Source organism: Ammospiza nelsoni, chromosome 8 (genome assembly GCF_027579445.1).
Source record: "Ammospiza nelsoni isolate bAmmNel1 chromosome 8, bAmmNel1.pri, whole genome shotgun sequence".
NCBI classification, from domain to species: Eukaryota; Metazoa; Chordata; class Aves; order Passeriformes; family Passerellidae; genus Ammospiza; species Ammospiza nelsoni.
The window spans coordinates 18824813-18895041 of NC_080640.1; the positions used below are offsets into that span (position 1 = coordinate 18824813).

Below are 70229 nucleotides of genomic sequence, written 5' to 3' on the forward strand. Positions count from 1 at the left end.
GTTACTATTTAATGGTGGTGTAAATAGGAAAGTGAAGCACTTTGAAGTTTAATTTATTGCACAGTTACTGTGATGTATACATAACAGTTTTTCCTCTACCACTTATTGTATATATTCTATAGGCTAAGCAAGCAGCAGGAAGATTTGGTTGATGCATCTCTGTTCCCTTGCTGAGGCTAGGGGAGGGAGGTAAGAAGCTGCCAGCTGCAGGGCTTGAGGAACCTCACTGCACCATCACAGCAATCTTCCCCTGTGCTGCAATAAGATCATCTACTTTGCTGTTTGAAGTGTCCTTTAGCCAGACAAGAAGCCAGCAGAGCTGTTACTGGCCATTAGACCCATCTTGTAGCCAATATTTGTAAACCAATAGACAATGCAATAAATCATTAGCCAAGTGCTTGCAAAATGCTGTTGTGTCTAAGTGGCTGGGTGTTCTTTTGTCCCATTTTGCATGTAGAAATTTAATTGTCCTAGAGATTAAAACACACTGCTTACCCATCTGAGCCCAGGAAGACCTAACCAGTTCCAGCCAGCACAACCTCAGCCCCTACCACAAGGGGAAAGGAAGTGCTCTCTCCTGAGCTTGCTTGAGGATGCATCCAACTGCAATGCAACTGCCAGGAAGAAATGGAGTGGGAGGGGGGTAGGCAGGGCCCAGTTGCCCACTACACAGCTGATATATACAAGACACTCAGCAGCCTGTATTTGTCTCTCCATTATCAATTATTCCCTTGATTCTAGGACTACCTCACAGGGAGCAGGAATTTGGACCTAGGATCTCATCAGAGCAAGAGCATTCCTGTGAAGCAAGAATCTGGCCTTTCTAAGATTGCAAGAAACCTTGGCCCATTCTCAGGGAAAACTGAAACACTTCCCTTCACACACAAACCACCACTGTTTGCACAGAAGTTCTAACTAGCACAGTGACCCTGCCCAAGGTCTCTTGCATCCCCAGCAGCAGTTGCCCTATGTCCCTGGGGTTGGCCAGGAAAGGAAGGAGGAAGCAAGAGCCTCTCGACCACCAGGGAAAGCTCCAGCATAGGCCTCCCTTTTCCTTCTGGCTCCCCCCGTTCCACAGTCAGCTGTAGAAGCTGTAGAAGCTGCTTCCCTCTTCCTCCCACTTGTACTCCATCTTTCCGGCTGACACGGCTGCCCGCGCAGGCCGTGGCACAGCCCCGGCTGTGGCGGCTGCTGGCGCAGGGGACATGCGGGGCACCTCAGCGACAGCCGCACCGCCACACGCTGCTTCCGCCGGGGAAACGGCGACACCGCAGCTGCAGAATGTGCTGACCTCAGCAGCGGGTCCCCCCTCCCGGCGCACGGAGCCCTCAGCGGTAAAGGCCCTGCTGCCATTGTGGGCAGGATTGGATGCTTCCATGTATTCATTTCGATTTAATGAAGGCGCATTCCTCAGAGGAGAAATATTTACATTCAGCTTCCCAGGTGGTCACCTTCGCCCAGATGACACACAAACAGGCAGCCCCCCGCTCCCTTTTCCAATCCCAGCCTCTTTAGAGGGCTCGGGAGGAGGGGAGACAGCGGAGGGGGGGCTGCTGGGCGAGCAGAATAGAGAAGGGAACAAAATGCTAATAAATCAGCCAGCCAGCCCTTTTCCCCTCCCCTCAGTGGAGTCAATGGAAAGTGTCATTTCACATGCTAATCCCCCTCCGATCTCTTTACAACACCTTTTCCGAAAAGTGTTTGGGAAAAGTCCTTGTGGCCCGTTTACAGCTCCCCGCCGCTTCAGATTCCTTCTTGTCTAAGGCCGCGGCCCCGGTGTGGGTCTCTCCCTCCAGCAGGGCTCCTTACAAAAAACATCTCAACAAAGACTTTGGAGTTCATCAGCCTCCCACTGAAATTCACAGCTGCTGAACAAACTAATCCCCTCTCTTGGCCTTTCTTCCTTTCAATGGGTTCTTGGCTTCAAAGACACTTTGGGAAAGGACTTTGTGGGGACTCACACTGCTCCCTCAATAGAAGTTAGTGCAAGCATTATCTTCAGAGCAAGTGGCTTTACAAACAAATACTGCCTAACAATCTCTGCCCCTCCAGCTCCCCCAAACACACACAAGCCTAGCCTGCAGACATGATGTTATCTGCCACAGGATTAGAGCTCTGTTCTCTATGCCCAGGGATCCTTCCCTGCTGCCCCCTTCCCCCCAAATTCTTTGTCAACCCAAAGGCCTTCTCACCCAACTGAAATGCCTTCTCTGGTGCCCGGGTGCTGTGAAGCCATGTGCCCACACTGGAAGGGGCAATGCTCACTGCCTGCAGAGTGGGATATTGCCAGCCAGCAGAGATGGTGCTATAAATGGAGAGCACTTTCCAGCAGGGTTTGAGGGGTAATATACCACACCAGGGCTGCAGAGACAGGGCCTCTGCCACAAGCCTCTCAAGCGAGTCACCTCACTTTCCCCTCTGCTTGCTTTCAAAGCAAAGAGCTTCAGTTATGGTGCTTACAGGGGTAAACATGAAGCAAAACAAGAGCAAGAGAGGGGCAGGTGGGAAGGATGCACATCAAAGGCAGGATAAACGGCCAGTCTTTCCATAAGTAGCAGTAGCTATGCCTGCTCGAGGGACCTAATGTCATATGTATCTGAGAGATATGTGGAAAGTCTGTGCTTATTTCTCAGCAGTAGAAGTGGCCTGAGTTAAAGAGAGCAAAGGGCTGGACCACAAAGAGTACTGTAACTGAATCCAAAAAGGCAGAATCTAAGAAATGCCAGGCTTATTAAGTGATCTCAGAAAGCTGGGACTGCCCTTATACACTCATTAAGCAAATGTATGCCACCTGGGCTACCTGTGTGATAACCCCATTCTGATGCTGCTCCAGTGTTACCTTTGAAAATCAGCTTTGCTTGTCCCTGCTGGGGGACAGCTGTTAGGCCAGGCTGTTTGTTAACTGCTCCAGACCAAAAGCTCTTCAAGACTCCTTCACACTGGCTATTTGCCTCTGCCAGCAGCAGAACTACAAAAGCTTGTTTTCCTTGAATGCATGTGGTGTGTCCTTAACACCCACAACTCTCAGAAACCCCTAGGCCCTTCTCAGCAACAGCCCTTCAAATTTTCACTATTCAAACAATTTTTTCAAGCCTTTGCTTCCTTTGAAGTCCTCCAACCTTGGGCCATGTAATACAGTCCTTCATATTTTAGTGTTGTGACTGGCAGGGTTGTACATACATACTAGCTAACTGAAAGAAAAAAAGAAATCAGAATTTCTTTCTTTTGTAAGAAAGAAGTTTGATTCCTCCACCTTTATCACAATACTATGTTTCAATTCAGAATTGAATTTCTTCTTACCTCCTTAAAAGATTAAATTAAATCAGCCAACAGATTCCTAAGCTATTAACTAATTATAAGAACTGACAATTCAAGGGTATAAATTTCCACACAGGTCCAATCCTTATCCTAGTTCAGGCTGCGTGGCTTCAGTGGTGTAACATTTATTTCCAATGGGAGACAATGCCATCAAGGGCTCTCTGTTTACTTACTCACATACTTCCAACTCTTGATGTCAAGTGCAAAATCTCAAACATTGCTGAGATTCCCCAAGAGAACCTGAGTCTGGGGCCTTCTTGTGTCTGATGCAGATGAACAGTCACAACTGATGCAGCTCATTTGGAGAAGATCTGACCCTGCAGCCTTAGGGACTGCATAAGACCTGAGGTCTCACCACACCAGGATGGATGCCACCCATAGCAGCTGAGCCCGAAATCTGGTTTGCCCCACACAAGTTCTCAACTGCCCCCTCTGTGGGTGGCCATGTAGACTGAGGAAGTCTCATGCAGCCAGAGTAACAAGCCTATGAAAAAAAGCATCACAAAACACAGCTTTTATTTCACTGTTCTGTAATTTCTCAGTGCATCAAACCGCAGCAATAGAAACAACACAGCAGCAACAAGGAGGCACTTTGACCTGGAAAGGAGTGAATGAGACATGTCCTCTTCCTCCCTTCTCTGATTCTCCTCCCTCCTAAGTCTCATGGTAGACTAGGTTGATTCGTGTATGTCACTGAACCGCAGGCCCACGACAGCATTATCACTCAAGCAGCAAGCAGAGCAAATATGGGCTGGCTGCATCCAAATCTTGGGAATAAGCCTTGCTCTCAGCTATGGATCAATGATTATGCTGCCTGGTTAGTAACAAGGATGTTGAGAGAGCAGACAAGGAGGGAGGAAGAGAGGGAAATAAACACACACAAAGATGTGCCCTAAAATCCCATGTACTTTTCCAGATTTCTTCCTTAGAACAGATATGCTTCATTCATCTACTTCCAGAGGAATTGCCACAGTGATGACAAGTCTCAGCACAATCCGTATCCTCAAGTCCTGACAAGTCACCTCCTGCAGCATATTCCTACCACCATAGTGCCAATGGGCCTTTGAGAACCACCTTTGCATCTATCTGTAGGTAGTATGAATGCACCATACCTGTAGCAAGGAGCTGTCTCTCCCAGCTCAAGTCTGGGCTGGTCAGGGTAGCTCAAGGGAGATCTTTATGGGACTTAAACAATCCTTTCTGCTCTTAAAGCCCCTAGGCCATCTGAAAAACCTGAAGTAGGAGGCCTTTAGATATTAGTAGGTGAAAAATCCAGCTGTGCTAAAGTAAAAGAAGTGAAAAAAGCCAGAAGCCAGAAAGGGCAGGTTTTAGCCCCAAGACAGGATTTGACTGGCTCCAGGGAGAAGCACACAGACCATAACCTGCCAACATTCCTGAATGGGAGAGTCACAGGAACTGGAAAGGGAAATTATCCCTTGATCTGAAACTGGGTGGGCTTGAGCCTGCAGATGATGGGGGAAAAAAGATATAAAGGAAGGTGGAGAGAGGGTAAACAGGAGACTTGACTTTTAAAAACAAGAGAGCTGGGTGAAGAAGAGAACCAAAGCTGGCCCAGAGTAGACTAGTAGTTAGTCCCAGCTGTAGCAGGATATGGGTGCAGAGGGGTGAAAGGGTGAGTCAAGGATGAGAATGAAGAGAAAGAAGGAGCCAGGAGAGATTCTTGCTGCAGCCCAACAGAGTGAAGACACACCAGCCTAGGTTCCCAAGGCAGCCCAGCTACCACTCAGGAAGTTTACTCTGCAGCAGGGAATAGAGCTTGAGCCTCTTCTGTGGTGGTGCTGCAGGTACCAGCCCTGTTTTTCCTGAAAAATAGAAAGCAATGCCAGCCTAGAAGGGAAAGATTTTCCCCTTTGTGCTGGGGATAGAAGGGAAGAAGAAGGACCTCTGTGCAACCTGGACAGACTGAAACTGAGATCCCTGGCTGAGAAGTGGCCTCAGACTAGTAAGAAAGAAGAGAGAAAAAACAGTCTCCAGGAGCTGCAGGCACCAGTGGGCTGTCTGGATAGTGAATGGGGCCAGGCGTGCAGGCTTAGCACAGTTCCAGGCACTGGCACAGACCTATTTCTCCAGAGTCAGAAGGAGAGTCCACAACCTGCAGCACATCAACAGGTGAGGCAGTCCACCAGCTCCTGGTGTGCACTGTTCCAGCTGCTCCACACTTTACACATTCAGCTTGCCTGCTATGGTCATGAGGACTTTCAGGATGGGCATGAAACCAGACACCTCACTGAAACTGCTGCTGCTCACAACTTGGGTATGAACCAGGAGACCCTGTGGGTAGTTCTTAGCCTCAATGCATCGGGCAATTTCATGGAGGCCCATGAGGATGTTTGGAGAGAGCTGTGGAGAGGGAGAAGAAATGAGTCAGCATGTTCTGCAATATAACACAGGTCTCTCTCCCTCCACACCCTTCATTACTGTTCTCCACTTCATTTTCACCAAACAGCACCTATACAGTCAAGCACTGGCAGGAAGAATAGCTGCTTCTCCCCTTGCTTTCCCAGACTACAACTGCCAGCTGGCATCAGCAACTGGCATCAGCAACTTCAGAGTTTTTTACGCTAGTTACACTATGTTCACACTTAACCACTCCCAATTGCCCCTTCCCATCCAGGATCTATGTGCCAGTATACTTCTCAAAGGGTAAAAGCACCTTTCAGATACTTCCTCAACTTCTCCTTAGACTATGTCTGGGCCAAAGTTAAGAAAGAAGATACAAGGCAGGCTGGATTAATGGTCATTACAAGGTTTGGCACTCCCCTTGTCTTCCCAGAGAATATGTGCCAGTTACACTGGTACAGACACCAAGACCCACAGCCCAGAGCCAAGGTGTGCTCAGGGCCCCAGCAGGACCACAAGGAAAGGTGGCATCTACTCACGGCCTGCTCGCGCAGCTTCTCGTACAAACACTCCAGCCGCTGCAGCCCGTCCTCCAGCTTCCTTCGCGTTTTCTGAAGCAAAACAGGTATTGCTCGTCTGCCAGAGCTCCAAAGGCACCTCTCCAGAGCCAAAGTGCTCTCACTCAGTCCCTCCCTTCCTCTGCCTTTCCATAACACCTTACCATTCAGCTGCATCTCAGCCTCTGACAGCCAGGGTCTGTGACACAAGCCAGCCATGCCATCACTCTGCACACATACATACATGTACATATATACACATTCTCTCCCCAATACAGAAAGATGGACTGCCCCTTTTCCCATCTCCCAGCCTAGGCATTCCTCCCTTCTGCCAGTACTTGCAGACCACAAGATAGACTGATGACTTCCTAAGTGTGAGAAACATCCACTAGTTGACCCATGGCGTGTTCAGACAGCCTCGCCCTGACTGGCCCAAGAGAGAGTTTCTTCCTGGTCTCCTAGGGAAAAAAGGGAATATCCTTCCCACTCTGGGTAACCACCAAGGAAAGTGTGTGAAGTGAGTACTGAAGCTCTGATGAGGCTGACCTCATCAAGCCCATCTTGAGTAATCCACTCACAGCTAACTTATTCCACCAACACAAATGCCTGGCTCTGGGCACTGCTGGAACAGGCCTGGAAGCCACAGGAGTTCACTGCTGTACAGAGCCAGCTATTCAACCACGACCTGAGCTAACTGCTTAAGCCCAAACCAACAGGCCTTTCTGTCCATAGAGGGAATCTTTAGATTATGCTGCAGAAATTGCTATGCTGCACTCACAGAAAGCACAGAGCAAACACACTGAAGATGCTGCTCTAATTGCCTGATTCTGGCATAGCAGTCTGGGCTGAGTGTTCATCATAATACCTATCAAGCAGAGGTATTCTGGAAGGCTTCTTAGTGGCCCCAAGCCCTGGGAAGACTTAGCAACCTAACACAATGTGCAAACACTGCTTTTCTGCTTCCAGACAGTCTGGCCTGACACATTGACCCAATGTGACAGGTGCCAATAGCCTTTCAGGAACCAGGGTGGAGAAATTACATTTACTTGGACACAAAGATTGTTTGGCTTTCTCTTCCACCTGGGATATGTCAGCCTTTCCCTCTAAGGTCTATAGATAGCTGGTAATACCAGCTCTGCAGGAACTGTCTGCAGATCAAACCAGTGAATTAGCTGGGTAAATTCTTCTACTTTCCTTAAAAGAAAGAGCCAGGAGGACAGAATCATTGCTGCAAGAAGGCAATGAGAAGCAGGGGATAAAAGAGAATGCATCTCAGTTCTCAAAGATGAACAAATCTGCAGCCTAAAGGAAGGCGGCAAATGGAAATTAACTTGGTTATAGGGACAAGACCTTTCCTTTCTTTAGCCAAACAAAAGAAGGAAGCACCAGTCAAACATCTCTAAGGGAAAAAAAGTCCAATATCAAGAGAAGGGAGGACTTACTGGATCAGTGGCAACAGCCGAGCAGCGTTGTACCAACCCTTCAAACGTAGCCTTCAAAGCCTGGTGCTCAGGGGGCAGCTCCTTCCTCTCAATGCTTTCCCTAGGTAGCTGGTGATACTGACAGAAAAAAAATGCAGCTGAATGAATGCAACAGGAACATGAAAGGCTGGAGCAGGTAGATTCCCCTCTTCAAACTAGAGAACAGAAAGAATTTCACCCCTTCACAAACCTAGAGAATATCTGGAAGCACAGAGTTAGGTTATCTTCAGACCGTGATACAGTTCCAGGCCTCTCTGGATTCCCAACTCCCAGCAGGCTGACAGCCCTCCCTGGTCTCCCTCGCTCTCTCCCACCCATACCCAGGTGTCATTTTTCCAACCTGGCAATTCCTCTAATGCTCAGCAGAGATGCCTTGTAGGGGCTAGGGAGCAGCATAAGCCCTCTGCAGCTGCCAAGTAGTAAGAACCTCAAAAGCTGAGTTGTTTTTCTACTTGACAAGATGCTGGTGGCTGGGGAATGCCCCACTTTCCCTGGTACCTGTAGGCTGCCTTCCTTGGGTGCTCCTGGGGGTGACTGGCCAGATTCTTGCAACCTGGATAGCTGAGGATGGATCCCTTGGGGTTCAGCAGGCACGCCCATTACTGGAGCTGTGATGGGGGCCAGAGGAGTAAATTTCTCAGGCAACTGTCAGCAAAGAAAGGAAAGAAAAAAAAATTAAGAAAATCAAGTCCAAGGAAGAAGGGTTGGCTGCTCCTCCACAGAAAAATTCAACATCCTTTCTAATTTGAAGAGTCTCCAGTTCTCAAGATGATGAAAGAACATATCCTTGTTCTTTCAGCCCCCTGACTCAGAGAATAGGGCCCTTCCTCTTCCATCCTAGATGAACAGTCAAAGCAGCAGCAAGAAAACCCCTCTGGAATTGCTCAATCAAACAGATCCGTTACCCCTGAGAGCACTGCTCCTCAGAAAGCCGCTTGGTCTCTGCAACGGCACGAGCCCTGAATGTAGAGATTAGCAGCAGTAAAGTGTCCAACTGAGCAAGTATTGGGGAAAATCCCACAACATGGGGGGAGATTCCTCTTGCAAACACTTCATCATGCCCCTGCTAAGCCAGAGAGTCATGACAGATTCTCTCCAACAGGGCTAGATCAAAAGGAGATGGCTTTAACAAGAGGCTAATCCTGTTGTAGTGAGCACAGCCTGAAGCAGGTTCCCAGCTATGCTGCCAGAAAAAAAGGGCGAGAAGTCTGTTCCAAGCTAAAGAAGAGGGGTGGGGGGTGGGAAGGATGCCAAAGATGCTTCTCATCACACCTGCCAGCAGGCACCAGTGATAGAAACACTGGGTACTGAGAGCATTTGTTGCAGAAGAGCTCAGCTCACAGGCCCTCCAGTGCAATCAAGGCACAGAGCTGCAGGACCAGCACAGCAGGCAGCTGACAGCTACACCTGTCCCAGCTTCTCTCAGCACAAGTGCCTTATCATTTGGTATCAGCATCTGAGGAGAATCACTGTTGTGAGGGAAAATGCTGCCCCTAGCTGTCAGGTGAGAAGAGAATGTGACCTCCTCAGCCGCTATCAAAAAAATTGTGTAGGCAAGGGCATAAGATTAAATCTGTATTTTTAACAACAAATTATTGTAGGCAGCCTGGGAAGTACTGACAGAGGATGCAACATTAGAGCTGATAACCATATTACAAAACAGCCACCCTGCAGAACAGCATGTGACTTTGGATGGCAAAGAGTCAAGATTGCTTGGTCTCCATTCCTAGCCATGAAGGCAGTGCAGATGTAGACAGAGCAACAGGGATAGAGACCTGCGGAGCTTGACAGCGAGCATTTATAGGAATGTATCTGTCACATGGAACTCCCGGGCTAAAAGACAACCAACACATATTGTAGCTAAAACTTACCTTTTTCTTTTGAAGGCCTCCTCTTCCAGTAGAGGGATCACTCCAAGATTCCTGAGCTGCTAGGACAGAGGACAAGACACAAACCTCAGACTGTGAGAAGCTGGCTGCAGCAACAATGCACAATCTAATGCACAATTTAGAACTTCCTTCAGGAGAAGGTCCTTTGGCTTCAATTCCCTTGTCATTGTACCTTTAGACTGTTTCAGCTGAGGAATTTCAAACCCAGCTCACAGGCCCATGAGATGCTCTTGCTTTCCCTTCTCTTTCTTAGTGTCCTAGTGTGTGCACAGCCTTAATGAGGTGATGTCTGATCAGACTGAACTGGCACATACCCACTCCCACACAGGAAACTTTTTTTCTAACTATCTGAAGCTTTCTGGATTCTGTATAAGCTGCAGAAGTCAGCCTCAGAGTCAGGCCTGAACCTTGGTGGGGACCTGCTAAGTGTGCACCTCACATTTCAGGAAGTTCTTGGGGTTCCCCAGAGAATATGGCACTGTGATAGTGCAGCAAGAGCCATGCTACAGGTGAGAGGGCTTGTGACCAGTACTCACAGGAATGCTCATGGTGGCAGTTCAAAGCAATACAGGCTGTTCTGATAAAGGAAGAAAGATTTAGGGGTGGGTTCCCTTCCAAAATCATGTTTAGAACCAAAGCTTAGCAAAATTTGCTGACTGCCAAATAGAAGGGAATAGACTTAACCAGTAAATGCTTTGGGAGCAGAAGGGTGTCTCAGCAGATGCTTCTGTGGTACTCTAACCTCACTCCAGGTAATTTAAAATCCAGCAGACAACATGACATCAAAAGACTTGCATCCACTCTTCATTCTGCAAAGGTCAAATTGCAACTACCTTGTCTGCTACTGTCCTGTAAAGGTACCTGCATCTTTAGACAAAACCCCAGTATTAACAACCTCAAGCCCATGAGAAGGAATAATCTGTGAGAAAACAGAGGAATTCTAAGGGGGCAATATCAGAATTGCTGGAGCTCAGAGCCACACTTAATGAGCTACTGATCCTGAACTGAGCTTTAAAAATCGCAGGGGAAAGATGCAAAGGTGCTTCATTACTTTAATTACCTTTATTATTAAAATCCTGGCAGCCTCTTTTTGCCCTCCCTTTTCCCATGATTTCAAGACTCGCTCTCTGATGAGTTTGGATCAGAAGTTTAATTAAGTTGGCACCTATTTCTAGCTTGGGGATTCTGTGCCCTAGAACTCTGCTGGCCCCCACAGAGTCTGTGGCCCAGCAGTCCTTGGCACTATTCCAACCCAGTGGCACTCTGTATCCTCACTGGAAACAGCTATTTAAATTATACCCTTTAAGCCAGGCATTTAATCATCAGACATGAGAGACAACAGACCCTGGTGCATTTTTCTGGGGTGAAATACTATCTTCCCTATGCTACTTGTGAAATAGGATTTCTCACCATCCCTGAAAGGAGTGCCCCATGGCAGCAGTCTCCAGCAATGCCTGTCCTAGAAAACACAAGACCATCAGAGGCTGGAATCAGGGATTATCCTGGCCAGAAAGGAGATGAGCCAACATGTTGCTGTCCTTCTCCCTGTCCCTGACACTCACAGGAACTTGGGATTTCTGCAAGTGGAGGTGTCTGTTCATTGTGTTAGTAATAATGTTCATGAGCTGTAGATACTATGTTCAGGAATGTCCAGAGCAAACAGTTTTGGCCAGTCAGATTGAGTGATTTTACAGTCCCTTTTCTGATTAGGAGAAATACAAATCAAAACCAGAACAATAATAGCAAGCAAGAAAGCACTCTCAAGGAAGCCAGTTTGCACTGCTGAACCAAGCATGCCATACACTGCCATTAAAACCAGGGGCAAATGCTGCCAAGGAGAAGGGAATTTCTCAGTAGTGAATTCCTGAAGGGCATCTTCAGCCTAAAGAAGTGCTTGAAATCCTTGCTGTGGAATCATCTTCCCTTAACACAGAGAAACTGAGTTGAATTTCCTAAATGAAGCTGTGATGTTTGTGCCTGGTAGACAGATGGTCCTGCCAAAGGGCAGCAATCAGAACAGTGACAGCCCACAGAGACATTACCCCACTGACAATGTAGATTAGAATATGACTACCTTCCAACACCAATGAATATCAAGGAGAGAAATCAGTACAAAGCATCAGTCAGAAAACCCCTTGGGTCCAAATTTTCCCCCACAGTCAAACTAAGTATCAAAGCTAAACCTCACCCTTTAACTAAAGCCAAAAGGGATTTCCAGTTCCCCTTGGAAGAGAGCCCCCAAATTCTGCTTGGGAAGCTCTGCTCCACCACTGCTTCTATTGGGAGTCCACCTCTTCCAAACCACAGGAGGAAAGCACAAACAAAACCATGCACAAGGCTGGGAAAGTAACAGGGAGAGATGAATTACAACCACTGGCCTCTTCCTCACCTAGACAACCAAGACAGGGAAACTGCTTCCCTGTACTGCTGGCCCAGCAACTGCCTGAAAAGACAGAGACTGAAAATGGTCTAATACCTCCAAAACTGGAGGGAAATAGAGAAGGAAGAAGCAGGAGACATTATTTTCTGTATCCAAACTCATGAGTAATAGCACAGTACTTTTATTTCACTTCCAATATCCCCAGCTGTCACTTACTAGTCCTCAGGACAGGTATGTTCCCTACCCCACTTGGACAGCTCCCCAGGCATGCAAGGGAACAACAAACAGCAGTGAGCATGCATACATGCACAAGTGCACACACATCAAAACATGCATTTCACTGGAAGCAGCAACATTGCCTGCCCCACAGGTCTGGAGGTTTCTCTGGGTACTACCTGCATGATCCGTGTGGGGATCTAGCCAAGGGAAGAAACCTGAAAATCAAGGCAGGGCATAATCACCAACAGCTTTAATTCAGTGAGTAATTTCACTGGACTACTATGCCAAAAAGCTTTTCAGGAAGGAATCTGTCCAGCTGTAGCTTAGAGCCTTTGGTGTGTAGTCCCCACAGACTTCACACAGTGGGATTTGCTATCCTTGGATAAACACAGGTCAGCAAAGAATTTCAGGTGGAGGTAAACATCATAGCCTCAGTTCCTTCACTCTCAGCATACATGTGGCTTGGAGAAGCATCTGCTCAAAAATCTATGGATTGTCAGCCTTGTTGTTAGGGATCTCCACAGCCTGGTTAAGCCTGTCCCTTGAGACAGCAAACAGAGAATTAATAAACACCAGATATTCTGGGAAATAGAAGGAATGCCCACGAATGGGGAACTAGGTCCAATAACACTCTTTCTATTCATCATGCTAGCAAGGGCTTCACACGATAGACTGGATTCAAACTATAGACCCAGAGGGGTCTAAAACACTGCAGAGAGGAATCCAGAAGTGATTCCCAGACAAGTCCTTTATGACAACAGAAGGAAAATGGTAGCCCTAGAGCACAGCAGACAGAGGAATTTAGTCCTGAAGCTAACTGAGGAGTATCTCATGGACAGGGAAGCTCTCCCACCATTTCAAATACGCTTCTCATGTAAGTTGCATGAGCAAGGGTGAGATGAGCAAACCTTCCATCAGGCATTCCATGGGAACCACCACCCTTTCCATCACAGCAGATGCCTTTGGAGTAGATGACTACTCAGGGTGCACTGAGGACCTGAAGAGACATCATCTTGCAACCACAGCCTGCGAGACAGAACAACTGAGCAGGCTGAAACTGTCAGCATTGTTGTGTTCCACCACCACAGCAAGACTCAGCACTCTCTGCCTGTAAGGTCTGCCTCAACACCACATTCACTCTTTACAGAGACAGACCAGACCTCAGAAGATCCATGTCCATTACACACTGCAAACCCCTCCTGGGCTTGTCCTGGACACACGTCACACAAGCAGTACTTACCTGTGGGAGGAGGAGGAATGGCTGCTGGCAGTGGTTTAGTAGATGGAGCTCCAGGACCTCCCTGAGGATAACCCATGTTCATGGGGCAGTTGAAAGGTGCTGAAGAGAAGTCTAGAGGAGACTGGCTTGCCACAGGGAGAGGACAGGCTGCAGGAAGCTGAGATGATGGGGCTGAGGCTGGAGTGAAGAGGGCAGGTCTGGGTGGTGGAACACCAGGAGATGTCATGGGCATCAACTGTCCTGGCAGAGAGGGCTGACTGGGGAAAGGAGCAGGACCAACAGGTCTGACTCCCATCGGTCCAAATGGCTGAGACTGTGACACAGCTACAGACAACAAAGGGAGTGTATCAGCATCACTTGTTTCATGCGCCAACTACTCATGACACTATCCTTCTTGGTAATAAGCCTTCCCTTCTTCAAGCCATATCCTTTAATATTCCTGCCCCGCTAGCCCAGGCTACATCAGTGAAACTGCCACTAAGCCAGCTGTGGCTTTTCCACCCCTATTAGCACACATGCAGCAACAGTTACTACAACTAGATCTGTCAGAAGCACTGAGAAGCCTCTTAGACAGCTGACTTGTTCTTTGTCAGTACAATAGGCCTGTGAGTAAAAAACTAGAGCGGCCACCCACGTGGAAGGCTTTAGTCTTAGAAAACCTAGAAATAGACACAAGTATCAGACAATGCTTACCTGGTCCTGAGACAGCTGCTGGATTCAAGCCCAAGTTGTACTGTGGGTATGGGTATGTGTCTCTGGAATAGACACTTGTTTGTGGACCTGTGCTGGCCTGGGGAGGGGCAACATGGTGAGGTGTCACAGGCATTGCTGGCACTGGCTGAGGTGTGAAGAGGGAAGGCACTGAAGGCTGAGATGCTGCTGAAGGGGCAAATGATGACGGATAGTTGGGCTGCAATCAAAAACCAAAGAATTTGCAAATGGCCAACAGAGTCATATGCATACACAATACTAGCAGATGCAATTTCTATCTCTGTCGCTTCTCAGGCAACAGAAGCTGCTGCTGTGGGTGGTGCCCTGGATGCACTCAATCAAAGGCCTTTCCCACCACGTAACTTGCTCAACATGATGAGCATCACACTCTTTCAGAGTATTCTCCAGCTCTCAAAAGGATTAGTCCTCAGGAGCAAGTTCCCATATAATGACTTCCTGGAAGCACAACCAAGAGGAAATAATGAAGGAACAACAATGGAATAATAGAGATTATTATTTACAAAGCAAAACTTTGTAAACAGTCTTCTTGTGCAAGAGCTGAGATGGAGCTGTGAAGCCATACTACTCTAATTTTACTAAGATATCAGGGTAAAATGAGAATAGCAAAATGGCCCCTTTCACCCTAAGATTTGAGATCTCAGTGGATCACTACACTTGTAACATTCTCCTCCAGGGACTGCATGTAGGACAGGGCTTTGTGAAAAGACTCCAGGCCACTGACTTTTGGTTTACCACACAGCTTGTGTTTGCTCCAGTGAAGGACATCAATGAGGAGTTCCTCAGTATCTGCAGTTTATGTCATCTCATATTACTTCTTGTGCCTTCCACAACCCAGCAGCCTTCCTCCCTCTTCCCAAGCCATGAGCACCTGAGTTTAGGGCCTACCTTCTCTGGATGTCTGGGACCTGCTTTGTGGGCTGCTCCTTCAAGGACGGAACCTGCCTTGGCTGCTGCAGGTTTGATGACCCCTACATTGACACGAGCGTAGGGAAAAGGGGGTGGCTGCTGATCACCCACACTCTCTCCTTGAGCATGAAAGAGCCGGTCTCGGAGCTGTTCAATCAGGAGCTGAAACAAACTCTGCTTTAGAAGAAGCACTTTGAGAGCCCCAGATGGAAAATGCTGGGGAGGCATTTAAAGCAGACCCTGACCTAAAGCGCTATGAATCAAACTGCAAAACTAACCATGTCCCCAACAGCAACCAGGAAAAAAAATCTCAGCAAATGGTAAATGACAATCTGGGACATCACCTGCCATACTATCAGGCAGAGGAAGTCTCCCTAATCCCCCAGTCTTTATAGTATTCCCTCCCCAGCCCCTATCCACATTTAGGCACCAGATGGATTTATTTCAAACTGCCAGGTGACCTCCTCATTCCCTTCCTCTACAAGCTAGTTTCAAGAAGAGAGGCAGCTTCCCTGGCAAGCTGCTTCCCAATGTTGTTCTGCATCAACCATTTTACAGTTCTATAACTCTTTCCTTTTCCTTGAATCAAAGGCACTACAAAGAAAATGCAAATGAAGACAAAACCCATATCCTGGAATACTTTCCCCTCTCACCCTCTATTCTCAAGTTAGCATAACTAAGGTGAAACTTTAAGTCCTGATGCATGACAAAACCCCAGCTCTCTCTCATGCAGTCTTCCCCCCCATACTACTCTTTCCCACAACAACTTGCTGCTCACTCACCTCTCTAGAGCTGCTGGGTAGGTAATTCATTGCAGCTGCCAAGCATCCTTGTGATGCCAGGAGATTGGCATACTGGGTGATTCGTTCTGCCAAGACAGGGCCTGGTGCTGGTGCTGCAGTGCCTCGGAGCATCTCCATGGACCTGCTCAGCACCATCACCTTCTCTATAAGATCCTGAATAATACGGGGAGAAGGAAGAAATCAGACTACTCAGAATCTGACTGGTTTTACTGGTCCATCTCATGCTGAGACAATACCAGATAGCTCTCCCCACTTTCAGTTGACATCAGGGCCAATGTGGACGGAAGTTATTCCCCTCTGCACCAAATACTGTCACTGATAACCATTTCCTCAGATGCACTTGGAGAAAAAGAGGAACCAGGAAGCAAATCCTGACATTGCTACTTTAATGGTAAGGGAAAAAAAGAAAATCAGAAGCCACAAGATTGCTCCAATCAAGTGTGATAATTTTACTAGTAGGCTTCTGTTGTTACAGGTGGTCAACTTGGAAGAAGAAGGCTTAAAACCATATCAAGAGAAATTCACTAGAAAAAAACTACTACTGCTGGCAAAAGGACCAGAAGGGTTTTAGTTACTCAAAACTCCTTCAACTCCTAGGAATGAAAGCAGTGGTTACAGCTGGAGAATGATACATGCTGATATCTGGCAACCGGGAGGGGACCAGTTTCAGAAATAACCAGGAGTGCTGAAGATGCCTTTTTTTGCTTCTACTCAGTAGTGGGATTACAAAACCAGGGAACTCTGTAGCAGAGGGCATTATCTGCAGATATCCAAGTGGAAGACTTGTCTAGCTCATTCTAGCAAGTGACAGACACAACAGGGCTTAGTCACTTAGCCAGGACTGGTTTACGGGTAACAGATTACTGAGATTAACTCCATTGGTCAGAGCATGGTGCTGGTAATACCAAGGTTGTGGGTTCAATCCCCATATGAGCCATTCACTTAAGAGTTGGACTGCATCATGTGGGTCCCTTCCAACTGGGATTATTCTGTGAAATAATCAACAGGAATGAAGAGAGGTAGGTAACAACATTGACTTAGAAGTCCTGATTTATCTGCAAGGTGTGACTTCCCATTTGTGATCATTCAACTTGCAGTGGGAATATCACGATCCAGACTCCATTTTATTTTGCTAAGGCCGTTCTGATGGTACAGCCAGATAACTGCAGCATTAAGTTATACATGACAAGCACAGCAGCAAATGTATCCCAGGCTACTACCAGTAAAAAAAAGGGTATAGCTCAAACTTCCCTGACCAAAAGGAAGCTCAGAAATTACATCAGTACATAAGAGAGGCAAGTAGGCTGTAACTCCTGTCTATGGCTGGATTTACATGCAGTGTAAACACACAAACCCTGACTGATTCAGAGTGCAAGCCTCCTTTCAAAGTAGGCTCATAACCCAGGCTAGAAGGAGATACCTGGGTGAGTACAAACAGGTCTCCACTGTCTGCTGGAAGCCAGATACCCTGATGGGAAAATGCAGACAGTTCAGGGCTACCAGACCGCCTTAAAGAGGAGTCAAACCAACATCATAGCACCTGTACCTGTAGGGCAAGTGGTGATGAAGTCTCATGGTTTTTTACCCAACATTCCACCAGCCTCTCCACATTGCCTGATGAGATATAGCAGAGGCAGGCATCATTGGACAGGGCTGCATCTCCCTCTGACTCCAGGCGGGCACCCAGCATGTCTAGAGAGAAGAGATGCAGCCAACATTTAACATACGACCCTTTGGAAGAGCTCATTAATCCCAGTGTTTTGAATCTGCACCTAATTAGAATCATAGAATAATTTAGATCAGGAAAGAACATTAAGATTGAGTCTAACTATAAACCTAGCACTGCCAAGTCCCACTAAACCAAGATTTTAAGTGCCACATATACTTATTTTATAAATAACTCCAGGGATGGTGACTCCACCAGTTCCCTGGGCAGCCTGTCCCAATGCTTGACAACCCGTTGAGTGTAGGTGGCTTTCCTAATGCCCAATTTAAACTTCCCCTGGTGCAACTTGAGGCTGTTTCTTCTTCTCCTGTCACTTGCTATTTTGGAGAAGTACAACCTCCTTTTGGGTGGTTGTAGAGAGCAGTAAGGCCACTCCAATCCTCCTTTTCTCCATGCTAAACAACCCCAGTTCTCTCAGCTGCTCCTCATAAGACTTGGGATCTAGACCCTTCACCAGCTCCATTGCGTAACTGTTGGATAACAGAGAAATGGGAAGGAAACCCAAAGACAACCGGTTTAAAAAACCCTACTTCTGTACATCTGCCAATTTTTATGTCTGCCCAAACACATAAAAGAAAGAAATGACAGATGAATTCAGTGAAAAAAATCCAACACTTTTTTTTTTCAATTTCCAAAAGAGGTGTGGGAATTTCCAGGCAATAGTAGGGTGCTGAAACCTGTTTTAGGTGGAATGAAGCCCCACTGGACCTTTTATTGTAAATGAAAAACCCTTCTCTATGGAATAAAAATCACCCTCTTCATGTCTCAGCCAAGGGATAGCAGCTATCTTGGTTTTTTTTCCATACTGCTTCTAGAGGTCACAGGAAATACCCACATACACAACTTTACCCCATGATTCTCAGCTACAGTGTGCCCCTATCGTTCTCCTAACTCAACACCCCACACTTATGTAAGTTCCAGGTAGCTGTAATGAGTAAGAAGTGCTTCCTTTTCTTAACTCTACCCACTTCTTTCTGTAAGCAGTCCAGAGGTACCCTCTGCAAGGGAAACTGTATCAAAACATAGTACACTGCATACCACAGAGCTGAGTGTAGTCTTCCTGCTTTGAGTATGTTAACAAGATGGCCAGTGCCTCCTTCCAGCTCTGTAGATCACAAGTGCAAACAATATCTTGCCACTTCTGCTGCACAATGCAGGAAAGCAGCTGTAAGGGAAGCAGAAGACCTGTCACTCACTGAAGAAAAAGATAAGCTGACAGTCTAAGTAACAGCTCACTTTCAAACACGCTTTCCACCAAGTAGAGACTACTACACTCACTGTATATTAAGGTCCAACAATCTCAGCATCCCTACCTTAACAGTAATTGGAACCTGATGCCTCTAAGAAAAGTAAAAAAGCCCAACAAAACACTTTAAAGAATATGGAAGCAGCCACACTAGACAAGATTAAAGATCTAACACGTATCTTGTTTCAGAGCAGCTGGTATCAATGACAGGGAGCACAGTGGTAAGATATCCCAAACTCTGTTACACTTCCCCATTTGTAAATTAATAAGCCAGGAACTTCCTAGTTGAGCTGTTAAGGGGCAGAATGCACCACAGGTTACAAGCATCAGAAGCTGAGACAGAAACCATTATCAAAAAAAAAAAGGAATAGAGAACACAGACATACTATGTAAAATTGCCATAAAACTCCCAAGATATTAGAGTAAATGCAATAGGAGAGGAACAGATTCTGCTGACATTCTACTTCCTTCATTGAAGAGAAAGCATTTCCACATATATTCAGAGAAACATTTGGCAAGCCAGTGCACACCTTCCCCTGCTCAGTGTGTACACAAAGCCATCACTCACCACAGAGAGATTTGTTTTCCGCTTGGCAAAGTAGCGCTTCTGGGTTTCCCTCAGGAGGTTATCCCCACCAGCTATGGCCAAGATGATGGCATCAGCAAAGCGCTCTGCTCGCATGCACAGCTCCACTGCACCCTCAAAATTCCCCAACAAAAGGGCTTGGCTGATGAGTCCATCTGTGTCTACAGAGGTGAGAAGCAGAGTCAACCCAAAGAGTCATCACTCAGATGCACTGATGGTGCTTGTCTTAAAGAGCAGGCAGTAAAAAGCAGTAACAGCTAAAAGCCCACCTAAAAGAAAATTTGGAAACTCAAAAAAACCCACTGAATTGACTCTAGGTCTTCCATCATCTAGAACAATCTTCTAAATTTTTAATGGGTCTCTCATCTGGAAGAAGTATTTCTATACTCAATGTGATATGCTGCGTAACACTTGAAGGGGTCATATGTTTTAAAAGTATCTGTTTGCTGCTGTGAACTAGATTCTTCCTGGTCTCTCTGAATTTTCTGGTTTTCCCTCCTCTCCCCTTTTCCTAAGAGGGCAGAAACACTCTTTATGTAACATACCTTCTGTGACAGGAATCTCCAATGTGCTCATATTCTGTGGGATGAGGTTATCAAAAAAGGCTGAAGAGGAAGAAACAGCAGCTACATCATCGCTGGAATTCATCAAAAGCTGTGCAAAAAGTGCAAGAGCTTATTTAATTCACTGCACACACATATTCTACCCAAAACAGTTTAGTGGATTACAGGGTGGGATAGGGCTGCTCTCCACTTGGCTGTGCATGCTCATATAAATCTAATTTCAATTTGGAAACTCCTGTGTCACTGTGCAATCAATCTGCACAGTTTCACAAGGGAAGCAGCGAGAGCAGTGCTGCAATTGGCAAAGCTTAGGAGATTGATGGTGCAAGACATGCAATGCCAACAGCACTGCTGGGCAGCATTCATCAACTCAAGTGTCAACCCTTGAGCAAGCTGAACTATTTTGGATGGAACAGAGACAAGAACAACAAGTAAAATCTGTAAATAACAGGTTGGATCACAGCCATATGTGGTGCTTTACTGAAATGCAGGACACAATTGCTACTCCTAGAATATCTCAGCCAGTGTTTGAGGCTTGTGAAGGTGATTACTAATCAGAGGATATAAGTTTTAGATACCTCAGAGGAGAAAAGATTACAGTGAACCAGGCCTTGGAAGGCATCTGAAGATGGACATCCCAAAATTATGTGAAAATACATTTCAGAGGATAGAGGTGAAAAAGAAAGAAATACCACAGCAGAAGCTCCACAGAGGAAATCCAGAACAGTAGCCTCAAGTTAAGCTGGGGTGAGGCTAATTCTACCACTGAAGAAATCAACACAGGTGAAGCAAACCTTCTTGCAAGAATAATAGCCAGGAGTCCTTCATTGTTCACTGGTTAGTTTTAAAGCCAGAAGGGAAAATTATTATCATTTAGTCTGACCCTGTGAGGGTTTGATAGGCCTGTGAACTGCCCTCTGCAATGCCAGCACTGAGCCCAACAAGCTGTGGTTGGAATTAGGCCTTCCAGTTCATTCTGCCCTCCTCTGCTCTCCCAAGCTGGCAAGATGTACAGGACATACCTGATCTGGTGCAGAATTTGTATCACCTGCCTCAGGAAGGGGCTGTTTATCTGGGATCCCATTACTCAAACATGAGGCAATCTAGAAAAGTAACAGACACAGAGTAAAGCAAAGTAAGGACCTGGACAACAAAACTACCAAGAGACTGGCAAGCCCCAGACACAATTCCCCCAACTCTTTCACCTGTTTGAAAACTTCCACCTCACCCTATTCCTGGCTGGCTGCCTATCAGTGACTATTTATCCTTTTCAGAGCATTATCCATCAGTACTATGCCAGACTGTCTCCACCTGTCACCTTCTTCCTGGCTGAAGAATCCCCTGAGACGCAGAGAGCTGAATGCTAAAAGAAGCTCTCACAACTGCACAGTTGTTGAACACTCCCCAGTGCACCAACAACTGAAACCAAGATAACTGGGCTCAAGATCCCTTTGGCTGCACAAGTGCTAAGTTTGCTTTTTAGTGGGGTATACTTCATGTGACTTCCAGCAGAAATTTCACACACTTTGGTCATTTGTGCGTTGTGAGATCACTTGCTCAGTTCCAGCAGGACCCCACAACCCTCCTGCAGCAGCTTTAGTCCTGTAAAGGTTTCTATCTATTGGAAATTACCCCTTACCTTTTTTTGCAGATCCTCTTTACTGTAGCCCAGCAGCTTGAGAAGTTTAGTCCTGGACTCTTGCTCCAAATTCACCTGAGTCCCAATGGATATTAAAAAGACAAAAAAAAAAGTAATATCATAGACATCTACACACTGATAATAGTTAGCTGCTTCTGGCAGCAGCAAAGTTCAGAGCTCACTTTATAGATAAAGAATTGAACTATGAAAAGTCCACCTAATAACTATTGTGTAAAGATGTATGGAATTTAAGTTATAACCATGACAAAAGGGCAAAACTCAAGTTTGCCACAGTTACAACTGAGGTACAACTGTGTATCAAGATCACAACTGTATACATACCTAGTATACTTGGTCATTAATTTTCTGGATAATCTAGGAATTGCCAAGCTAATCTCTTCACAAAGAAAACTGATTTGAATCTGGATGAAACTGAAACAAGGTTGTTGCCTGAACTGCTAGCTGGCTGAGTTGCTAGCTAACTCACAAGAATTAGTTAACTGTTACAGAAGCTCCCTGGCTGAGGATTTCAGACACTCCCAAAAATTCCCACAGGCTGCACACAGCCTAATTGACAGGCACTATTTATATGCTTTAATGCATGGTTTACATTCTGCAATGAGAATCTGTCTGTCTCAGTTAACTCCCATGCTGCTTCTTCTACACAAATGATCAGACTGTACATGTGTATGATACTTGTAAACAGTCCATTTCAGAAACTGTTCCTGCAGAAGCAGGAATGGTGCTGCAGGACACTTTTGTACAGAAGCCTAGTTTGTAGTTTAAGACAATCAATTGTAATATATCCTTTATGTGCTGGAGTGGTCTTTCAGGACCACACACCAGATGGATTATAAAAAGGGACTCAAAATGACAGTTTGATGCATCTCATTTAATGCAACCAAAGACATTGTTGCAATGGAGAACACTTTCACCACCTAGATTAACAGCTGGCCATCCTGTTCAAGATTCCCCACTCAAATATAATACTGGGGCAAATATCTCAATATTTTGCCCTCCACACAGTCTGCTACAAGTGTCTGTAAACAAATGCCAAGACTAAGCCCTGCCTCTTCAGAAGGATGACCTTTCCTTATTACCAAACTCTCATCCTACCAAATTGTCTACAAAGGCTAGTGAGTCCTTATGCCACCACAGCTCTCCCCTTTCTTCTGGGTATCTAATTGTCCATTTGGACTTCACCTTGAAAATTAACAATGTACAGCTCCACAGGTTGCAGGCAGATATAGCTTGGCAGTGTGTCGAGTTGAAAAGATCCTGTTTCAGGAAGGCCAAACAAGTCCACTGAAAAGACCATTCCTAATGAAAACCAAGACAACCTCCAAGACCTCAATTTTCTTTAGAAAAATAAGAAGTATATTCATTCAATTCCATTTTATATTTTAAAGAACAGGAATATAAAGGGCTAGAGAGGACCATATTCCACCCCAGGACCACAGAAGAACTGACCTCTGTATTTCACCACAGCCATCCTACCTTCAAGAAGTTCCAAAGGTTCTCATCAAATGGCAGCTTGGCTGTCTGGATCTTGCCCTGGCAGTAATCAAGGAGGTTTCCTGACTGCAAGGCCATCTGCAGTTCTTTGGATCGGAGTAGGAATTCAGTTTCAGTAGTGACTTGACTGATGAATACCTGGTGTGGGTAAGTCTGCTGCATTTGCTGTCCAGGAGCTTTGGTTAGACCAAAGGTAATCAGTTTTCCTCCAAACTGAGAATGACAGAGGGAGATACAGTAAGTATTATTATAAACAAAGGTAAAAGCTACTCAGTTCTTCATTTACCAAGACAGACCCAAGCTCCAGCAGTGATCACAAGGAACCCAAGAGTTTAGTGTGCATGGATGGTGTGAGCACTGAGGGAACTCCCATTACTAGCCCTTCAGCTGAACAGAACACTGATAAACTTGACACTTGTACATATCTGGTCAGGCCTAGCCAACTGCAAGTGCCAAAGAGGCACAGAGGAAAAAGTACCCTTGGACAGAACTCTTAGCTCTTTTGTTACATGGAGAGGCAGACTGCCATGATAAAACCTATCAGGTGAAGAGCAGGCACTAGACAGACAAAGAACAAATCAAACAATAGGCTAAAAGAACAATTCAGCCATCCAATTTAGGAGCAAAGATGCAAGGAAAATTAAATGCCTGGATAGGAAAGAGACAGAGGAGAATGGGAATGCATGCCAGCCTGCAAGGACAGCTTATACAAATTTTTCTTAGATTATATTGACTTCTACTTATAATCTCCCATTCTCTGCTACAGGACTCTTTCTTGTTGAAAATATATCTGAATATTGAGAGTAAACAAACTTCACTTCATGGGACACTACAATGCACCTTAAACAGGCATTAAAACAACTAGCAACAGGTTTCTCCAGTCAAAGCAAAGGATTGTGTCACAAGACAACACATCTATTGCATTTTCAGCTAAGGATGCTCCATTCACTTACTGCAAATGAAACCCCCACAGGTCTGCGAATCCACTTGGGTGGTTTTTTTAATGGTGGAATCAAGGTGGTCTGAGTTACTTGCTCTGGCACCTGCAGAGGAGGAAGGCTCTGTCCTGTGCCAAAGGGATCCAGGTTGTTGAAGGAGGAAGATATCTAGAATCAGATGGAAATGGCAAGAAAATATAATTCAATTCCTCTCTGTATGGAGTAGGCAGGAAAAATGAGGCAAGTACAGCACCTCTTTCTGGAATACCACCGAGTCCCTATGCAAGAGAAATGGCATTCCAAAACAGTTCCAGCAATCGTTTCTCAAGGAAGTTTTACCCTGAGATTTTCAAGTAGTTTTTCCTTAGCAAGATGCAAATTTCCTAAAAAAGCACTGCTAGGCCTAGCACCCAGCTCAAACAGAGGAGTTGCAAAATTACTTGTTTTATGCAAGACAATGACAACATATGGTCAAAAGTTGTCCAACTTATTTCTTGTTTTTCCCACAGAGGAATTCTGACTCCCTTTTTGTTGCTGGAGTCTTTCAATTGGGTTAGTTTCAAGGACTGTCTCAAGCTTTTTTGGCTTCGATGAGACTGATGAAATAAAACTTTTTTGTCTAGACAAGAGAGTGACAAAAGTGGCCCCTGAGCCAGATTTCTTACATTTAGGGAGTCAGTGAACATACATACAATGCTGTTCACAAGCACTTTTCATTTTTAACATTTTATTGTTTGCTAAAGATAATCCTGTTCAAATTTGACTGGACCGTAGGGAATAGCTCTATAATTCAGCTAACCAGCATGCCCAAAAGGAAGCAACCTCAGGCTGATCAAGCTAAGGCTGCCAAATCTTAGAATCACAAGCAATATTTTGTCTTTCTTCAGAGGAAACCAATTCCAAAGAAAGAATAGTTCTTGAGGAGCAGCTTATATCCAACAGATTAAACACCCTAAATCTTAAAGAAATAAATATACATAACCAGGTCTGCAACAGACTTTCTGTCCTGAGACTACTGAATTCATAAGAGAAAGACCTCTTGGTCACAAACTCCCTGTCACCATAACTGTCATTATCTCCTGCTTGTGCTCTTACTTGTCATTCAATTTACTCAGGAATTATTCAACACTACTGTTCCCCAATTTTGAACAGTGGAAGTGTGATACATACACATGAAGAATGCAGAGAAAGAAAATTCTCCATGGGTTAAATAAATCCTTAATCTCCTGCAGCTGTTGCTTGATAAAGTATTTTCTGTCTCTTGCAAATCCTATGAAACTGAACTCAGTCAGCTGTAAATGACTATATAAATAACACTTAAGCCAGTTCATATGTATTCTCTTAAAACCTGTATTGTAAGGTATTTGTTGGCTGGGACAGAGGGAGGGAATTAAAAGACTAGACACCAGATTAAAACTAAAATTTTAGACAGTAGTGACATTTAATCTGTTCAGAATTTGCTCATCTATTCAATGGCTAAGTAATGGGTTTCAGTATCAAAAATATTAACATGCTCAAAGTTGTAGTCAAAAGACTTAAGGAAAATTGATAATAGTGGTTTACAAGCCACTTTATAAAATTACCTTCTAAACTAATGAAGAATAACATATCCTATTAATTAGTATCAATGTATTTAATGCTAACCTAATAACAAGAAAAGCTTGTGTACTGCTTTATTTTTAGGCTAATAGTAATAAAAATAAAATGTGTCTTAACATCACAACTGTGCTTGCTCTTGGTTTTCTTTACACACCTTGTCAGAGGCAATGTGGTCTCTCTTTGGGATCTGGTGGGATCATTAAACCCTCACACAGGCAGCTTCTGGATCCCACACCATACAGCCATAGGTCCAGGTGTGTGGGAAAGACTGTATTGCTTAAAAGTGACCCTGTTACACACGTGTGCTTCCAGCACTCTGAGCAGTCACGAGAGAAACTGCCAGTCTGTCAAGGTCTAACACGGTCACAGGACTTTACCTTGTCAGCCTGTGTCTTCTGCTGAGCTTCTAAGTTCCCACCCATAACAGAATAAATGTTGATCCACCCATCAAAAGTGGCAGCAGAGAAGACTGAAGGATTCCTAGGACACCACTGGACATCAAAGCACCACTGACTCCGAATGGGCAACTCATACACCACCTATGACAGAAAGAGAGAAGATGGAAGCACAACACAAATAGCCTCATGCTTTCCCCAAATTACTTGCCCACAGCAAACCTGTCACTTTATATACATGTCATCATTGCATACAAATCTCTTATTTTTGCTTCTCAAAGGATGCATTTGCAACCAAATTATAGCACTTCGAGTCCAAACAGCTGAAAGTCACAGAAAACTCACGTTAAACTGGATTCTGACTGTAGACCAAAATTCAAAAGTGAGAAGTCACTTTTGCTCTGCTTCCTGAGTACTACTGTATCAGAGTATTATAGCATTGTCACATTTGCTGTTAACCGAGGGAGAGACACCAGAAAACAACACAATAAAACCAGAAGTCAAGAGGCAAGAATGTGTCATGAGCAAGAACACAAACAGAAAGAATAGTGTGAAGTAACAAATGTGACAAGGAAAATAAAGAGCCTAAAGAAAAAAAAAATAGAACAAGAAGAGAGGAATGTGATAGCTGCACATGAACTATGAAGGGCATTGCAGCCAACAAGTTTACGGTTCAGCATTCAAAAAGCCAAAGTTCAATTCACAGACTTCCTGCCTGATGTTGGGCAACTCACTAACACAGCCTTGACTTTAAACCTCCCATTTGTAAAATGAACATATTTCCTTTATGGTGTACAGAAACAAAGCATAGACAATCACAGCTTCATCTTCTGTGGGAACATGATTTGTGTTTTCTGTTTGATATAGAAGCAAATTAATAATTTGCTTATATTAAAATCTAGATTGTCAAACAGAAAAACTAAGAAACAAATCCCAAGAAACCAAACATCCCCCAAATCCAAAGAAACCAATAATTCCATCAAACTTACAAGATCAGCATTCTGTATAACTGTATTAATTCTTAATACTGCAAAACTTCCCAACTTTTTCACTTGAAAATTTGCTGTTCATTGGTACCAAGTCAAAAAGAGCCCCCTAACAGTAGTTTATACACAGAAGTCTAATTTGAACTTGGACTCTGCACATCTATAGCAGCACGCATGCCAGCCACAGTAATTTTGTTTTAAGTTTTCCACTAGAAGACAATTAAAATATTTTTGTAAAAATTAGACACCAGGAACATTTCAGAGTCTGAATCTCTTCTAACCACTAGAGATCTAGACGAAGTGAGCATCAAATCCCATGAAACTACAAAAACAGCATTGCATGCATTTTAGGAAAACACATTCATTTTTTTCCTTGTCTCCAAGGCAAAAGTGGCCAGTGAGTGATACTGTCCCATGAAATTAATCTAGCCTGGGGCTCCCATCTGGACTTTGCTCAGTGTTGTTAGAGCACTTTCCCCATGCTATCATCAAGATCAGTGTTCAAAGTTCAGTTATATCCAGGATCTCCTCATTGAATGAATGGGTGTGCATAAAAAAATTTAAACAGCTCCACTTTAATTTAGGTGATACTTAAATATACCAAGTATGGTAATTCTGAGATACGTGACTAGATAAGCACATACATGTGAAACCATTTTGCTATAAATAAAGTTTACTTGCATTGTTTAACTACACTGTTCCCTTCTCAGTGACCCTCTCTAACATATCCTCCTTGGTCTCCTTCAAATTTCCTCCCAAATAAACTTACTACTCTAGGAGAAGGAAAAAGAAACACATGGAAAGAGAGAACATTAAAGTGTTAGCATAGCAAGAGTAATCATAAATAGTTGAAACTAAATTTTAAGTTAAAGTTTTCTTCCCTCTCTGATCTCTGGACAAAGATGTATCTATTTCAATCTGGATACGGACCACACTCATTCACTTCAGAAAGAGTGCATAAGACATGCTTGAGGGAATTACATTGGCACTCCACAAGGATAAAGGGAAGGACACACGCAGAGCAAAGCACACAGTATAAAGCAGACCCTGTGTACTGATAGCTGTGGTTACATACCTCCCCCATACTTGGGTTCCAGCACAAGATTCGGTTGTCTTTGGCACTACTCAACAGCAGTTCAGGGTCAGCCTGGCACCAAGAAACAGAGAGAACTCCCCTAAAACAGATCAGAAAGAAATCAGTCATATTTCCTGTACAGTTTGTTCTGCCATCCAGTAACTAAGAAAGCACCATGCACCAGCACCTTGGCTCAGAAATGCAAGTTCTCATCTCTACCTTCAACCAGATTCATCTGGGAAAGAAAGCAGGCCCAGGAGAAAATCATAGTTCCCCTAAGTCCGGTCTCCCAGTTGTCTGCCTTGAAAAGATGCAACACACCATGCAAGTCCTCACCTGGTGTGCCCTTCCAGCTGGCTAAGAGGAGAGGTAGCAAAGCGTAAGTCCCATATTTGGATCACTGGCAAACGGTCATCCTCAGAGGAAAGGACTAGCTGGGTTGCAACTTCTGGATGCCAGGCCATTCCTGAGCAATGCATCTAGGGACAAAAATAGCACAGGCTGAAAATTCAGCAATGCAAGCTGGCAACAGCACAAATGGGCCAAAGCCACGCCATTCTGTACTGAACTCACCTAGAATGCTTGACATAAACCAAGTCTAGTAATGTCTTGCTCCAGGCAGCAAGCATTTCTACCATCTCTTCACAGCAAAAACAACCCCACTAACCACACAGAAGTCAAAGCCCAAAGCTGACCTAGGAAGAAAGCTGAGGCTTCTCATAAATGAGGTGTGAACACAGAAACTGAATGCAAGAGTGCATGAATTTTAAGAACAGCAGAGGCCTTGTTTCCCCATTTACTCAGGAAAGAAGAAAAAGAGGTGCTTTGATGCTACATTTCCAAGAGAACTAGTTCCAACAGCTCCTAGAAGAAAACCACTGGTACCAAGAGTCTGTGCCACTGCTTTGTAGTCCCATGTGGCACATTGTAAGTTAGTTAGAAATGCAGCCTTTTCTCCACTCACTCTGTTGCTGTGGTCACTGACTTTGATGATGGGCTCATTCTTCCTGAGGTCCCAGACCACAGCCTTGCCACTGGGGTGAGCGGAGGACAGGATATGCTGCACCTGCCGATTCCAGGACACCACACTGATGTCTTCATGCGGCTGCCAAGAGAGGAAAGGCCACACATCCATTATTCCCAAGCTGAGGGAACACTCACAGGAGTCTGTCAATAGTTTAACTGAAGGATTAGGGACTTGATCATATAGATTCCTCTCTTTAACTGCTGATCAGTTAACTGGAAATACCAGCAGCACTAGTCAGAAAGACTAGGGAAAGTCCTTTACTCAGAGTACAGTGGACACTAAAATTCTATAGGGGAATGTCATCTGGAAAAGTACCTCTGTATTTGATGAACAGGCACTGGATTCTACATTGGCCAAATGTGTTATAAATCACTCCAGAGAGAACTGCAGCAAAGCACACATATATGTTTCTACCCCAACTTCTCCGATGGACTTAAATGGAAAGATGACCTTGTGCAACATTTCAGGAGTGCAGTGAGATGGAAAACAATGAAGTATTCATGACTAATTGCTGTTATTGTAGCTACTGCAATGCAGGAGATAGGCAAGGAAACAAACAGGAGACTTACTGGAGGAAAAACCTGGACTGCTTTTACTGAAGTTGACTATGATTTTTCTACTTTCAGGAGTTGATTGCCCTGAATAATATAATAAGCATCAGAAGATCAGAAACTTCTTCCTCTTCAAACTCGAGAAATATTATCTGGGAGCAATAGCCAAGATGCATTTAATGGCTCACTGGCTCTGCTAGGGATATGACTTTCATGAGATATGAAAAGCCTCAGCTGAAGCCTGAAATAAATTCATTCCTCAGAGAAGGTCCAATAAACCTTCTTAATCCATCACACATGCCCCAGCTGGATCACAAGATAAACTGGTCAGTTACTTGATTCAAATCCACAAAGAGCTTACCCATCCATGCAAAGTGCATCCTTCCAGAGCTTGCCAGTCTACCTCCCCTCCCTTTACAACACTTCTTCCACCCCCAAGAATGAAATCAATCAGTCTCTTCTGATTAATCTCTCTCCTGACAGACTTCAAAGTCATTCCCCTTTCACAGACTGACTGACTAGGCTAGGATGTCTCCACACACATCTTTTTGTCTTGCCTACTGAGATACAAAACTGCACAACTATTGCCCAGAGGAAAACTCATTTACGTGTGATTTAGTCCCCGGAGTCATAGGCACACTGAAATTATTCAAGTCCCAGATGAAAATTTCAGAATCATTGGCTCCAGAAGCCAAGAGATTATTCTGTAGAAAAAAAAAAAAAAAAAAAGAAATGCTCAGTTGAGATTCCTGCTCACAGATTTCTTAAAAATAAATGGAAGCAAAAACCCCAAAATCTTCCATAGTGAGATGAGAGCTGTATTTCACAGCCACTGGCATGCACAAAGATACTAACTGGATTATAAACCAAGCACACTCCTGGCCTCTGTGCCATCCACTGCGGCATAGTACAGACACTTTTAAAATTTGTCTGTTGTGTGCAGATGGCTGCTGTTAATCACGATGCAATTCTGCCACAGGCCTTGAAGCCACCATCTCTGGCCAGCTGAGCCTTTGTCTGGCATCAAGGACATTTTTTCTGAGAATATGCAAGTTTCTCAGAACCGACTGCAGATAACTTTCCATTTGCCTTTGTGCTACCACAAGAAACATGTTCTGTTTACTCCTCATTTGTTGCAGTCCTTTCAAATGTGATCAGAGCCCCACTGAATTAAACACCAACTGAACAAATAACAAAATAGAAGTTTTAATTTTGAAAGAATAATGGTTTGACATGTAACAATATTACAAGACATGTTTTGATAGAGAGGTGTGTGATTTGAACAAGGTCATAGGAGAATTCATAGGCAAAGCTGTGAAAAGAACCCAAATCTGAGTATCAAACCAGCCTTGTATGACAACTACTGTGACTCTTAAGTTAAAACTTGTCCCTTCACTTTATTAATCCATACACAAAGGAACACATTTTCTAACATGGAGATTAACTCTCCTTTGTTATCTTTGTATTACACACCTGGAAAGGGTTGAAGTCAAGGGCTCGAACCGGCCCTGAGTGCTTCTCTGCCTGCGCAATGACGGGGTCGCCCTTGGAGGCCAGGACGCGCTGCACGCTGTACATGGTCAGCACTCCGTTATCCCCCCCGCCAACAAGCACTCCAGAGGACTCTGCAGAACCATTGCCAAAGTTCCCCCAGATCAGCTTATGAAACCTAACAAAAGAAGAAAATAAAGCTGGCATAGGCCATGATGTTTGGTGGAAATCAAGACACCCTCTTCATTACCAAAACTCACATCCCTGTTTCAACCTATCAAATATATCCATCAGTCTGCACTTGAAACAATCATCTCCCTTTTAAGAGGACTGTGGCTCTTGCATGCAACAAAAGAAATAAGCTTCCTTCCAAAGATTTTTCAAGGGAATTTAAAAAGAAAGAGCTTGTCTCTATATTTTCAGCCGTTTTGTTGTTTATTTAAAATTTTTAGGACCTCACATGAGATTTGGTGGGTGCAATCCTCTAGCCTACACTTTACTGAAAATTAGTAAAGAGATCTATGTGCCTTCATTTCCAGAGCTGTTATCTGAAAAATATGCTTACACCCCTTAAAATCTGCTAGTTAGAAATCCAGGCTGTGTTTTACACTTGGGGCAGACATCACCTACACTGATAAGCCTAAGAAATCATCTTGCTTTAAAGAGCTTCACTCTCTCTATATCGTCTTCAGGGCAAATTGTTAGCCCCAGCAAATTCACACTTTACCTAATGTCTATCCTGACTGACTACCATACAAGTAATTTCAGATTTCTCTAATAGTCTACCTGCTTTACTTTTATACCCAATATGATCTCTATCCAAAAAAATGTTCCATTTTTGAAGACATATCAATTGATTCAAAAGATTACTTTATATGCTGTAAACATTCTCCTGCTCTCCTTTCTCACACCAGAAAACCCTTTTCATTTTCATTGATTGATACACCAGTAATAAGCCTCTAGTACCTGTTTGAGGCAGGAAGTGCTCCTTTCTGCTTCATATCCAGGGAGGGATCCCTGAAGTCAGCTTCAAATATTTCCAAGGTGGCATTTGTGCTGAAGGACGCATCCAGTTGTTGGGCAGATGTGCCTAGTACAAGAAATACAAGAGCAATGTAAGTGGACATTTTTATCAAAAGCACAAGATACAAAAAGAGTAAGGCACTGAAAACCTATCCTTCATAGTCAACACAACCTTGCTGTTGTAACAGTTCAAAAGAGGACATGTCTGAACACCTCAGAAAAAAGAATCAACAATTATGACAAACTTTGAAAGAAATTAAAAGTTCTTCAGGAACTTGATCACCAAAGTTACTGTTACACAGATAACTTTCTTTCTTGCATAGGTGCAACTCACACACTCTCCTCCAAGTAACTATGGCTTTTGATATTAAGTTCTTTAAGTTACAAAGGACCGACATAATGAAATCCAGCTACAGTTATGATCCCAAGTACTTCTGCATAATGTTCCTCAATCATGACATGTCTAAATCAGACCTTGTAAAGCTACTCTACAGACTAAGTTCTTCAAATGTAACCTACTAAACATGCCTCAACAACCCACAGACACCAGCAGTCACAAACTGGTGGGCTCCTTCTTTCTCCTTATTCTTATGGAAAAAAATCTGCAGGTTGATTTAACATTGCCTAGTGGGACACTGCCAGGCAAACTGTCCCCCAGTTACCACAGGGATGCTTACAGCATGGAAAGTGCCCAAAGGACTATTAAAAAGCAGTGCAATTTATGAAACCACACAGCTTCTGATCTAAAGCAAACTGAAGCCAAGACCTTTGGTTCAATCAAAATCCTGGCCTTGTTGTCTGCAAACTTCCCCAATGCAAATCCTTCCCAGAGGCTGCAGCTCTTCACAAACTGATCCACTGTGGGTCCCCTCCATGGGGTGGTCTTTCAGAACAGATTGTTCCAACCTCAGTCCCCCATAGGGTCATGAGTCCTGCCAGCAAACCCGTTCCAGTATGGACTCCTCTCTCCATGGGGCCACAGGCCCTACCAAGACCCTGCTCCAGCATGGGCTTTCCACAGGGCCACAGCATCATTTGGCATCCACCTGCTCCAGCATGGTGGATTGTAGCTGGGTGTCTGTTCCACCACAGACCTCCATGGACTGTGGAGGTGAGAGCCTGCCCCACTAAGGTCTTCACCAGGGGCTGCAGGGGAATCTCTGCTCTGGCACCTGACACACCTCCAGCCCATCTTTCTGCACGGACCTCGGTGACTGCAGCCTTGTTTCTCTCCCATATTCTCACTCCTCTCTTGTGCTTCAGTTCCACATGGCATTTTTTTCTCCCTCTAGTTAACAATGTTACCCCAGAGGCACTCCCACTGCCAGGCTCACCCTGGGACAGCAGTGGGTCCATCTGGAAAGGGGCTGGCACCAGTGCCAGCAGGCACAGAAGGAGCTCCTGGCAGCTTCTTACAGGAGCCACCCCAGCTACCAAAGCCTTACCATGCAAACCCAACAAAACCACCAGAGCTGTCAGTTCCACAGACAAACTTGCCTGCTCGCAACTCAGTGAATAGGCTCACTTTCTGTTTCAGGAAATAAAATTACTACAAGAAAAATGATTAATCAATAAAATCAAGAAAATGAAATTTAAGGTTTTGCAAAAGTACGAAAAATTGAATGTTAACCAAAACAGGCAACTTTACAGATAAGAGGTTTACAGTATTTGATTGTCAAGCTACGTGATTATGACTGAAGACAGAGAAGTACAAGTGACCTTAAACAAACATTACTTGAATTAACTTTTTTCCCCACAGGCACAGGACATGTGTAATGCAGAACATCAAGCAGTGTTGGAGTCTTAATTAGAAATCAAAAAAAATCATGTATTCAACCTTTGAAAAATCACTCACATTTAAAATGTCAAAGTTGGTCACAGACGTAATTCTTTACCAGTTACTCTACACATAAAAGCTGTAATGTTTTTGGTACATTGGTTGTAAGTTTTCCAGGGACTATCAAGGTGGAAACTGCTGCAGGCTAAAACCCATACAACTCTACATAATTTTTTTCTGTGATTCATACTCTAATATTCACAAATTGTGAAGAACTTTACCTGTTGCTAGGTAAATAGGGTGGTTGTTTGCCGGACTCCATGCCTGCACAGCTGTTCGCTCAATTTCTTTTAGCTTCATTTTCCAAACTCTGAAAGAAATTTCACACAGAGTTTAGATCAGAGAGACACAGTTGATGTGAAAATATTCACATCAGAAACATGATGAGAACACCCTGCTCTCAAAAGAGTGAAGTTAATTGCTACTTCCTGAGGCAGTGAATACTGGAATAAACCAGGATATTTGAGAATTCATTAAACCTGCCCCAACCCCCCTCAAAATCCCACTGTCTGACCCCACATTTTCTTTCATATATAAGTCTCTTTTTGATATGTCCCAATTACAGGAGAGTTTCAGAAAAAAAGAAGGGGGTCTAAATCAACATACTCAAGTCTTCGCTGCAGGCTGGTTTAAATCAGCTGCAGAAATTAATTTAAACAAATGTATTTTGATCTAGCACTAGTTGCTCTCTCCAAACAAGCTAATGTCAGTATATACATAAGCAAAAAGGGAGCAGAAGCAATCTCAGGGCAGGCTAAATTCCAAGCAGAAAAGTGACGTGGCAACAGAAAACAAAGTGCAATGCTATCGTGTGCCAATTCAGTTAATGTACTTTGTTCTTGCTCCTCCGAAAAGCAAAAGGAAAAAATATCATTTGACTTTCTCTTTGAGCTAGAAAATGGCAGAAGGTGAGAAGAAGTAATCCACAAGTAACTACTGGGTTTCAATCTCAGCACTGACAGCAACTCTTTATTTACTCAGGAGAGATTGAGCGACACCTGTAAAACGGGAACCAAATCTCCCCATGTCTCTGGTGAGAGATTAGTTGGGCAACAATGTAGCAGGTTAATTGAAAATCAAACATCAACAGCAGGCACGTAGGAGGCTGCAAAACTGAATATAAAGACAACTGAATACAATACAAATAATTATTGTTCTGAGTAGGATCCCATTCTTACCAAGGAGAAAGCACCCTGCACTCCATTCCTGACCACAAACAGGCCTTCTAAGTATCACAAATGATGTGTGCACATTCACAGGCTAGTGGGGTCACTCTCATGAGCACTGCCTAAACTTTTCAAGCTCGGCTGCACTGCAGTCTTTTAACTTCAGCTAAACAGAAGTGTATGCCTAGATGATATCATGCTGAATAAAGTAAAACTGTCAGCAGGCAGCACAGCAAAACCCTCTGCATCTTGTCAGTTTGCTGTGATTAACCTCTCCTGGTTACTGGTTACTTGACACTGTTTGTGTAAACCACAACCTGCATCACATGGCCCTCTGTTCAGATGCAGGGCTTATGAGAAACTGTGGTCTCCCGGGGCCCACACAAGGGGGAAGTTTGGTCAGCATTACTTCTTGGGCTTGGACCTCCCAGCTAATAATTCTACACCTCTTTTTAGGGTTTCTTCTGCCTCAGGAGTCAGAAGTTAAGGACATCCTCTCCCTCTCTCTCTGTCTCTCCCATGCACTATTAGGATATGCTGACTGACTAGAATCTATTTAATGCTTTTTAGCATTAGTCTGCAGCAGTATCTCCCAAAGCTCACACTGCCAACTGCTACTTGCACATTAAGCTTATCCCAACTTAGTTGAGGCTCAAGAGAATCTGAACAGAACTCTTGTACAATTTTAAAAAGTGCAACTATTTCTTCATGCTGCCTATGAATAGAGGTGGAAAGGTCATCTCCTCATTACCATAACAAATCTCTAAAGCTTACTTTCCAATCTTCCAGTACACACTTTGTGGGGTACTTGTACCACACTCTCTCTGTGGTGCATCTCTCAAGATGTTCCAGTACCTACTCATGCCTCCCACAATACTGCAGAAACCCTGCCCAGGTCTTCTCCCTTCACTGGCACAGGCCAGTGAAAATACCCACAGTACTTAGGTGAATCTTCTAGAAACAGTCAATTGCACAGTGCTTTAGCTGACACCACCACTATGGGGGACAGGACAGCTGGTGTGCTCCTTACAAGCCCCTTTCTTGCCTCTTCCTCCTCCAGTTACAATCTATCAGTTGTAGCAGCTGGCTGTACACTCAGGCCTCACTGCTTCTTGGCTTTTGAGAAGGCAACTTCCCTGTGAACATTACCAGACAATGTTGGAGAGACCTCCTCCCTATAGGAAATTAACTGGTAAGGAATCAGTGAAGAATATAACTATCACAAACTTAGTTGGGTAAATGGTACAAGCTCCACCTCCTTACCTCTGTGCTGGACCAACTGCACGGCTGAAATAATTTACATTTAATGTGCAAATAAAGATAAGCTGCAAAAATTGTGCAGAACAGTATTGATCAATTGTTCGGCTTTGCTTGTCAATAGAGCGTTTTACATAATAAAGTCAATTACTGCATCATTAGTGTTCTCTTTTCACAAACTTAAGTCAGGACAGAATGTGAAGATAAAGTGTCTTGGTCATGGTAACCCACGCAAACGGAGGAAAGCAAACAACACTCCATTTAGAGTGGCTCAATGTCAATAGAACAACTGCAGAAGTGCTGGATCATAGGTACTGAAGAGGTTCACTGTGTCCCTGGCCCTAAAGGCAAACCAGCAGAGGTTCCAACAGACTTGAGAAGGCCCCCAGAAGATGCATAAGAAGCTAAAAGATCACAGTATCACACTGTCTCTTAGGAACGTCTGAGCAGTTCGGCTCCACTGCAGCTGAGGATCTGCAGAGATACAGCAGCACCCCCTCCTTAAGTCAGTGAGCTCTGAGTTTCAAAGGGGAAAAAGAAACCTGATTAAGCGATCCTTCTATACACTAGGCATATCTGTACCCAGGAGAGGACTCATGATTCTTAAAGAAGGAAAAAACTCTTCTTTAGCAAACTCTTCTGGCTGCCTGAGAAAAATTTGCAAGTATTGAACCCTTCCACAGTAGAACTTTTAGGGAGAGGTTGCCACCTGCTGTCATCTCTCAAAATAACATCTAAGACTTCCAAGAAAGCTCATGCTTTTCTCAGGACTTCTAATTAATTAATCATGACAATTCCTCACCCTTCCTCTACAGACATCCATCTGATTACAGATCTAATATATTAATGAATCTCAGCCCCAAAGGGAGTGGACAGAAGCAGCAATTCCTCACAGCTTTCCTCAGACATGGCTTCTTGCACAGACCTTAAAGGGTAACAAAGCAAAACCTGACAGGTCAGAGCACACCTCACCACTGAGAAATAGAGAGCATGCAGCTAAACAGTGAAAATTCCCAAATTACTTTAGACCATGGAAACAGTGCTGTCAGAGGCAAAAATTTCTCACCTTTGCTAACCTGAAATACTTATGGCTTTACAGTACACTATAATAAGACCAAGGTTGTTATTGTATGTACTAATTGACCCTCAAAGCTGTCATAATAATTATCCCTGATAGCACCCTAGTGAGGCGTTCTCTCTCCTGCACCACCCAAATACTGTCAATCAGAAATCCCCTCCCACTGACTTTCCCAGTCCTCCTCCTGCCACTGGACACCCAACCATTCCCCTCTGTTCCTACTGATATTGGACTTCCAGCACTGCACACAAAGGACCTGATAGGCTGATCTCCCCACACTTAGCTAAAAAAGTGAAACTTGGGCAGAACAAGATTTGTCCCAGGTCACCCGGGTGACAAGTAGACACCCTAAGACCTGAAAAACATCCCCCAGCCATGACACAATGATTAAGACACAAACTGTCCCTAGAGTTTCCACATCCCAGCATTGATTTAAAATCTCTGTACTGCCCCTTCCCTTAGCACTGTCCTGATATGACACGCTCCTTCTGCAGCTCCCCAGCTCCCCACAGCCAGGCTGTTCTCGTACGTGCTTATTATAAACCCCGATTACAGAAGGCAGAGACACACTCAGCTAATCTCAGCTAATCACTGGTGTGTGCAAGGTGGGGTTGTTGCAGGGCAGGGCTCAGCACATTCCTCCATGACAGCTCCAATGGTATATAAAGAAACTTCTTGTGCTCTGCGCAGTTTCAGAAGCTGTTGCCCATTGCACGGCGCTGCACACACGTCCCAGGTGTGCTGGTCTGCACAACAGCATTACCCCGTGGGATGGTGAAAAAGAGCAGGGCTCTAGGAGGAAAGCATTGACCTCGGACACCGGGTGTCACACACAGGCTTCGGGCTACGCCAGAGGCCTCTCCGCGGCCCAGGTCACACAGCTGAGATCCCCGGCCGCTCCCCGCCCGCCGGCCGGCGGAGGAGAAACGGGAGAGGGGAGCCGAGGCTCCCGGGGCAAGGACGGGGCCCCGGGACCGGAGTCTCGACAGAGACGGGAGGGCAGCACAGCAGCCCTGGGCTGGGGGGACAGGGGCGCGGCGGGGCAGGGCCAGCCCCAGCTCGGTGTCCGAGGGGCGCGGCCTGGCCGGGCCGGGCCGGGCCGGGTCGGGGGGCGGGCGGCCCTTACCGGCTGGCTGCCCTTACCGGCTGGCTGCCGTGCCTCCCGCGCCGCTCGCTCCCGCAGCCCGGCGCTCCGACGGTGGCCGCGGGGAGCCCAGAGCGCCGCCCGCCCCGCCCCGCCGCGCCTGCGCGGGGCCGGCCCCGGAACACGGCACGGCGCGGCCCGGCGCCCCGCAGCAGCAGCGGCCGGGCCCGACACCCCCGGCCTCCTTCCCCCTCGGTAGGGTACCGGAATCGGCTCCGTCCGTCGGTACCGGATGGTGCAGCCGGGGGCCAAGGACACACTGCTGGAGCCGGGCTCTGCTGCGGCTGCCATACCCCCTCAGCCTTAGCTATACATGTAACGCATCTTGAGGGTGTGCAGAAAGGAAAGTGTTTTTCTAAAAGTATTTTAATTGCCAGGAAACTATGCAGAAGGACCCAGGCCTTCTTCCCGTACATCTGTCCTGCTTTAAGAAAAAAATTACCTCCATTACAAACTCCATTTTTTAGGATTTCTGAGCCATATCTGCCCAACCCATTATGCCGTCCCCATGGATGAAAACCATAATGAAGCTACTGTTTAGAACAAACTGGGACTGGAAGTCCCCAAAGCGGGCAGCAGCAAACAGTGCTGGAACGCTGCACAATGAGCTGGATGGGCCTAGCCCTGCCTCAATGCAAGTGCTACACTATCACACACACCAAAGCTCCTATTACTGCTCTGATCACCTTCATTTCACTTGAGACTCTTACAGATCTCATAACATTTTATACAGCGCTGCATGGAAGTGCTGTGGAATGGTAATTCTTGACTCAAGTATCCCTAAGGAGTGTTTTGCCCTGCAAAACAGAATTCAGTTTTAAGGTCCCATAGCTCATAAAAAACACTTGAAATCCCTTCTGAGATAAAACATAACTGATTATAATTTAAAAGCAAGCATTTCTGTAATGAGAAGGTGACAGCTGACAAAAGCTATGAGGAATGTTGATTGTTCAGCACCTCCAAAGGAGTTATAAATATTCATGTGCAAATAAAACTATGTCCTAGCATTCAATCCTGTAATTTCCTTAAACATATATTCTTATAAAAAAAACCCACACAAAAACCAAGCTAACAGTCTCTTTAGAATTTGGAGTTTAAAATCTGTACAGATGGAAAAACTGTGCATCACTGTCCTTATATACCTGCTTATCTTACAGCACAAAACTACAAGTTGTGACAGGATGCTGAGAGCAGAGCACAGTTTATAGGAAGCACATCTAGAGTGGCCCAAGCCTTCAGCCTTCTGTGATCACCCACTCCTGCAACTAAACAGTGGGGTTAAGGCATAGCACAGCACAGTTGAGAGAAGATTCACTGTAAATTAGTACTAAAGGTACTGTCTCCTCTAGCAACAAGAGGAAAAAAAAAACCTTACATTAGAGTGTAGCTGAAGAAATTTAGGAGCTTAATATAACTGTATGTATAACTTTCCCAAGCAAACTGTTGCTGAAGCTATAGGAGGTCCAAGACCAGTGGTTTGCAGTAAAACAGGCAGATGTCATGGGTCAGATGTAACTCCAAGCCAGGTGGATGAACTCAAGCCATAAAGGAACATTTATGGGCACCTGTGCACTTGTATCAAAGCAGATCTGGCCAGAGCTGAACTTGCTCATTAGCCTTTCCATACTGCTGCTGTCCACACAGCTCTGCTGTCAGCTTCAAGCTACACACTGCAAGGCTCTGTGCCTCACAAGTGCTTCCTAGTGGTTATGCAAACTTCACTTGAGAGGGCATCTAGACCTGGAAGAGATCAAAGTCAACTCCCAGTAAGGGCAGACACAGTACACAACTCCCAAGGACTGGCACTCGCCAATCTGTTTCTGCCTGTCATTTTACAGTAGACAGTGACACTCCAACTCCCAGCAGCACCTGCATTAAATGCCTTGGTTACAGACAGTACTGCCTACATAAACAGGCACAGGTGAGGAATGTTTGTGCACAGGACACATAAATGACCAGCAGTCCTAGGTCTGCACTCATAATTTTGCCCTATAGATGCTACAGCATTTAGAAAAATGGCAAAGGTCACTCCATTTGATTAGCTATAATTCAGCCTTCTCAAAGCAACAGAAGACAACTAGCACAGTAGGTGTCATTGATATATTTCACTGCAGTTAGCAGCTGAGCATTGAAGAACAAGTGTTAACATATGCCAGTGAACACTAGACAAGATTTCTTCCCCAGTAGAACTGACGGAAATGTAGCACTTGAACAACTTTCAAATTTCATAGTGTATCACTGCTGGTGGCTCTTTATTGGGGTCTCCTCCTCTCTCCAGATAGAGGTCATTGAAGGGATATTGCTTCGGTCCCTGCAAGGAGAGACAAACAGTGGCAAAATCACCAAGCAGATTAAGAGGTAAGAGCAAAATGTCTCATCCCATCCCACCCCTACCCAAATGAAGGCTTGTAATCTATGACCTAAATTTCTATTTCTTAAGTGCTTCAGCTAGAATATTAGAGTATGAGGAAAGTAAATTCAGAAATATAGGGTTCCTTGCATAAATTATTTTTTTTAACAGAAACATCAAGGCGGTCTTGCTTTTAATCTTAATCAACATTTTATCTCACAGCATGAGGATAACATATCGCAAAAGCTGCTTGTGTATTCAGACACATTTTTCAAGACTACATTTCCCAAATGATACAGCTCATGAGATATAATTAAAAACACAGGGCAAGAGAAGAGTTAAAGCATCTCACTTGAGTAGATGCACACAGGGAAGGAGAATACCTAGACCAAAGATGGGATACTGTAAGAATCATAGCTCAAATTAGTTCCCTGTGAACAGGAACTGCACTCTATGAAGCAGCATCTGTGAGGTGAGCCAGGCCAGCCAAGAGAACTCAGGCTAGATGAGGCCACAGGACATCCCTTGGCCCATCCACTGCCAGCAGCAGTTTTGCATTCACGCCCATCACTCATCTTCAGCAAAACCACTCTTATGGGCATTGGCAATAACCAGAAATACAGCTTCTTTTTCTCCCTTTATCCTCAGGTTTCACTCACCACAGGCCTGTAGGATGGGTAGATTTCTCCAAGACCAAACATGATCAGCATTGTGCCCAAAAAGAGAAGGAAGTGTTTGCTCATGGTGTGCCAGGGAACGACAGTGGGGGATGTATCAGCCCGGTTCCGAATGTACATGTCAAAATCCCAGTGCATCTAAAGAACAAAGGAAAACAATTGCACATTTACCAACAGTGGTCAGGCTGCTTCTCTCAAGGGAAGCAGCACATTACAGCATTCACAAAACTGCAAGAAGCTGCACTAAAAGGACATTATTCAAATGGTGGCTTCTTTGCTAAACAATTCTGAACCAGACTCTCATACTGAGTCCTATCAGGCAAATAAAATTACTCCTGCAGGGAAAGTTATGTTTGTTAAGTCTCCCTTCTCAAATGTAGTATGTTAACTGTCTTAAGTACTTTTACAGTATTTTCAGATGGCCAAAGCCTAACTTTGCCTTGAACTGACTGTCTCTGCTAGCACAGGCAACACACACCAGCACTGGTGATGAAATCACACGAAGGATTCACCAGATAGCTCTAACAAGAGGTGCAGGTTAGAATTTAGTAACAGTAGCATTGGTGAGCAACTTGAGAAGTGGAACTGATGCTCCTACCGGCTCTCCCCAGTTGTATCTCATGTCTGGCTGGTCCCACTGGTACCAGGGGTCCCTCTCATATTGAGACTTATTAGGGAGCATGGGATAGTCACCATACCTATGAGAAACAAACAAAAGACCAAACATAAAGAAATCTGTACTAATTTAGATATAATTTGTAAGAGATAGTATAAGACAGGCCTAAGGAAATAGAATTAAATACTACTTTGTTTTTATAGATTTTTGAAATTCATTAAAACAATTAGCACAATAATTACCTTGACACCAGTCACCACAACAAATGGCATTCCCCAAACTGGCCTTATTGGGCTCTACTAGATGAAAGAAAATGCAAGCTTAACCAAAATACGGAAACCTAGTTATTTTGGCACATGTCAAAGCATTCCTCAACATTTAAACATCTCCTGAAACCTTTATTCTAGACATGGCTTTCAGTTCCTCCCACTTAGCCTTGCAGTACAACAGCATATGAAGTCTCCCAAGTTTCTCTCATGAAGTCTTTCGTGTTTTATTCACATAGCCTCTAACTCATTCCATTCGTTCCTATTTTAAAACACTGAAGGGTTTTCAAAGCTGTAAGCTCACAGTAGAGCAAAGGCAGGCATTCACCAGGAGGTACGAGCACATCCCCACAAATGCAGGAGCTACTGGCCCCGGCTGCGGAACAACGGCACCACCAGCTCACCCCATGCCATCGTCGGGGTAGGGCTGATAGTCCTCCACCCGCATGTTGTACTTCTTCGCAGCGGCCGCCCGCTCCTCCGGAGTCCGCGGATACGGCCCAGGCATCGTGTCCTTGGACATCTCCGAGGCTGCGGGACAGGAACGCGGCACAGTGGGCGCGGGCCCCGCCGGCAGCCGCAGCCGGCCCGGGGAGGTCAAGCCGCCCTCCCGCCCCGACCCCGCAACCACCGGCCCGTCGCCCCAGACACCGCGACCCCGCCGCCGGCCCCTCGCTCCAGCCTTCGCCTTCCCGCTCACCCGCCCTCGCCCCCGAAGGCGCCGCCAAGGCGGCCCGGGCCGCCCTGAGCCCGGCGGCCGCCCGGGGCCAGAGGACACCGCGGAGAGCGCCCGCCGCCATCACCCCCAGCGCGCAGGCGCGGCCGCGGGAGGCAGAGGGCGGGGCTCGGGGCGGGGCTCGGGGCGGGGCCAGCCCTCAGGGGCTCGGGGCCGGTGCCGGTACCGGCCCCCGCCGGGGCAGGAATTGACCGGCCGCGGCTGCAGTACTGACACGGGGGCAATGGACGAAAAAGGCAGCGTTACGATATTTCGCTTTGTCTGTCACCGTCTGAAGCGGGGCAACGGGAATGTATGGCAGGAACTGCCCTCCAGACACGGGGAGCCTCCTGCGGATCGATGCTTCATCGGATCGATGCTGTGCCCGGCGGCGTTATGGAAATCGCCTTCTTTGTATCAGTATCAATATTATTAAATTCAATACCCAAATGTAATCGTCTTATCTCCATGGAGCCAGAAGAAGGTGGACAGCAGAAATGGCATGTTAATTTAGCAATGTGATTCTTCAAATATAAGCAATGTATTATTGTAAATAAAATCAATATGAGCATTCAAGGATTTTGCAGTTTACTTCATTATGTAAACTCTGTGGTAGTTGAACTCATTTTCCTTCAGTTATTCACATCAGCCATAATGGGTAATGTCTCTATAACGATTTACATTATAAAGTTTGCAGCTCAAAAACTATCACAGACAGTTTGTCATTAAAGCCATTCCTTCTAATAACAACATTAATTTTAAACCTAGTAATTGAATGAAGATAGTGATGAACCATAAAACTATGTCTGAGATACAGCATGCCCGAGATGGGGGCTTTGTTGCAGATAAAGGACAGGATCTTTTCACTTATCCCAAAGAAAGGCCTACTGATGTCATTTTAGGGATGGTATCTTAATTCAGCCAACTCCCTTACAAATGGGTATGCAGTGAAGTTATTCAGTTATCTAATAAAGTTATTAACTCAGAGTCCAACGTGCCAGGGCAGATGCTGCTGCTGTTTTCCATGGAGCAGCGTTTGGAGCCTGTCCCACCTCCGCAGCCCAGCGAGCTGTGGGGACAGCAGTGTGGGGATAGCACTGGCAGTGCTATCCATTGACTTGGGCTCAGGCTTGGATTGTGGTCAGCCGTTTCTAACATCAGCTCTTCACCACTGGGTATTTATTTTCTGAATTATGTTTGAGTTTTCCACAACTGCGTTTCAAGTTTCTTAAGCACCCATATATATTTGCAAATACACTGTAAAAAATGTTGTTAAGCTGTACAGCAGAAAAGGATTTAAAACGTAAGAGAACATTCATTTTCCCAGAAACTAAGTATATTAATAAATTTTGGCAGGACAAAGGGAAATTGTATTATTCTCATGAAGGCAAAGTTCTGTGCAGGCAGAACAAATCCCAGCTAGTGTAAGATGAAAACCACTGTATGCCAGACACCAAAATCTTCTCCAGAGCTGATGCCTAATGTGGCGTGCGTTCTTGGGAAATAGTGATCGTCATTCTTGCTGTTTGCAGATTAAAAGCGAAATGTAGACTTTGTCTCACTTAATAAACATACAAGAAGATAATTGAACGGCTCCAGCTTCAGTCACACAGTTCATGAAATCCTGCTAAAATGATGCAGCCGCCACCACAGGCTGGATGTTAGTTGCACCAGGCAGTGCTACATTGTTTTTTGTAGCCAGTGTTAATTACGGATCTCGTTTTCAGGCGCAGAGCTCCGCAGCGCATTTCCCGGGCAGAGTCAGCGGGCGCTGCTGTTTCCGTGGGCAATGGAAATGACCGAGGGCAGCGCTGGCGCCCGCTCCGCCGCCTTTCAGGGGAAGGAGCGGCCGGGGCCCGGCCAGGAGGCTGCAGAGCCGATCCTGCTGTTTCCTGCAGCGGGTCCGGCCCCGCTGCGCTCCCAGCGCCCGGCGGGGCCCGGGAGCCTCGGAAGGGACCGAGGCCCGGGGCAGCGGATCCCCTGCAGCCTCCGCCCGCCCGGGGGCGCTGCCGCCGCCGCCCCGCTCTCCTCCCTCTCCATGTCCTCTGCCCTCCGCCTCTGCCCTCCGCTTCCGGCGTTGCCATGGGTGCGCAGCTTCCGCTTCCGCCTTCCTTGGGACGGGCTCTCCGGTGGAGGCGGCGATGGCGGCGGCCTCGTCCTCCTCCTCCTCCTCCTCCTCTTCCTCCTCCTCTTCCTCCTCTTCCTCTTCTTCTTCCTCCTCCTCCTCCTCTTCCTCCTGCTCCTCCTCGGCGGCCGCCGCGGGTTGCCGGGAGGGCCCGGCGGTGGCGGCAGGGCCCGGCTGGAGCGACTCCCAGTTCCGCCGCTACTCGTTCGAGACGCGGCCCATCCCGCGGCTCAGCCACAGCGACCCCCGCGCCGAGGAGCTCATCGAGAACGAGGTGAGGGGTCCCGGGCGCAGGCACCGCCTCATCCCGGCCCTGTCCGCCCCGGGCACCGCGCGGGCTCTGCTGTAGCCGCTGTCCCGTTCCTCTCTGCTCTGTGGACATTTTTCTTCGGTGCTACAGTTGAGTTGTGAAATTGGCAGGAAACGTTTGTTTTAAGCCCTTTGTTGTCGGGATGGAAGTTGTGGTAGAAACCCCTGGGCACGTATTGATTGTGTTCTAAGTGCCAGCGACCACAGATGTAAAGGGTCCTTTGCAGTGGTGGCTCTCGTACTGGCTCTGTACCAGCTCAGTCTCCTTTTGGTAGGTTCGGTAGTTGGGTGTTTTAAGGAAAGTCTGCAAGAAGTTGTGTATGCACAGCTTGGGAACACAGTGCTGCCTTGGTTAGGTTGCTTACTACTGTTGTATGAGATAGGCGATGTACTTGGTCTTCCTTTTGTAGAGCTTCTTTTTTTGCTGTAGAAGAGATGGTCGGTTTTTTTGATGGTGGTTATTTGCAGTCCTCTGAGAAAAGAGATGAGTTCTGTTTCTGGATTCAGAGGGATCTTTTTGCTGGCACTTTCCCCTTCACAGCTGGGGCTGGAAGTGACCAGCCAGAATCTACTGTGTCTCCTGGCTACGTGGCAGGACCAAGCAGGCCCAGAAGTGTTGCCAGCTAGTGTTTGTCTAACCTTGCTGATAGAGACTGGCTAAGTAGATAGTGCAATCTGTCATCCCATTGCTACCAGGAGCTTACTGTAGCCCCAGGCCACCACTTTCTTAGAATTTCCTATCATGTCTTGCTTGGTTTTCTCCCCAGAACAAATATATGATTACTTCAAATGCCTTTTCCAATTCCCCATTTTGAAGGGGAGTTTTTGTGGGTGCAATAATGAATGTGTTTGTTCTTAAGTTCAAGAGGTCTTTAAATCAATAAACTTCCTGTTTCTCTCCAGGAGCCAGTGGTGCTAACAGATACAAATCTGGTTTATCCTGCTCTGAAATGGGACCTGGACTACCTCCAGGAAAACGTTGGCAATGGGGACTTCTCAGTGTATAGTGCCAGCACACACAAGTTTTTGTACTATGATGAGAAAAAAATGGCCAATTTTAAGAACTTCAAACCCAAATCAAGTAGGGAAGAAATGAAGTTTGCCGAGTTTGTGGACAGACTCAAAGAAATACAACAAAAAGGGAGTGCTGAGAGGTAAGTGATAAGTGGAGTGTGGAGGTTTCTCTATTTCTTCAGACCTAAGTAGGAGCTAAGTTTCTCTTCAGTGGGTGTTGATGATTAAAGTGTCATGAACTTTTTGGAATTTTTATTTGTTTCTTGTTAATAATCCTGCTTTTCCTGCAGGGCTTCTAGTTGACAGCAGCCTTGTTACCTTATTAGAAAAGTAAAACCAAACAAACTGTTCACACTGGCTGTGGGAATTTATTTATTTTTTCCTCCTCTGTGTGAGCCAGGGTTTGTATAGAGAAAGAATTAAGCTTCACTTTTTTTTTTTGGCAGGTAGTGGTATTGGTAGAGAAGCATGTTGTCTGATGTAAAGGTATAGGCTGTGGCATTCAGAATCCCAAGGCAGCTGGAGCTAACCCTCTTTGGGAATATAGGCCAGGTTGTGCACGTGCTGTGGATTGTGGGTGATGGCCTGTGCCACAAACAGAGCTGTGGGTCACTGAGAGGAGCTTCAGCTGGACATGGAATATAACTGTCAGCAGCTTAACCCTCAGTGTTTTCAGTCACAGCCCTCTAAAAGGAATTACAGATGTTTAATTGTGTCTTAATTGGAAGCAATCCTGCCCACTTGTCATCTGTGCCTTTCTCTTCTTTCTCAGCTTTAGGTATGCTTTTTCCAAGAGAGAAGTCAGTCCTTGCTCTTGGAAATGGGTTTTCTTCCAGCATTGCAGACAGCAGTCTGCAATACTGTGATTTGGTACAGATGTTAGATTCCTCTGATCCTCTATGTCTAAATGTAAACATGGCTTTAAGTAACTTGATACTGACATGTGCAGGCTCTCCTGAGCCCTCTTTTTCCCTCATGTAGTTCTGCTAGAAGAGATAACTGATATTGCAGGTGAGTTAGAGGGGTGGCATTCATCTAGGGATTTATTTGATAATGGCCAGTCTGTTTAGAGTTTCCTCCTCCTGCTCTGTGAGAGGATTGTTCTTCCTTAAAATTATGTTTTTCCCTTGTAATTGTTCAAGTTGAACTAAGATCTGTTCTCTTGTGTACTGGGAAACCTTACAGCAAAGTTTGCAGACTTTTTGAAACTGTTTTCTTCCATGGGTGTTGAAGCTGTCTAGTGATAGAACAGAATCTCTAGGAAGTACTTCTCTGTTTTGAAATCTTTCTGAAGAGACAGTATGTCTGTGCTCATGACAAAGTTTAATATTTGATTCCTGCTTTCTCTCTTTGACAATTCAGGCTATATCTACAGCAAACATTGAATGACACAGTTGGAAGGAAGATTGTAGTGGATTTCCTTGGCTTCAACTGGAACTGGATTAACAAGCAGCAAGGGAAACGTGGCTGGGGTCAACTGACTTCTAACTTGCTTCTTATTGGCATGGAAGGTAAATACCTTCTTCAGACTGAAGGAAAAAGGGAGAAGATTGCATCAGCAGTTCTGTATTTCAGTTCCAGAAGGTGTTTCAAATGGATTTTCCCCTATATCTGTGTGTTCCTTCAGAGGAGGTAGAGTAAAGCTTTGTGCTGGGAGGAGACTGTTGTCACACCTTAACTTGAGAAACAAGGAAAGGAATAGTCTGTATTTTGCCAGGGATGTACTCTGAATGCCTGAATGTCATGGAAAGGCTCTGTGTGATGCTGGTGGCACTGTGTTTCTAGTAACTGCTAATCATATCCTGGGATCTGTTTACTGTTTGCATGCTTCAGGCACTGTAGATTTAAAAAGCTCAAAGCCTGCAGATTCAAAGTGCAGAAAGGTTTGCAACTTGAACAGTGTTAGACTTCTGGGCTTTTCTGAGTATGTCCAATGTCTGCCCAGAAGGAAATCTGACTATTTCGTGAAACCTTTTTTCTTATTTGAGCTAGTACACTGTGAGGAGGAATTCTCTTTTGATTAAGACCTGATTTTTTTTCTTGAAAGCCTATAGGACAGTGGGAAACTTGAAGATGGGTAAATTCTAAAAGTATTTGGATAGAATAGAATTCCAAATTCATGTGGAGCCTGACTAAGAGGCAAGTGCCTTAGAAGGCAGAGGAACCACTCGGCTGTTGACAAGAACATCCTTTTAGAAAGTAATCTCAATAACTGGGGAAGAAATGTACACTGTTCTGTGAAGTGGGAGAGCCTATAATCAATGTGGCCAGCTGTCATGGTTTGACCCGGAAACAGGATTTCTGGGATGCTGTAGATAGGGCCAATGAGTGCTCAGATTTGAATATTGCCATCTGGCCCAACCACTGGGCATCGGATCCACCTCTGAGAACACAGGGTAAAAGCAGGGCTCTCCCCCTGGCAGGCCTCTTTGGATTTCCGGCGGGAAGCAGTTGGGTCTCTCCCCCGGCCCAGTTGCTGCCTGGGCGGGGGGAGGGGAAAAGCCATGCGGCCCGGCCCGGGAGAGGTAGAGCCTGGCCCCCCAAGGGTGGAAGGAAGAAGTAAAGAAATGCCGGGAAGCAATGGGCAGCCTGTTCCCCCCCCTTGGAGACAGACAGAGAGAGAGAGTGCAGCCTGTGTTTGCGGCCGTTACCTTGAAATTCAGTAAACATGTGCTGGCAGCAGGCAGCCCGGCTGAGGAGATGGTGGGGGGGGGGGGGGGGTGCAGCCAGGAGTCCAGCCGCTTGGAGGAGTTTTTAACCCTTCTTGGACAATGAAAACTTCACAGAACATTAACCCTTCCTAGACGAGTGATGAAGGTCTGGACCAGAGAGAGAGAGTGTGAGAGATGTTGGAAGAATGGAGAAGATGGAGTGGCATTTTATGCTGGACTCTTTTGTGTAGCCATGGACAGAGCCATGCTTCCGTGTGATACAGAGACTGAGTCGAGGGGGAGAAATGTCCTAGAGCCAAAGAAGATTCAGTGTGGGTACCCCTCGGCCCCAGGGGGTATATAAAATATGGGGGGGGGACAGATGTCCCAAAGGTGAGATACTGTGCTTTTCTGGAACTGGACAAAGCATCCTTAAAAAGACAACCCTGGAAGCAGTCCTGATCCCTGTCCGGTGGTGAGAGCACCGGAACAAGGATGGAAAAGGCCACCTCGACACATGGAAGGACTCCCTCTCCTCTTGAGGAACTGAAAGTTTGAGCAATCTAAAGGGGTGGTGCTGGACCCAGAATTGGTGATTTTGGAAGAAGTATTGTATTGGGAATTTAGGGGGGAGGAGGAGGAGAGTGTTTTTGTGAGGTTTTCATTTTCCTTGTGTTTTCTTTTCTTTTGTGTGTAGTTTAGTAATTGTTTTTGTAGTTTAGTTAATAATTTTTTTTTTTTTTCAAGTGGGAGCCTGCTTTGTTTATTCCTGGTCAAAATCTCACAGCAGACACCAGAGAAAATGTATTTTCGTGGGGGCATTTGGCCTTGTGCCAGTGTCAAAACTTTGACACCAGCATATCCAATTATAATTGTTCAATTACACAACCTGAATGGTTTTTTCCCCTTTACACCAAGTCATACTTAACCTACAGTAGTTTGTCTTTGCCACTTGTTTTACTAGCTGAGAACATAACATAAAATCAGTGGACCAACACTTCCTTACAGGCCATATAGTCACTAAAATTCTATTAACAGGTTAGCACAAGAACCAAGGAATTGTCTTGAACCAGCATGTGCTAGAAAAAGGAATGTCTTTAGAGCAGCATATATGCTGCTCTATTTAATGAAGTTATGGTGTTAACTGTTATCTTAATTCTTGCAGGCCAAGAGAGTAATATCTGAATTGGCAAACAGCCTGAAAAACAGTTTTTTGTGAGGAGTACAGTGTGAGGAGTAGAAAACAGCCCATTGTATTTAAAGATTTGATTAAATTTAAGATCCAGTGGCAACAGTCAAGCACTGTTAATCAGACTTGAGCGGTTGCTATTGGGAGCTCCATTGACAGAGATTGTTTACTTGTTTTCTTGAAAAACTTCTGGGACTTTTTTTTAAATCTTACCACTTTTCTCTAGACTAATAATCTTTGACAGTCTGTTCCACAACTTGTCATTTAAACGAAGTGTTTTATGAAAAAGCTCCCTATCAACATTCAGCATCTGATGTTCATTGGAACAAGCTGGAAATTCTAATCCTGTAGAGCATAAGTTGCTGAGTATGGATTTAGAATGGAAATTAAGTGGAGTAGCAGTTCCTCAATAAAGGCTGATGATAGGGTGTTTGTAACATTCCTATTGTCATTTTCCTTGTTTAGTTTCTGAATATGTGGGAGTATATTTTCTGTCTTCAGCAAGGAATATAACTTGCATCTCTTTCATACCTGAGAGTGTCTTGACTTTCTTTTCTCTCTGTGTAGGGAATGTGACACCAGCTCATTATGACGAGCAACAGAACTTCTTTGCTCAGATTAAGGGTTACAAGAGGTGTATCCTGTTTCCTCCTGATCAGTTTGAATGCCTCTACCCTTATCCTGTGCACCACCCATGTGACAGACAGAGCCAGGTGAGAGTAGCAGATCTGTTCTCTGCTCCACACCAAAATGGGCATTTGTAAAGATGCTTGGTGGGAGGAAGCTGCACTGGAGTTAAAGCTGCAAAATACTTGCTGAGCTTTTGCAAAACCTCTGCTCAGTTTTCAACAGCATTGGGGAATGCATTGGTGGTTTTCTGTTTGTGTCTGGTTCCAACTCACAAGTGCTAGAGCCATAAAAACCTTCTTACTGGTACACAATGGGTCTGCAGTTGCTACCTCCTCTGTTCTGCTTCATTGATCACTGGTCAAACACAGATTTGTTGACAGACAAATTTCAGGATTCCTAACTACATGGTACTTGGAGGGTACTGCAGGACCTCACAATAAAGCTAAGATACAAATGGAAACGTAAAAGCCATGTAAGGAAGACCAGGATGATTTGACACTGAGAGCCAATAATGAGGATTGTCATTGCAGGAAATTCTTCTGAGTTTCTTCATGTTTTCTCCTATCAGGTCGACTTTGACAATCCTGACTATGAGAAGTTTCCAAACTTCCGGAATGTGGTTGGCTATGAGACGGTGGTGGGTCCTGGGGATGTGCTGTACATACCTATGTACTGGTAAGAGGGATAGCTGGACTGTGATAAAAAACAGAGGCTTAAAATGTATTCTGCTTAGTGTTGGGTTGGCTCCTAAGAGTATTTTGTTTTTACTTCTCCAGCAACTGTGATATTTTCTGTGATATCTTGGGCCAGTATGCTTCTAACTCCTCTATCTGTTGGATGGGAATAGTAATTCCCCCTGACACCACTTTAATTGTACATGTACTCACTAACATGTGAGAAAAGGATCTATATTTAAGTAAGGAGAGCTTTCCAAAAGTTTTGAGGTCTTGATGCAGGAGGTATAGGGCCAGGCTTGTCTAGTGCTGTCTGAACTCATCATCCAAGGTATTCACTATAAGCTACAGCAATAGTTTCTTTTCTTTTTTTTATGTGATTTCCATGCAGGTGGCACCACATTGAGTCTCTCCTGAATGGGGGGATTACCATCACTGTGAACTTCTGGTACAAGGTGAGTACAAGCACAGCTTGGATAGCTGCATCTCAGATGATTTTTTCAGGTAGAGATGTATTGGCACACATTGTTGATATGAGAACTTCGTGGCACCAAGTCCTTTGCTTCTGGAAGCTACTTTTTCCTCTTCAGAGTTGTGTGTGTGAAGAACTGAGTGACTGGGGTACAGTGGAATAAGCTGCCAATACAGGAAGCATGCAAATGAGCTCTTTTTGATATTTCAGGGTGCCCCAACCCCAAAGAGAATTGAGTATCCCTTAAAGGCTCATCAGAAAGTGGCAATAATGAGGAACATTGAGAAGATGCTGGGAGAAGCCTTAGGAAATCCACAAGAGGTATGGAAAGAACCATGTGGTCACGGCTGTTGAAATCATTAAGGCATAATGCAGAGCTTGAGATGACAGCTGCTTGGCTCTGTAGGTGCCAGAGTGAGGGTGGGAAAGCAGGATTGCTCTTTGCTGATTCTTCCTGCAGTCTTCAGAAGGTCATTTCCTTACAAAAATGCAAGCTCTTAAAATTACAGTTATGGAAAGGACCCCTACAAACAATGAAGCAGTTGTTCTTGTATGTGGGAAAAAAGTGTACTTTGACTTTGGGCACTTCCAGGAAAGTGTTGTTCCCAAAAACTCCTTAGTCTTCTGTGCAGCAATGATACCCATTATATACAAAAAAAAAAAAAATTGAAACTGTTTCACCTGTTGAACCCAAGTCTCTTAAATAACAGAAATCTCCTCTATTAAGTCATGTGCTTCATCTTTAACATGTCTCTTGCTTATCTCTGAATTCTTTGCATTCTTAACTATCTGGTATATCAAAAAAAACACAGACTCCTGAGGTACTAAGTCTAAAAAGACTGAGGTACTAGGAGTATGCCTTTGAAGATCTGATCATCTGAAAGTGGAAATGCAGGTCAAGGATAGAAATGCTTTCATGGTCTGTAATCCTTACCACTGTGCAGAAACTTGTCTTTAGCCTCTCCTCTGAGATTATTTTAATGCCATAGCATTCTGAACTTCCCTCGATGGTTAGGAAGTCCTGAGATGTGAGAGTGGTCTTGACTGAAAAAAAAAAACCTGTAGCCCCCCCTCTTAGTGACCCCAGGGACCAGAGAGGATTCAATGAGTGAGAATGTTCCTTCTCTCCCTGAAAAGAGCAACCCATGATGACTATTGATTCCCTTCAATAGCATCTACTTAGAAATCACAAAGGTTAGGTGGGAAGTGAAAATGTTTCGGGCATGTTTCCACTCTGATGGAATGTTTTGGTGTCACCTGAAGTCAGGTGTTGACAGAGAACTCTGCAGTTTTGGTAGGGTATTTTGAGAATGTGTTCATGTGTGCCCCAGTGTTTTTCTAGAAAATACTTTGAAAGTGATTAGGTGTATCTTGGGCTCTGTGATGCAGAGGGAGCAGGCTCTGTGCTGCCATTTGTGTGTAACTGTCCTGGCTAATGACCTGTTTTTGCTTTGAACAGGTGGGTCCCTTGTTGAATATGATGATTAAGGGCCGCTATGACTAATGCCTGGTGCCCCTGGCTGATGTTGGAGCTGCTTTGTTCACAAGCAATGGAAGATACTGAGCGCTAGTATTGCACGCAGCACTTAACAGACTGATGGGTTTCCTGGCCTGTCCTGGCCCCACTACAATAAAGGGGCTACTGGAACTGCAAAACCATTAGTACCCTATTCATCCTCCACTCTCATCTAACTGAACCTCCCAAGAAAGAGTCTGCACTTACTGGAAGCTGGATTCATGCTCACTAACTTGTTTATTTTCATCCCTCTGCCCTGTTTACCACAAAAAGGAGCATGGCTTCTGGCACTTGGATGTGTTACTTCAGGATTTTCAGGCATATGAAGAAGAGCTTGGAGGATAACCAGGAGCAATATTGTTTCCTCAGCCTCATGGGGTTTGGACCTCTTGGCTGGGTTTGTGTGTTGGTGGCAGCAGTGGATATAAGGCGGGAAATGTTAGGTTTCACAGTCCTCTGTTGTTAGAGGACCTGTCCCTGCTCAACTCTGGCACCTTTTTGTATTCATGGAAATGAACATATGAGATGGCCTGTGTGCATTGAGCAACTGGACAAATGATTCAGTTCCTTTAACCTAAGACATCTATGCTTTGGATGTAGTACAGGGTAGAGATCAGAATGAATTTATCTAGTGTGTGAGCACCAAATCCTATGCTGTCCAAATAACATCTGTCTTGTATGAGTCTAGATAAATCTCCTTCCTGACAGCTTTTTCTGGGGAGTGAAGGCTTCTCTCCTGCTCTTTTGAAGCTGCAGTATGGTTAAAAGGGGATGTAGCATTATGAAGGGAGATGCATAAATGCCAGGGCACTCTCCAAGTCATGAATGATTAAGCCACATTTTTAAATTAAATTTCCAAGGGATGCTGAGCTCAACTGTCACAACACAGTGTCAGATAGGTACAGAGCCTCACTTCTCCCCAGCAGGGTGCTGGCTCCTGAGACTAGCACAGGAAAGTGCCCTTTTTACTGAAACTGCAAGAACTCAAGTGTGTGTGGCTGCGTACAGGTGCGCGCGTTTGTGTGATTTTGTGTGGCTCCTGTCCATCAGTTAAATCCATGCCAGTGTGTGGTTCTCTTCCTTGTACAGTCATGTGAAAGAGTTCAGGGCTTTGCGTTTAAATGTGATTAAGTTTATCTTGATCCTTTTTGTGTTCCGGGACTTGACATGGCAGACTGGGAAGTGACAAGACCAGAGCACAGGAACCAGATAAGCCTCTGTTTGAGTCCTCAGTAATCACTCTGAAAAATAACTTTGCTTACCTCCTCCTCCTCCTCTTCCATGCAGAAGCCTTAGGCTCATGTGGAAGCTGGCTTTTTATTCCCTGAGGCGTGCTGCACTGCTGTCCCTGGTTTGGGGGGTGGTGCAAAGATCTTGTACTTGTGATGCGATTGTAATGGGTTCCAAAAGCTAGAGGTGGGAGAAGCTGTTTCATAGCCCATGTATCTCATCCCAGAAAGCGTAGAATTTGTTTTGTTGAGGCTTTCCAGTGTTTCCCCTGTTGTGCTGGGCTTGTTCTGATGTGGGTTCTGATAAAAGTGTAACGTGCTACTTGAGAAGTGCTCCATCTTTGGTCTCAGGTCCCATCTTTTGCTGGGATAGTGCATGCACCACTTGCATTGGGCTTGTCTTTCACAAAAGAGAAAGGCTGCTCAAGCAGGAGGAAACAGGAGGTCCTGAGGCAAGTTTTCTGGCTGCTTTATTGGTCAGAATAAATGAAGTTTAATTGGCAGCTACAGGGTCCTTGTTCAAGAAAAGTGTGTCACTGAGTAGTCTGACTGCCATGTTGCAGGCTCTCCAGAGCTGTGGTTAGATCCAGACTAAGGTCACTCAGCTGGATGCTTATCAATGCTCAGCCTTGGGACAACTGGAGAAGAACCTTCTGACTGGCCAAAAGCAAGGCCTTCCCAGGAATCTTGGGCACATGCCCTTTGTTGAAAGATGGTCAAATTAAATCCCATTTCTGTGCTATTTATTCAGCACTTGGTAGTCTTCAGTACTGCTTGTTAGACACCATCAACTCTTGAAGCTCAGGGTGGGAGTTCATATCCCGTGTGGAGAGAGAATGGTACTTACAGAACTTTTAGGATCCTTTTTTTTCTTTTATTTGCCAAAGGTCTAACTTTTAAAGTGTCTGAACAGGTTTTGCTGCACTTGACTTTGTGAAAGCTCATTTACAATGCACTGATGGACTGACTCCCTCCCTCTTCCCTTTTCACCTTGTGCTTTCAATGCCCCTTGCCATGGTATTGGGAAGCTGTGTGTTGTGTGCAGGGGGTGGGGTGTGACAAACACATGGTACCTTCTGAAGTGTAGTTCTTAAATACAACCAATGTTGAACAACAGAATGGTGTGGCTTTTATTTTGTGACTGGCTGTGTAGAAGAGCTCTATAAGGACGTGTGTCTAAATCTACCTTTCAGTCTGACAACTCCACTTGTGTTCTTCACTGGTTAAGGCTGTTGGTCTCCAGAACTGCCTTCAAAACAGCAATACCAATTGCATTATTATGTGTCTTCACATCTTTCACCATAGTACTTCTAGAAGCCTGAAAGGAAAGCTGGGAATAAGATGGTGTGCTTGTACCCTGTCAACAAGAAGTGTTAGTGGGCAGGGAAAAATTCCCTTCCCTGCTGACCTGCATGGTGTCACCATACTCTGGATGATGGAGCAAACTACACAAGCAGGCCTGATGAACTCAATTAATTGTCCTTGAGATTTTGGGGGGAAACTTCCTGTGTGTAGCTGTGCTGTATGTTAGCAGCCTTGGGAGATGAAGCCCTCTCTACCTAGTAAACGAAAGTTATTTTAAGTAATATTAACTCCACAGCAATCTTGAAATGTAACCATTGGTGAAACGCTGACTAATTCTGAACTAATGGCTAAGATGTAGTAAAATAGGGAAGAGTTGAATAGTAGGTAAAGGATGTTGGCATTGTGGGAGAGAGAGATGCCTCAGCCTGGGCCACTTCAAATGGCACTCTCCTCACACCCTTGGGGGACAGGGTGAATGTGAAGGGAGTAGGAAAGCCAAGTGCAGAAAGTCTGGCTCTGGGTGCTCACCCTTCCCTGCTGTGCCTGCTGGGATCATCATCTCTGAACACCCTTGCTTGTGTTCCACTGAACTTTGTGATCTGCTGTGTCTGATCCTTTCAGCTCTGCATTGCCTCTTGGATAACGTACAGGTGGCATCTGAGCTTTAGCTCAGAAATGTTTTGGTTGTACAAAGAGCACAGGAAACTGAGAGATGAGAACTGTGTCATTTGAAAACTAGGTCAGAGGCCAAGATTTTTCTCATTTGTACTTACAGTCTTTTTCTAATTTTATTTTATTAACTTAGATTCCTTAATACCTTTCTTCTCCCTGCTCCTTGAAAAGAGGTATTCTTCTGAGGAGAAGTCTTAATCCTTGTAAATCATAGCTGCAGAATCTTTCCTGTGTAAGGAGAAGCACATGGATTTTTTAGCTGATCCACTTGTTCACCGCCTTATTGATCAGGGTCATGCTCAGCTTAGGGATATTTGGAGTGATAAATCAGGCCTAAGGTGAAGCCACGAGGTGAGGATCAGGCCTGGGCTGAGGAGGTATCAGACACAGCTGCAGTGCAGTCTGACTCAGCTGGGGGCAAGGGGTCACCCTTGGCATCAAAGCAGCTCTTGAGAGAGAGAGGGGCAGGCCTGGGCAGAGACTTCTTTTGTTTGCAACGGCTCTTATCAATGGCCAAGCTGACCTTGAACACAGCCAACTGTCCTTTAAAGCCGTAGAATGGGGGTAGTGCTCTCAGGGTCTCAGCAATCTCCTGGCAGGCCTTTGTTAATGCATGGTCTCAGCCCTGGAAGCAGAGCAGCAATTGCAGCAGAGGTATTGCCTTTGCTCATGTGTTTCTACACTTAGAGAAATGCATTTCTGCCTCGTGTGTGTGAGAAGCTTCCTTGCACTCTTGCTTCTGGTCTTCATCTTCTGTTCCTGTTTCGGAACAGAAAGCAATCTCCCATCAATGTCCTCGGAAGCTCTGAAGCCACCATCTTCCCTGGGCACTTCTCTGCATTGCTGCTGCCTAGACAGAAAGGGAAAGATGCTGTACTGTGACAAACACATGCAAAGTAAGTTCTAATTACTGCCTCGAAAAGTCAAATATTTGTTGCAAGCAGAGGACTAATTGTGGGGGGAGGGAGCGGAAGTCGAGGCTCTTGGAGTGTAAGTGGAACAGATGCCCGGACGCCTTGGGGAAACGCAGCTTTCCTCTACAAATCAGAGCTTTAAATTACAAGGCTTTTACCAACGAGAACAGTTGTGGGAAGTCGTCTGCTCTCATTTGCGTAATGGCTTCTGTCACTGGTGATTAGACACAGGATGAAGGAAAAGAAATTTGACAATTAGGAATGAGCGATCATTAATCAGAATCTTTGTTAGAAGGAGGGAAGGGGGGGATAATATCCCACAAACAATGGAGGCTGCCACTAGACCCACTGTGAAGTCCACAAGATGCATAACTAAGTGCTCCTGTTGCTCCACAGAGCCATCTCTGCCTAGGTACAGAGCAGCAAAGAGGGTTTGTGTGGCTTGAAAAGCTTGGGGAGGAAGGCAGTGAGGCAAAATCCTTCCAGTCCTACTTAGTAAGGGAGAGAGCATATCTGGCAGACCAGTCCTTCCCCCACTGACACCTTGCACTTCCATCTCGATGCCTGGCCACAAACTGACAGCAAAAACCACAGAAACAAGGTCTTAAATTTTCTGTCTCCTTTCTCCACATTTTGCATGCAGTTTGTGGTGTGGAAGAGAGCAGGCAGGGGCCTTGACTGGCATGCAGCAAGCTTAGGATAGGCAACATGAAAGCAGTTTCAGGCTCTTTTCCTGATAATGTCATTTTCTACAAGAGCAATGAAGAACCTGATGGACTGCATGACAGGTAAAGAAAAGGAGGCAGTGGTGACTTCTCTGTGTCTGTCATTTGCTGTCTTGCCTCATCATCCACTCATGCACAATCCACTATATGCTTTTGTTTGGGTTTTGTCGGCTTTGATCGAATTATCGTACCTATGGGATCTATGTTACCTGGTTTTCCTACAGCTGTCATTCATGGTCTTGCAGGTTAAACACTTTGGTGTAGTTTGCATGAAGAGGCATTGCCTCTGATTAATCAGCAGCTCTAACAGGGGAGGGGACAGGACAGACCATTTGTGAGCATACAGTGTTGGTTCATCTGAACACTTAAGCTTACTGGATCCATTGATTTCAGTGGCAGTTGCTGTCTTTGCAAGGCTAGGTCCTTTACTTGAGGTGAAGGTCTCCATCAGGGTGATTATTCTTTCTGTAACTGGAAATCAAAGCAGATACAAAGGTAAAACAGTGGGAGCTCACACTGTGGCCCAGCGCGCCCAGGACGCTGCATTCTGCTGCATTCCAGCAGGGAGGGACTGATAACAGACTGAGTGAGCTGAGCTGCAACCCACAAAGAGGACCTTCTGAATTTGTCATCTCTTCAGAGCAGCAAGAAGTTTTGTTATTTAGTATTGTTCATTTTTGTGCTGGTGAATGCTTTGCCGGCTAAATAAACAGTTTTTTTCCACTTTTCTCCAAGGAACTATTTTCCCAGACCAGTTGGGGGAGGGGCTTGCTCAAATCTGTTTTCTAGAGGAACCCCTTTAGAGGTTTTCTCCCAAATTTGCCCTAAACCAGAACAAAAGGGGAGAGCTGAAGCCATGTTGTCTCATTCTCTGCTGGCTCTGAGCTCAGACAAATGAGAGCAGCTTAGATTTTCAGCCTCTTCCCATGGCTAGTGTTCACCACAGGAACTCAAATGAAAGAGAGAACAGTAGATCTCAGGACAGGATCTAACAGGGTTTTCCATCCAGAGCTCATCACGACAGCAGTTAGGAGAATCACTGGTCACATTGCTTAGGATGGGAAGGTATGTCAGGTAGTGACTTTTATTCCCTCTTGAACACAAGAGGAAGGCTGCTCCTCATTTACAGCAACACTTTAAATGTGTGCTTACATTTGGAGTGCACCTTGTGCTCTTTGTAGAGGGGGAAGGTAGATTGTGCTGTAGTAGGTAGCAGGGTCAGAATTCACTTAACAAACTTGCAGCAAACCCTGAGCAATCCCAGACCTTGACACGGCAGGGCATTGCCCTTTCTGTAAGAAATGTCGCTCTACTAGATGGCAGGAGCACAAGTGTGACTTTTGTCCCAGTGTCAGCTGTGGTTTTTTTTTTTTCCTGAATAGTCAGGATTTGCCATTGAATGCCTTGATGGGGAGGACCTTTGGGTGTGACTTAACCTCTTGGGAAGCCAGGAAGGGAGGCTGTCCTGTGTGCAGGTAATCTGTGTTACCAAATCTGCTGCATGCTCTGTGCCCCTTGAGCTGCTTAAGCAGTACTGGCCTCATGCAGTGAGCTGTGTGAGGGCTCGAGCTGAGCTGAAAGCAGCTAAAGGGGTGAGGTCAAACCATTTGCTTCTATAAAAGGACATTCTCCATGTCCACAGAGAGGGCACATGGGGTGATAATAGCATCCAAGGGGATAGTTTCTGTAGAAGAGATTAGTAGCACAGGCAATGGGCCGATTCTGCTGCAAGTTCCCTTGCCAGGACCTCTGATATTCTGAAGCTGCTCCCAACCATCTGTGTTTCATTGGGTTAAAATCCTTCTGGCAGCAAAGAATTACTGATGCTGGTGGGTACTTGGGTCAAATGCCAGTCAATACAGGCTGTGGAGCTGGAGGCAAGGCCTTGCTTGGTATTTGAGGTAATAAGCTTCTGGTCTGTCAGCTCACGGGAACTGCAGAGTTTTGTAGAACTGAGGTGTCACAGGACCATGTTACTTGGGCTGTCAGGTCTGACACTGCTCTGGTGGAGCAGGCCTTAGTGCTCTTTGAGCCTGTGTTTAGGAGTGGTGCACACCTGAGGAAGAAATCTCCAAGTGGAATTGGGGGCTGTGAAGGACCCATTCATCTGCCACCAGTTCACTCCAAGCACAGCCTGGGGCCTCTTGCTTCCAATTCCTCCCCAGCACAGAACAATCCTGTGTCTCCTGCTTTTGCTATTTGTTTATAGCTCTCCGCATCCCATCTGTCTTTCTCTTCTCCTTCCTCCCGTTCTTTTTCCCTCCCTCCTCCCCCTCATTCTCTGTAAGCGATTAATCATTTTGACAGGCTCAGCGATGGCCTTTATTTCCTTGAGGCAGCCAAGAAATGTCTGTGAGCACCTTCTCTACCACCCCTCGTGTTCCCTGGCCAATCAGATCAGCCACTTCGCTTGGAGTGACACCGTCAGGAACATGGAGAGGGGAGCACGGGGGAAACTCCAGCAGGGTCAGCTGGGAAATGGGCAGCGGGGCAGCATCCAGTTGGGTTGCCATGTGGGCCCCCATTAGCTGTAATGAATATGTCATTTCACTATAGCTTGAATGTGTCATACTTTGCTCCCTCTCCCTCTCCTGAGGCTCCCCTTCAAATCTTGGTTTCAGTGCAAAGGCAGTTGAGAAGAAATTTGGCTTCTCAGGAACATATCAGCCTCCAACAGAGTGGCTGAAAAGCTGTCAGAAGAGAAAGAAGAGCAGGCTGAGATCATCAAGAGAAAAAGAATGAGGATGATTTTGCAGATGGATGTGGAAGTCTTCCTGGGAAACTCCCTTTTGTCATGTGCAGAAAGGAAGTTGCTTCTGAGTCTCTCTCATGGTTCACCTGGACTTGTCATGTTGTCATGAGGATGCTTTCCATTCACCTGCAGCCTGAGAATCTCCTGGGCCACAGTACCTGCTCTTGCAAATGCCCTGTCACCTAACTAGGATGAAAATGGGGTACATCAGATGTGTGATAGTTCCAAAAGGATTTTATCATCTGCTGTTATCAAGCTTTACAGTACCCACTGTCCCATCAGCATGGAATCGAGGAATGCTATACATATAGAATTCTCTTCCCTCTCATGGATGAAAGCTGATATCCTTCACAGTGGGAATGAGAGGTAATAATAACCATTCTCCTTAGGGGTTCTGGGGATCTCTAGGGACCCTCTGTGCAGGGCACTGGATTGTAACTAACATTTACAGAAGAGATTGTGAAGGAGAGAAAGAAGATGTAGGTGTTGTGCTAGAGGTCAGATAGAATGTGATGTAAAGATCTGGGATAAGGTGGTCAAGTATCATAAGGTGGGAGACTGAATACAGAGACTCAAGGGATCCTCTCTGGCCTCATGCATTAAACCAGTAAATAAGCCCTGAGTTGAGCCTAGAAGAGAGTTAATAGTCTTATCCCAGATAAATGGCTCTAGCATGAGACTGTTCCAACTCTATTGCACCAAGGAGCGTGGTGGATAGAATGAGCTGTGCTTTGAAGTCGCCACATCTTGCAGTGGCAGGGAGGCAATAACACAGGGCCAAACCCCAAAGCTCAATGCAGCTTCTCCTCTGTGAGATGCAGCCAGGCAGGTGACAGCTCCCAACTGAGTTTTGGAAGCTCAGACCCTCTTACTTTGCCACGTGAGCTTGAGTTCTAGCAGCAGGCTGAATGGGCTCAGTGAAGCAGCCAAGGAAAAAAACACCTCTTGTTGTTTGTTTCCTCCTCAAAAAAGTTGCCTTTTAGGTACAGACCTAAAAACTGATACAACCTGAGTCCCAAGGGAGGGCAATGAACTCATCTGGAATAAACACCTGTGCCTCTTGAGGGCTGACTGCATCAGAAGTCTGGAAGGTAGAAAGTCTCAAACAAAAGAAGAGTTAACAGGCACTTTCCAGCAGGCAGTGTGTGCTCCCTCTGACAGACATGCTGCCCCATGTCTTGGGAGTGGCCTCTGCCAGGGTCACTGCTGGGTTTCTCTCAACCAGCATTTCTCTTAAGTAAATATTGATTTTGTGCTGGTGGTGCTAATCAGTGTTGTTGAAAGAGAGGCTGTAAATGCCTGGCAGAGCAGTGGTGGCCCTTCTTGGCAGCCAGACTCGCTCATTTGCCTTGTTTTCTGCACACTTGTGCTCATGGGTCCAGGGTGAGGACCACTGGCTTTGGACTGCCTCACTAGTGGCCACTAACAGCTTTAGTGCCTCTTCTCCTGTGTAGGGTGGTTATGTTTGCTCCCATGAGTTCAGTCAAGGATGTTCATTAGCAGCAGACATGCAAACTGGCCTGTCCCTGGACAGTTTGCGTCCAGTAAGAGGTAGTAACATTTCTTTTTTGGGCATAACACAAGAAACAGTCTGAAGGCAAGGCAGAGGTTATCCCAGATAACCCAGGATGTAAGGGAAGTATCAGGTGATTCTATTTCTCTATGTAAAATCTTTTGTGGATGTTGTAGGCTATGTTCTTCGGTCTCCAGAGTCATGAAGAGCTTCCTCACCAAACTAGCCTTTTGTCTGTCAGCAGAGCCAGTCAGCAGTGCCAGCTCAGGCGGATGGTGATGGAATGAGAGTGGTTGATCATGACATGGCAGATGTTTGCCACTTGCCCACAGTGAGTGTCCACACCAGGCACTGGAGAGGGTGGGACATTGCAGAGCAAGGACTGTAGAAGCAAAAGCACTATTGCCACACCAGCACAGTATTGAGGCTTGGCTCACTGCTGCAGCTGAGCCAGCATTCTCTGCTCTGTGCTGAACTGGTGAAAAGAACAAGCTCACACGGGGATGCCAATGTTGCTGTGTAGATCATGTTGCCTCTCCTCTCCTGGAAGACTGACCTGGCTGACAGTGTGACTTGCCTAGCTGCAAATGGGAAGGTATAGCCATCAGGAGTTGAAATCTCCCACAATAAGACAAGCTGGACTGTGTCCAGTTAGTTGAAGGCTAAATGAGAACTTGCCTTCACTTTTTGGGGTTGAGGATCTAATTTCAGAACTTGTCTGTGCTGCATGCTGTGCTGTTGCTGTCCCAATGGATTTTTTTCAGGTTCAGGTGCTAATCAACCTTGTAGCAGCCTGGGTCATCCTCTGTCTCCTGGAAAATCTGAGATATCCTTGGGTATTGGCAAGCATGTCCATGTCGTGTAGCTGTTCCAGACTTACAAGCAGCACCTGGTGCTCAATGGGAAAGCTGGAGCATGACGTTAACTTTGCACATTCTGGTAGGTGACTGAGGTGTTTGTGCCCTTGGAGACTTCACAATTGGAGACTGGGTCAGTTGGTTTTAAGAATCTCACATTTTGCAGTGTCCATCCAGTGGAGACATTTGTGTCTGAGCTCTGTCTGTCTGGGTTGCTCTGAACATTATGGATGTGTTGCTGCTGTCTTTGCGGAGTGGATGAAAGTGTTTGTGGTAAAATGTAATCAAGTGGAAAATTGCAGTGCATATAAACACATATGGCACTCAATGACTGGGCATTAGGCACAGTGACTGCAGGCAAAAAAAATTATCTGTAAACGTTTCGCAGCAAGTTTCAAAATCTTAAAGAACAATAAGATATTAGCAATTTAATGGGGTGATTCAGCGAGGCAGCGATCCTTGGGTTGGGGGAACAAGGATGCATGCAGCTGCAGTGACGGGAGTGGCTGGGATTACTCAGCCAAGCTCAACAAGCCCTGTCTCCCAGCACAAAACAGCTGCCAAAGGTTTCCTCCACATGGCAAGGTGGCTGTGCTTGGAGAGGAGAGAGCCAGGAGGTGGCTCATGAACCTTACCATTGCCACCTTCCAGCCCCCTCCAAGAGCCTGCTGTTTACAGCAGCATTTGGAAGAGGTTGTGTGTGGTCAATGAGGCAGAACTGATGGGCAAGGTGGATCAGGCCTGGCTCAGGTTGAGAGCTGTGAAGGCACTGCAGGTCAGTGGCTGCCTCGGCCTCCCAGAAAGGGAGAGCTGGGTCTTGTTCATCTCCTGTGCCTTCAGGCTCCATCTGCTTATGCTGCCCAGGATAGCACCTTTCCAGCTACTGCAGAAAACACAGCAGCCCAAATTCTTCCTCAGGGCAACTATTTTGCACCTTGCCCAGGAGCTCTGTCATCTACTGGAACTGCACTTGGATCTTGCACATCTAAAACCATGGGAATCACTGCCTGAGCAAGGTGTCTGTCTCCGTTGCTTTGATCCCACCACTTACAGGGAACATGCCAGCCTGTGAAAATTATTTTTTCCTGAGTGACAGGAGTACCAGAAAGGTGTTTTTCTTTTCTTGCCATATGCTGACTCCCCTTTTTCTACACAGGAAAAGAGTTACCTGTGAGTGGGGGGGGGGGGGGGGGGGGGGGGGAAGAACCTTGCCAGTGTCACCTGGCTGTACCTTTCCCAAAGGACATAGGAAAGGAGCTTGAATACTAGGAGGAATATAGTTTTGATGGCTCTACTGACTGCCTTGAGATCCTGGATCTGGGAGACAAAATTGCACAGCAGTTAATGGGAGAACAGCTTCTAAAAGAGTAAAGAGGGCACCAACTAGGAAAACCAAGGATATTGGCAGTTTGGCCCAGCAAAGCCTGGCTGATTCCAATGCTCTCTGGGGAGAAGTCTTCTCAAACTAACCTGTGAGTAAGATCTGCCCAAGTGAAATAAAAATAAACAAAATCAGTGTTTCTTGGCCATAACTGGCTGCTTTCCAGGAATTCAAGGAACACAGTGGGGCCCAAAGCTGTTGCAAGTAGAGCAGTAGGTTCTCTTCAGATCTCTGCATGGGTTCTTACATTTTGAGACTGGTTCATATACCACCCTGAGAACATTCCTTTTCTTGTATACAATCCTGGAAATGGAGACCCAAGTACCTGGATCATTAACAAAGTGTAACTGGTGAGATTACAGGCAGGTATGTGATGGTGTCCTTGGCTTCATCTAGCTGACTGCCTATGGCTGGATTTTGGTAAGACAACATGTCTACCTCACTTGCATATTCAACTCTGTATAAAATTGGTGAAAATAACGGTGGGAGAAGCTTTTAATGAATTGTTATTAAATAAAGTTTATTTTCAGTATATGTTTTTATCCATTTAAGAAATTCTTGCTTTTAATCTTATCTCTTTAAATGTGGTATATTAGAAAGAAAGCTTGTATTCCTTGCCTTGTGTCACCTGCTGGTTTAGGCAGTTGTGGTGTTTACATCTATAAACATTCTTGTTCTTTCTGATATGTAAAGTACCATAGGGAAGCCATACAACTAGGAAATCAAGCTGATGAGGCATGTCTAACACTACTGAGTACAGATACATTTACCTACAGAATTCCCCTGTCTTCATAACAATCAGATGAACCCAGCCCTCCAAAGATTGTCCAGGAAACTCACAAAGCTCTCTGCTGTGGTTGGTTTTGAATGTGAAGTTCTTCTCAAGACTTGTCTCTTTTCAAAGGCTCTGCATTTGCTTGAACTAGCTCCCTGTCTGTTCTACTCTCTGCTTCATTACCTATGGGCTGCAGCTTGTTTCCACCTTCCTATTTTCTCTGGGTATTTCCATGCTCCTGCAGCACTAAACCCAGTGGTTTGAGTCTCCCTCCCTCCCTCAGATGAAAGAAGGGGTTACTAATCCCTGTCCTTTGCCAGCTTGATGTCATCAGTCTGCACATGGATCTAGAGGCAGAGGTCTCCTAGACCATGTACCTGTGGTGTCCAGAACAACCAAGTCTTCACCTACCTACCCACGTCAGCTTTCTGAGAGAACAGCAGCTCTTGCCTCCTGCAGCTGAGAGAGAGGATCACATCTGCTGGCTTTTGGGTGGAGATGTAACACCCAATTTCCACAGGGAAGGGCAGGACTAAAGAACAGTAAGGCTTTCCCTTTCTGAGTACACTGGTATCATTAGACCCTGCTACTCTCTGCCCTCTTCTCTGTTCACCCATTAATCTTCTTGAGACCCTTGCATGCATAGTGCTAGATAAAAACTCATCCTCAGGACCTATGGACTGCTCAAAGCTCCCCACTCTGGTTAGTGTCTGCTTCAGATGGAATTCAGATGCATCAAAGGTAATTTCACTCATCCTGCCCTGGGGTCAGATCAGGCATGAAGCCTCTGGATGAAGGAAACAGAGCTGTGATCCAGGGTTGAGTGGATTCCAGTGCAGATGGAAGTAAATGTGTGATGGTTGGATTTTCTTGGAAGTATTTATTATGGTGTGTTTGCCTGAGGCATGCTTTGGCCTAGATAGAGGTCTCTGGCATCAGAGGAGGCTTCTAGGTGAGCTCTCAGTCATGGAACTGCCCTTCAGCATGAGCAAATGAACTACAGGCTGAGGCAGGACCCTGCACTTGTGAGCTGATGTGCACCAGTTTCCCCAGGGAATTGCTGGGAGAATGTGGCTTAGTCGGGAGAGCCTTTGCTGAGCTGCTTACAAGGGGAGGTGCTCCTGAGGAATACTAAGAGAGGGAGGTCTTTATGGTTTCCCATGGACAGCAGGTATCTGCCCTGGCCCTGAAGGTCCTACCTGCACTGGCAGCTGCTTCTGTGCCCAAGGATTAGAGTGCTGTTGCTGTCACCCTGGTGAAGGTCCTTTGAAGGATGACACAGGGATCTGCCTTTGGTCTTATGACCCCAGGAGGGGAGAAAGTCCATGAGCAGTTGTGTGAGAGACTTTGTAATTAGCTGCTGAACCAGAAGTCTGCTCTCTTTGAGTAGGTACAGCCATCTCCACTGCTCCTGTGACACTTCTCACTTCTCTTCTTGCTCAAACACCTCTCTGAGACAAGCAACTGATGGTGGTGCCCTTAACGCAGGTCAAGAACAGAAAAATACTCCTCAGCAAATTTTACTTGCTTGCAGTAGCAGGTGGTTTGATGCTCAACAGGCAAACTAGAGATGGTTTGATAGGGTGGATAGAGTGCATGTGCTGGCTATTGCTATGACAGATTATGAAACCACCTGAGTCACCTGTCCCATTGTCCCCACCCACATGGAGGCTATGGTGCTTGAAGCAGGTCTGCCTGTCACACCTGAAAGAGCTGTGCAGCTCAAGCACAGCCAGGGAGAGATTTTTAAGTCAAAAAGCAGCTGTTCAGTCACTTGGTGTAAGCTGGTGGATAACTAAGGGAATTCTCTTTGTTTCTTTTGTCTAAACCCCTCCTTCCCAAAGGGAGTCCTGTCAGGGTTTGAACGCACTGGGACAGAAAATGTACTGCTGCTCTGAAGAATTTGCTGCAGAGGTGAAAGGCTCCCATCACTTCATATAAAACCCATCACTGAAAATGGGAATTTTTGACTGAAATTTGTCTGCATTTACTGTAGGTTCTTTTTTTCTCTGTCAGCATCTGAAACTTGTATGGAAAGGGTCACACTGCCCTGGCCCCCAATACTCAAGCTGCCTTTGACCTTTGAGTGCTGTTCCAGCTGCTGTGCTGATTTTTGGTTTATTTGGGCTGTAGATGCCCTTGCTGGTCAGCAGCTACACCTTGCTGGTTGGCCTGGCCTGTCCTGCAGGAGAATTTGCCATCCGGCCAGCTGCTGCCTTTTCCATACCTGCAGTCTTTGATGCTGTGATGACAACCTGCCTTTCCCACAGCGACTCTCCAGGTCTGCAAGGGAGGACTCTGCTCCTCAGGAGCAGCTGTGATGAGCTCTCTCTTGGTGCAGCAGCCAAGGCATTGCTGTCACCTCTGGCAGCTGCTGTACAGCTGTCAGACTCCCTCGCTCCTTCCCCAGCAGCACAGAGCTGGTGCCGATGCCTGCTCATGCTGGGATTGCCTCCTGCATGCAAGAGACTGGATAGTGGTTGCTGGTTTATTAGATGTTGCCCTTGAAAGGTTCTGTCAATTACTGGTCTTGCACCCAAGGCACAGCCAGGCAAACACTGCCCAGCCATTTCCAGGCACTGGACAAAGTGTATCTACCTGATGCTGGATGTGTCTGCAAGTGCCCATTCACACTGGGACTACAAAAAGCAGCGGTGGGTGAGCAAATTTCCATGTTATGGCCCTGCATGAGGGTTACAGTGAAAGGGGGTGGCTGTGGCGGAAAATAAAAGTCCTGGGATCTGACAGTGGCAGTGTTTTTCAAGTCCTTTAAGGCAGACAAATAATCGGTTAGTGAATAAATTAGAGAGCCATCCTGTGTGTCAGGAAGAGGAGAGCTCAGACGCAAAGGGGCCAGGATTTGAAGTGTCTGGACTGTGCTCTAATTCGGGGACAATGGTGTTGATGAAGGTGTCTGAGGTAAGTGCAGGGGGAGAGCAATGAAAAGGCCCGGGTGAAAGCAAGGCAGACAGACAAAACCAGCCCCTTCCCTTGCAGGGATGGGAACGGCAGCTCTAGGGGCGTGTGGCAGTGACCCGCGGTGGGACAGTGACCGCGGGCACAGCCGGAGCTGCCGGCCGGGCAGGGCGGGCAGTGCCGCTCGGAGCCGCCGTGCGCTGCCCCGGCTCAGCCACGGCGTGGAGCCCGCGCTCCGTGCGGCGCTGCCGGGGCTGCCGCGGGCACCGCGCCAGCGGGCAGCGGGGATGCTCCGGCCTGCGGAGGGGATGCAGGGGGTTAGGCTGAGCCGTCAGCAGGGTCAAAAACCTGATTCTGAGCTGAGAGACCTTAGCAGCATTTTTACCATGGCAATCTTCTCTGGCACAGAGCCCTCGTATCAGATACACCAGGCATGGATCTGAATCCAGTTTCAGCCTCAGTTTGGAACCTATCTGCCAGACCTGGGTTGGACTTGCCTCTTCTCGACCATACCTAGAGTTTCTGGGGACGTATGTGAGTCCAGGCGCCTACACTGAACACTGGCATTAGGAAGGATGCTGTCTGCTGTGCTAGATGCTGTACAAGTACAAGCATATGGTGCAAGTCATATTTTCAATTGTGCCACATATGTTGCCATATACCAACACAAACCAAACCTGCTGAGGTCTGTGTGTACTCTAGTCACACTGCCAGGAGATCTTGTATGTATGACCTCTAATTTTGGTATATGTGAACTCTAATTTTGGTATATGTGAACTCTAATTTTGGTTACTCCCACTTTCCTTATTCCACCCCCCGCCCCACTATCTTAAAACAAAAGACGAATTCCCCCCTGTTTAATCCGATTCTCTGGCAGATAAATCAAATCCAGACCTGTTTTCCATGGCTTGCATTGCTTTTTTTCTTTGCCCCACTGGGTACTTTTCTATCTTTCTCTGCACTGGAATTGGGGTGTACCTCACCTCAGCTTGGAAAAAGCTTCCAGTACCTCTCTGTACTCACAGTCGTGGAATAGCCCAGCAGCCTGTGGGTACCCTGGCCTCAGCTGTGATGTCTGTCTGTCCACAGGAAAGGTGGAGGGACAGATGCCCCTTCCGAAGAGGTGTTGCTATGACTACTGTGATCTCTGTGCAGGGGGTTCTTGCTGTGCACCCTGTTTTACACCACCGGCAGGATTGGGACCGGCTCCTGGGGCCCCTCTCAGTGCTCCCCGTCCCACCCCCCTCGGTCCAGACCC

At 45.7% G+C, this 70229-nt stretch overlaps 3 protein-coding genes across 3 annotated transcripts; 1 reads left to right on the forward strand and 2 right to left on the reverse strand.

The window, feature by feature from the left end:
* Nucleotides 1–3817: 3817 nt before the first annotated feature.
* SEC31B (SEC31 homolog B, COPII coat complex component) lies at nt 3818–38771 on the reverse strand. Its single transcript, XM_059477019.1, has 27 exons — nt 38728–38771; nt 34305–34393; nt 32190–32313; nt 31206–31401; nt 30341–30436; nt 29119–29259; nt 28491–28633; nt 28155–28254; nt 26076–26237; nt 24115–24267; nt 23144–23374; nt 21647–21721; nt 21030–21110; nt 19990–20098; nt 19427–19605; nt 18651–18777; nt 17433–17578; nt 15866–16039; nt 15063–15245; nt 14139–14355; nt 13446–13769; nt 12382–12420; nt 9589–9644; nt 8216–8362; nt 7679–7795; nt 6219–6290; nt 3818–5679 (listed from the first exon to the last, which is right to left on the reverse strand). Exons 2-27 carry the CDS (start codon nt 34381–34383, stop codon nt 5500–5502), a joined length of 3651 nt encoding a protein of 1216 aa, XP_059333002.1. The 5' UTR covers nt 34384–34393; nt 38728–38771; the 3' UTR covers nt 3818–5499.
* A 2042-nt stretch (nt 38772–40813) lies between these two features.
* Nucleotides 40814–43467, reverse strand: NDUFB8 (NADH:ubiquinone oxidoreductase subunit B8). Its single transcript, XM_059477124.1, has 5 exons — nt 43338–43467; nt 43042–43168; nt 42354–42453; nt 41738–41893; nt 40814–41039 (listed from the first exon to the last, which is right to left on the reverse strand). Exons 1-5 carry the CDS (start codon nt 43435–43437, stop codon nt 40947–40949), a joined length of 576 nt encoding a protein of 191 aa, XP_059333107.1. The 5' UTR covers nt 43438–43467; the 3' UTR covers nt 40814–40946.
* Nucleotides 43468–43596: 129 nt separating this feature from the next.
* Nucleotides 43597–56280, forward strand: HIF1AN (hypoxia inducible factor 1 subunit alpha inhibitor). Its single transcript, XM_059477656.1, has 9 exons — nt 43597–43665; nt 45251–45751; nt 46690–46940; nt 48163–48311; nt 51208–51353; nt 51839–51945; nt 52336–52399; nt 52627–52737; nt 53876–56280. The coding sequence occupies exons 1-9, from the start codon at nt 43597–43599 to the stop codon at nt 53918–53920; spliced, it is 1443 nt and encodes a 480-aa protein (XP_059333639.1). The 3' UTR covers nt 53921–56280.
* The last annotated feature ends 13949 nt before the right edge of the window (nt 56281–70229 follow it).

Excerpts from the sequence above, each read along its gene's own strand:
- SEC31B (XM_059477019.1), bottom strand. The coding sequence starts at position 34,383 with ATGAAGCTAAAAGAAATTGAGCGAACAGCTGTGCAGGCATGGAGTCCG. Across the intron at positions 20,099-21,029 it reads CAAATTCTGCACCAGATCAG|CTTTTGATGAATTCCAGCGA; the intron begins GTATGTCCTGTA and ends CTTTTTGCACAG. Across the intron at positions 17,579-18,650 it reads AGACTACACTCAGCTCTGTG|ACATGCTGGGTGCCCGCCTG; the intron begins GTATGCAGTGTA and ends TCTTCTCTCTAG.
- NDUFB8 (XM_059477124.1), bottom strand. The coding sequence starts at position 43,437 with ATGGCGGCGGGCGCTCTCCGCGGTGTCCTCTGGCCCCGGGCGGCCGCC. Across the intron at positions 43,169-43,337 it reads GCCTTCGGGGGCGAGGGCGG|CCTCGGAGATGTCCAAGGAC; the intron begins GTGAGCGGGAAG and ends CCTGTCCCGCAG. Across the intron at positions 41,894-42,353 it reads GATACAACTGGGGAGAGCCG|ATGCACTGGGATTTTGACAT; the intron begins GTAGGAGCATCA and ends TTTGTTCTTTAG.
- HIF1AN (XM_059477656.1), top strand. The coding sequence starts at position 43,597 with ATGGACGAAAAAGGCAGCGTTACGATATTTCGCTTTGTCTGTCACCGT. Across the intron at positions 43,666-45,250 it reads TGAAGCGGGGCAACGGGAAT|CGGGTCCGGCCCCGCTGCGC; the intron begins GTATGGCAGGAA and ends TGTTTCCTGCAG. Across the intron at positions 52,400-52,626 it reads CTGTGAACTTCTGGTACAAG|GGTGCCCCAACCCCAAAGAG; the intron begins GTGAGTACAAGC and ends TTGATATTTCAG.